The 72,089-nt window shown below is 41.8% G+C and overlaps 5 protein-coding genes across 5 annotated transcripts; all 5 read left to right on the forward strand.

Annotated features, from left to right (window-relative positions):
- The first annotated feature begins 314 nt into the window (after positions 1 to 314).
- On the forward strand, positions 315 to 6,654 carry LOC129456914 (gastrula zinc finger protein XlCGF57.1-like). Its single transcript, XM_055227950.1, has 3 exons — positions 315 to 648; positions 1,202 to 1,322; positions 4,961 to 6,654. The coding sequence occupies exons 1-3, from the start codon at positions 456 to 458 to the stop codon at positions 6,522 to 6,524; spliced, it is 1,878 nt and encodes a 625-aa protein (XP_055083925.1). The 5' UTR covers positions 315 to 455; the 3' UTR covers positions 6,525 to 6,654.
- Positions 6,655 to 13,067: 6,413 nt separating this feature from the next.
- LOC117383516 (gastrula zinc finger protein XlCGF71.1-like) lies at positions 13,068 to 14,060 on the forward strand (the record flags this gene model as incomplete). The annotated part of the gene is made up of 3 exons (XM_055227738.1): positions 13,068 to 13,278; positions 13,396 to 13,631; positions 13,716 to 14,060. Coding segments are annotated over exons 1-3 (792 nt in total), but the record flags the coding sequence as incomplete, so codon positions are not given.
- A 13,489-nt stretch (positions 14,061 to 27,549) lies between these two features.
- LOC117383517 (protein starmaker-like) lies at positions 27,550 to 50,428 on the forward strand. The gene is made up of 5 exons (XM_055227739.1): positions 27,550 to 27,786; positions 29,160 to 29,280; positions 29,583 to 29,739; positions 45,328 to 45,884; positions 50,263 to 50,428. The coding sequence occupies exons 1-5, from the start codon at positions 27,594 to 27,596 to the stop codon at positions 50,426 to 50,428; spliced, it is 1,194 nt and encodes a 397-aa protein (XP_055083714.1). The 5' UTR covers positions 27,550 to 27,593.
- Positions 50,429 to 51,010: 582 nt separating this feature from the next.
- Positions 51,011 to 54,234, forward strand: LOC117383518 (zinc finger protein ZFP2-like). The gene is made up of 5 exons (XM_055227740.1): positions 51,011 to 51,203; positions 52,202 to 52,322; positions 52,551 to 52,618; positions 52,652 to 53,722; positions 53,807 to 54,234. The coding sequence occupies exons 1-5, from the start codon at positions 51,011 to 51,013 to the stop codon at positions 53,986 to 53,988; spliced, it is 1,635 nt and encodes a 544-aa protein (XP_055083715.1). The 3' UTR covers positions 53,989 to 54,234.
- Positions 54,235 to 62,197: 7,963 nt separating this feature from the next.
- Positions 62,198 to 64,150, forward strand: LOC117383637 (gastrula zinc finger protein XlCGF8.2DB-like). Its single transcript, XM_055228015.1, has 2 exons — positions 62,198 to 62,309; positions 62,541 to 64,150. The coding sequence occupies exon 2, from the start codon at positions 62,857 to 62,859 to the stop codon at positions 63,928 to 63,930; it is 1,074 nt and encodes a 357-aa protein (XP_055083990.1). The 5' UTR covers positions 62,198 to 62,309; positions 62,541 to 62,856; the 3' UTR covers positions 63,931 to 64,150.
- The last annotated feature ends 7,939 nt before the right edge of the window (positions 64,151 to 72,089 follow it).

Below are 72,089 nucleotides of genomic sequence, written 5' to 3' on the forward strand. Positions count from 1 at the left end.
AGTGAAAATGCTGAATATTGATATCTGTTTCCCTCCTTGCTGTCATTGTTGATAATTATTGTGAGAAATAATTAACATGATCACTTTCTTCACATAAATGATTATCATTTATCATTATTAATAATGTACAACTAAAGGCAAACTGAGTAAATTTGTTATTTCAGAAGAGCGTATCAAACTGGTAGCCCTTCGTCTGACTCAGTGCCCATGAAGTAGCTCTCAGGTTAAACAAGGTTGGTGACCCCTGCTTGAGTCTATGTCAATAATAATGTCCAGTTGCAGATGTGAGCTTCGCTTCCCTCTACTGCAGTACCACGGGCGACCAGTGTGCGGCAGCAACACGCCACACGGCCACAGCGAGGAGCGCCCGAAGGAGCGAGCTTTTTTACCACAACCAGCTAGGAAGGAAAAGAGACAGAAAACAGAAAAAGTGACAAAACCAAACGGTTTGTAAAATGTCTAAAGTCCAAAGGCTGAAAGCTTTGGTGGAGGAGCGGCTGACTGCGGCTGCTGAAGACATATATGTGCTGTTTGAAAGAATCATAGCCGAGTATGAGGAGGAACTGTGTCGCTCCAAACAGGAGAACGAGAGGAAACAACGGCTCCTGGACTCGACTCTGAGCCCGAGAGTCGTGCTGACCAGAGTCGGTGAGTCTGATGTGTCCGAGCCACGTGTTACTGTCCAAATGTGGCGCACGTCCATAGACACGCATTAGCAACAACAATACAAGTGTAAAAGAGCCGTGCAACAGGCCGATAAGCTGCTGCTAAATACATCCATCACATTATAGTCTGTCAGTGTTAAGGTGTTTTTGGCAGAAGTGTCTCTTTATACATGGGAAAAATGCTTGGCATATTTGTTTTAATGCAACTCTTGTACGACCAACAGCGGCCATAAAGTACAAGCGCCATGACGTCACATCCTGTCTCTACAAAATAAATGTCTCTTTTTACGCAGAGCGCTACTTTAATGAACAATACTTAACAGTCAGTAAACAGTCTTTTAAATGAACGCTAAGGTTTGTATTTAGCATCTTCAAATCTCCATCGGTTTAACATTTGGGAAACTGAACATTCTGTGTGACGACACAATCCTGATCTCAAAAAGTTTGGATTTGGACTAAATGTACAACTTCATGGACAAATAATACATATGTTTGTGTAAGTAATTATCATCTTTGTTTGCCCATTGCTCCTGCAGGTGTCCACATGTCCTCTCTGAGTCCTGGTCTCACTCTGAAACAGGAAATCCCAGAGACTCCACAGATTAAAGAGGAGCCAGAAGAACAGCACAACAAACAGGAAGAAGAGGAGCTGCAAGTGTGAGTCCCATCACTTTCAACACAATTTATTATAAAATATGATGAGATTAGAAATACATCTGAATTCAGAGACATTTAAGAATAGCCAGAAGTATAAAGTGATAATAAAAATGTAATCCCATGTACAGGGTGTTGTGGAATTTCTAATAGTCAAAAAGTCTTAAAGATATAAAAATCAACAGAGAAGTTGTCTTGAATAAAAGGTCTGGTTTATTGAATCAACTGTGCACAATTGTCAAAGAGCTGTGTCCCGAGCAGTGTCGTCTCGCCCTCAGCTGACAAATGTAAACAATACAGAGTATTTATACCACCAAAACAATCTTGCCAGTTTAGTCTAATCGAAGTGGTTGGAGGCCGCTAGACACACAGAAAAGACATAACATAACATACATAACAGATGGTATTATGAAGGTTAGGTCAAAATGATCCATAATAATACAAATAAAGATTTATGCTAAAGAAAGCCATAACAATTCCCCCCTTTTGATTATAATAAATCACATTTATTTTTAATCAACTCAACTTAAATCTTTATTTCAAAATCACACATGGAAAAACATGAAAACATGTACTCAAAATCATACCTGAATAAACATTTCAAAAAGAAAGAAGGAAATGAGTCTTACACCTGATCAAAATAAAATCACAGAAATAACATAACTGTTGTATTCATACTGATTGTGGAACACATAGAATACGTGAACTGGTTTGCGGGTGACATTAGCAGTGATGAGTTGCTCCTCAGACCGAATTTGGGGATAACACACAAATTTAGAACCAGGCCAAATGTGAACTGGACCGGAAATAGGTTCGTGACCGGGATTAAGAGCTGACCTGATGGTGGGCACAGAACGACCCACAACTGGGTACTGAAGTTCAGGGGGTTCAACCCGTAACATAGACCAAATAGCTCTGCCTAGTGTTTTTGGAGAAAGCTGTGACACCAGAGTTTCTGGCATGATCAGAGAGATATTTGGCACCGGCAGAGGTAACACATGAGGATTAGCGGCTGCTAAAGGGAGGTGTGTACAGACCGATTGTGACTGTCTGCCACATACTTTACATATTGGTACCAGTAATTTAGAGAATATGGGGTAGAATGATTGTACGACTTCATCAGGGCTTCTAACCAGGCAGTATCATCCCCTGGCAGATTGCGTTTATTGCGAGTAGATACAGAGTGGAAGCCTGGAGCATACATGTCCATGGCAGCAGCAACCTCTGGGATCAGGCCTCTATGAATGGCATGGCAGATATAAATATTAAATGCACGTTTTTGAACAGGGTCGACGTCAGAGAAGCCACTGTTAACAGTAAAAGTCTCAATCATGCGATGTATGAATTGGTCAGTGTCCTCATCTGGTTTCTGTTTGCACGCTGTCACAGCAAGCATGTTGATTTTGGCAGGAAAAGCAGTTTCAATGGCCTTGCACAAGCCCTCCATGGCCTGGATGTACTCGCACTTGTCCACGAAGCGCGGTTCGGAGGCATGCATGTCTGAGTCTGGGAAATGGTCTCTGATTTTCGCTATATCGCTTGCTTTCATCAGATTCGACAGTATCTTTCTGCATTCTCGCCCAGATGGACGGAACTCCTCATAAAAGGCACGAAACTCAGTTGCAAATCTGGTTCCATTCATTACAGGGTCGGGCAGGGTACGTGCGTTATTTTCCACCTCGTCCGTGCCCCAAGGTCGATACACAAACACAGGACCATCCGGACCGACAGCCTCCACCATAGGAAATGAGCTGGATGTGCCGGCTGTTTTTGCGGTGCTGCGCAAAGCCACTGGTGTCGTCCTGGTCAGTCTGGGTTTAGCTTTAGGTGGTGGTGGTGGTGGGGGTGGCGCGTCTTCCTTGTCCGACTCATCCTCTGATTTAGGCTGCTGGGCTCGGCTGACAGGCGGGCAAAGGTCGAGGTCAGGGTCGATGTGCACAGCAGAAAGGGCGCTCAGATCTGGATAGAGATGAGAACCAACAGCAGTAACTCGTTCTTTAACATTGTGTACTTGTGTGCGTGTGCTTGATCCAGTGTTGTTTGCAGGTGTATATGTTTGAGTAAAAGGATTTCTGGGTGAATAAATTGGCGGACCCTCCGGCCCCGTCTTACTATCACACACATTCTTGTTTTCCCACTTGGGACCTTCCCATTTACTCCCTTTCTCACATTCATTCTTTATCTCAGTGTTGGCATGTGCTGCCTGTTTGCAAATTTTCTTACGATCACGCCTTTCTGCTTCATTCATCCACACACTCAAACATTTCTCCTGATCATTTATCATTTGTAATTTTGCAGTAGGAACTCTCTTAGCCTGCATTAGTTTCTCTCTTTCCTTTTCAAGACTTGCTTTAAGTTTGTTCAGTTGGTTTAAGATAAAAGACCCACTCTCAGGAAACCCATGTTCTTTTGACCAAATATGCAAATAATTAAGACAACCTTGACCATACTTGCCGCGCATGGCTGCAGTGACTGCAGACTCTGGGGTCCGCTGAGCCTCGCTCCTGGATTGGTTCTGTCCCATTTTCTCTAAAATGGTCAGCGCACTGAATACCAACCTCTACGCGTCCGTAGGGTGAATTTTTTACTAGACGTTATTTTCGTCTCCTCTCCGTATTCATAAAAACGTTACTGCGACAATTTCAGCCCAGAACACACAATTTAGGAATACAGTAGGCTTTGCTCAACCCTCCTATTGACAAGTCCTCATTCATGCGAGGCGCATCAAGGACTAAATTTATTAGAATAAATGTCGTCCGACGTCTTCTACCTTCAGAATGACAGAATTGAACCAATACGGTGAGCCTTCAATCCCAGCCAGCGCGCTCACAATAACAGCTAGATACCAGAGTGGAGATCACACCGGGGTACAGCAAGTAGTGGCAAGGTTTTCAATTTAAAGTGTTAGTATTAGTGTTTCAGTATCTTAGTTTCCCCTTTTTCTCTTTTTTTTCCTTTTTTTTTTTCCAAGCGAGACAGCCCCCTTGAAACAAGACAACTCACCACAACTTCTAGTAGCTCAGGTTCGAGGCCTTAGCGCCAGCGTTTTCCAGCGAGAGCGATGCAGCCCTCTCACTCAAAGGCAGAGATGAGGCAGGAAGGGAGTGCCCTCCCCGGGTGGCCAGCCGCTGGATCACTGTCGCAGAAAAAGAACCGGACGAAAGGGCATGCCGACAACGCCAAATTGTTGTGGAATTTCTAATGGTCAAAAAGTCTTAAAGATATAAAAATCAACAGAGAAGTTGTCTTGAATCAAAGGTCTGGTTTATTGAATCAACTGTGCACAATTGTCAAAGAGCTGTGTCCCGAGCAGTGTCGTCTCGCCCTCAGCTGACAAATGTAAACAATACAGAGTATTTATACCACCAAAACAATCTTGCCAGTTTAGTCTAATTGAAGTGGTTGGAGGCCGCTAGACACACAGAAAAGACATAACAACATAACAGATGGTATTATGAAGGTTAGGTCAAAATGATCCATAATAATACAAATAAAGATTTATGCTAAAGAAAGCCATAACAAGGGTTAGCAGGTTTTATACATAAGAATACTTTATGCAGACACAGACACTGACTTTTCCTCAGAGAATTGTTCCAAACTTGTATTTTTGAATTATGTAGATTTTGTTTTCTTTTCTTCAGGTCTGTCCCTGAGGCCAATGATGGCTGTGTGAAGACAGAAGAGTCCTCACTGCTTCAACAAAAAGAAACTGATCACAGAGAGGACATCAACTCAGAGATACATGTCCACGGAGAGGACACACAGGGAGAGGACATCAGCTCAGAGACACATGTCCATAGAGAGGACTCACAGGGAGAGGACATCAGCTCAGAGACACATGTCCATAGAGAGGACTCACAGGGAGAGGACATCAGCTCAGAGACACATGTCCACAGAGAGGACTTACAGGGAGAGGACATCAGCTCAGAGACACATGTCCACCCCGAGACTGAGGGAGAGCACTCTTCTGACACTGACAGTGATGAAGACTGGAGTGCTCCAATCTGCTCTTCAGCTGCACAAATGGAGACAGAGGCAGATGGAGACCACTACAACCAAGTCCAGAGCAGAGCCAAAAGCACCACTGCACCAAACTCAAGTCTATCCCCCAAATACAAGTCTGCACCAGAGACCAGAGCCACTGTGGACAATGGGGACGTGTCAGGAACAGCCGAAGGAACTGCAGACAAGAAACACCAGTCCTCTGTCCGTAAAAACAGATTTGGCCTAAAAGGTGATTTAAAAAAACACTTTAGAATTCACACAGGAGACAATCCTTACAGCTGTTCTCTCTCTGAGAAAGCATTTACTCACAGGAATAGTCTTAAATACCACATGAAAACACACACAGGAGACAAGTGTTACAGCTGTTCTGTCTGTGAGAAAGCATTTACTCACAATAGTAGTCTTAAAGACCACATGAAAACACACACAGGAGAGAAACCTTACAGCTGTTTTGTCTGTGAGAAAGCATTTACTCACAATAGTAGTCTTAAAGACCACATGAAAACACACACAGGAGACAAACCGCACAGCTGTTCTGTCTGTAAGAAAGCATTTGTGCAAAAGAGTCATCTCACAGAACACATGAGAACACATACAGGAGACAAACCATACAGCTGTTCTGTCTGTAAGAAAGCATTTATTCAAAAGAGTATTCTCACACAACACATGAAAACACACGCAGGAGACAAGCGTTACAGCTGTTCTGTCTGTGAGAAAGCATTTATTGAAAAGAATACTCTCACAAAACACATGAGAAAACACACAGGAGACAAACCTTACTGCTGTTCTGTCTGTGAGAAAGCATTTATTGAAAAGGGTACTCTCACAAGACACATGAAAACACACACAGGAGAGAAACCTTACAGCTGTTTTGTCTGTGAGAAAGCATTTACTCACAATAGTAGTCTTAAAGACCACATGAAAACACACACAGGAGAGAAACCTTTCAGCTGTTCTGTCTGTAAGAACACATTTATTCAAAAGAGTAATCTCACATACCATATGAGAACACACACAGGAGAGAGGCCTTACAGCTGTCCTGTCTGTGAGAACACATATACTCAAGAGGGTAATCTTGTATGCCACATGAGAACACACACAGGAGAGAAATCTTTCAGCTGTTCTCTCTGTGGGAAAGCATTTACTCACAATAGTAGTCTTAAAGACCACATGAAAACACACACAGGAGACAAACCTTAGAAGTGCTCTGTCTGCAATAAACGATACAAGGTTTTTTGCTGTGTTTATGTGTTACAACAAGAGCCAGTTGTTTAAAATGATTAAATTTTGTGATAGAATGTACTGTTAATAAAAATCAACATTTGTGCTTAATACCTGTGTAATTACTGAGGCTACCGACTTTAAACTAAAGCAACATGTTCTGTTTGCACAAATAAACTTGGGTAATGTTATGTTTGTGGAGCCATGGTTGACCAACAACTACATTTCTAGATTGAAATGTATACAGTTTATATCCATTATTTTATCTCTGTCTCTTTCTCCCCTTCTCTCTCTCTCCCTCTCACATGGCACACACTCAAATACGTGCATAAAACTTTGCTACTCTGTTAAAGAGGACGTATTTCTATGGGGCATTAACTGCTAACACAAAATTTACATGTTACTTTTTACCCACATGTTACCTTTTATTAGGAACCACAACTTTTACTCAAGTAAGAGTACTGTTACTTCTATATCAATATTACTCGAACAGGACTGAAAGTATGCAGCTAGAATAGTACTCTGAAAAGTACAGAGTGTGTAAGTACTAATGTGTGTTGGTCAGTATTGTATTTGAATAGTTTAGTTCTAAGCTGCATGGTGAGATGACACTTGGAGACCACGTGGATGTGGACCAGTCCAGGGCCAGTGCGTCCTACCAGAGCCGGAGCCGTGCACACCACTATATATATATATATATATATATATATATATATATATATATATATATATATATATATATATATATATATATATATATATATATATATATATATATATATATATATATATATATACACTCACCTGAAGGATTATTAGGAACACCATACTAATACGGTGTTTGACCCCCTTTCACCTTCAGAACTGCCTTAATTCTATGTGGCATTGATTCAAGGTGCTGATTCATTCTTTAGAAATGTTGGCCCATATTGATCGGAGCATCTTGCTGTTGATGGAGATTTGTGGGATGCACATCCAGGGCACGAAGCTCCCGTTCCACCACATCCCAAAGATGCTCTATCGGATTGAGATCTGGTGACTGTGGGGGCCATTGTAGTACAGTGAACTCATTGTCATGTTCAAGAAACCAATTTGAAATGATTCAAGCTTTATGACATGGTGCATTATCCTGCTGGAAGTAGCCATCAGAGGATGGGTACATGGTGGTGATTAAGGGATGGACATGGTCAGAAACAATGTTCAGGTCGCCCGTGGAATTTAAAAGATGCCCAATTGGCACTGAGGGACCTAAAGTGTGCCAAGAAAACATCCCCCACACCATTACACCACCACCACCACCAGCCTGCACAGTGCTAACAAGGCATGATGGATCCATGTTCTCATTCTGTTTACGCCAAATTCTGACTCTACCATTTGAATGTCTCAACAGAAATCGAGACTCATCAGACCAGGCAACATTTTTCCAGTCTTCAACTGTCCAATTTTGGTGAGCTCGTGCAAATTGTAGCCTCTTTTTCCTATTTGTAGTGGAGATGAGTGGTACCCGGTGGGGTCTCCTGCTGATGTAGCCCATCCGCCTCAAGGTTGTGCGTGTCGTGGCTTCACAAATGCTTTGCTGCATTCCTCGGTTGTAACGAGTGGTTATTTCAGTCAACGTTGCTCTTCTATCAGCTTGAATCACTCGGCCCATTCTCCTCTGACCTCTAGCATCAACAAGACCTTTTCGCCCACAGGACTGCCACATACTGGATGTTTTTCCCTTTTCACACCATTCTTTGTAAACCCTAGAAATGGTTGTGCATGAAAATCCCAGTAACTGAGCAGATTGTGAAATACTCAGACCGGCCCGTCTGGCAACAACAACCATGCCACGCTCAAAATTGCTTAATTCACCTTTCTTTCCCATTCTGACATTCAGTTTGGAGTTCAGGAGATTGTCTTGACCAGGACCACACCCCTAAATGCACTGAAGAAACTGCCATGTGATGCATTAAGGAGAAATTGAACAGGTGTTCTTAATAATCCTTCAGGTGAGTGTATATATATATACTGAGGTACAACACAAAATGTGCTACGGCAAGGGGGAGCCAGGACACCAGCTCCGAGAGGAGTGTTGTGGAAATATTACAGTTGTAGATGAAAAGTAATCCATTTACAAAGCTCGGTGAGTTTTGAAATACAGGAAAAAACATTTATTGTTTGTTACGGCAGATACAGACAGGACAGGGCCCAGGCCTGCCCTGGCCACAGACTAGCAGCCTCCTGGCCTCTCCCTTCCCCCTCAGTCTAAGGCCAAGTCTCAACAACCAACCAACAACCAACCCCTGAGCATCTGAGCCCTGACTATTTTATACCAGAATGACAATGCTACATACATTTTAAAGCAGAGTGACTTTTGTTTCACACCCATATGATAATGAACTTTTACACTTAGACAGGTAGAACAACAGCGAGTTGTGGGATGAAGACCGAGCTTCACACATGTTAATGTCTGGTCTGGGTCTGGCAGACAGACATAGATCAAATGCATTGAAAGCCATATGATAAGAATATTTTCTTCACAACATGAAGATACTTAAATTTCCATCACAATGCCATCTATTTTGTGAAGTGCACCAGTCCCTCCTGCAGCAGAACAACCCCACAACATGATGCTGTCACCCCCGTATTTCACAGTTAGGATGGTGTTCTCAGACTTGTAAGATTCCTCCTTTTTTCTCCAAATGTAACAATACTCATTATGTTTAAACAATTTTAGTTTTGTCAGACCACAGGACATGTCTCCAAAAATGAAACTTGTTGTCCCTGTGTGCATTTACTAAACTGAAACTGAAACTGCATTTACTAAACTGAAACTGTCTTTTTTTCTTTTGGAGTTGTGTCTTCTTCCTGCAGAGCCTTTCAGTCCATGTCGGTACAGTCCTCCTTTCACTGTGGATAATGACACACTCTTATCAGCTTCAGCAGCATCTTCACAAAGTATTTTGCTTTTGTTCTTGGGTTGATCTGCACATTTTTGACCAAAGCACATTCATGACTTCCCCTCCTCACACATTCATGCTCAGTCCCTAATAATAATGATCTGTTCTCATCTGTTCTTGTCGTCTTCTTAAAATAACAACGTGGCAAGATGGAATATGGATTAGTGCAGCATTACTTGTAGTTAATATATCTGAAGTGTGGACAATACACAAATTGCTTAACATTGCTTAAGGGAAAATAACAGCTATGTTCTGGTCATTTTGGTTATGGTCACATTTCTTATCTGTAGCCCCTCTCATCTCAGGAATGTGTGAGGGTCATAAAACATTGTATCAATCTGACCCTGTTAGACTCTGCTTTAAACACCGCGTAGAACACTACTCACTTGACTCTGCTTTGAATTTTGCTGCACGCTGCCTGTAATCCGAATGTACTGCTGCAATTGACAATAAAGATCTACAGAACGATCCCTGTGCCTCTGCACCTGTTTTGTCAGTTTCTGTTCTGTTACATGAAGAAGGGACAGACTTAAGAGAATGTATTCACACATCTGAGTGTGTAGCATAAAGAACTGGAGCTGAAAAAAAATCCTTCAGCATTTTTATACTGAGTGTGTGTATCATCCAGTCATGATTAGTCATTTATTTTAACAAATGACAAGTTTATATCAGTCCAAAAACTATAACATATGTGCTATAACACTGGTCTGATTGTAGACAGCAGAGGAGTAAGCCACAAAGTGAAGGTCTTCCCCGACTCTGTGATCAGACAGACAGAATATTCAAAGGCTCAAGGTTCATTAAAACACAGGTAGACAGATTTAACTTTGCTTTGAGATGGAAATGTACGGTGGACTGGGGTCCAGATCAGCTCTCACGCCGGTGTTGGTACATTCTCTTATGAAGTGGCTGTTTAGTTTCTCCAGTGTAACGCTCACTGCACTCTTCACTACACTGAATGGAGTAGACACATTACATTGTTTATGGCTTGGGGTTTTGTCCTTACGGTGAACCAATTTTTGCCTTAAAGTTTTTGTGGGTTTGAAAAAGACAGGAATCTCATACTGTCTGAAGATTCTCTGAAGTTTTTCAGACACACCCACAGTGTAAGGAATGGTAACACCTTTACTTCTGGGTTCAGATTCCCTGTTGTCCTGTTTTTTATCTCTCTCTTTTTATCCCTCTTTTTTAATCTCTCTTAGATTGATCTATTGAAGGCCCATTTTGGATCTTCACAAGCAGAGAGGGCTTTCTCCACATGTTGCTCCTCCTTCACTTTTCCCTCTGTGTTTGTAGGAACCACTTGATCTCTGTGGTGTAGTGTCCGGATCACTCCGAGTTTGTGATGCAGTTGATGGTGTGAATCAAACAGCAGGTATTGATCAGTGTGTGTGGGCTTCCTGTAACTTTTACCTGGAGTCGCCGGTCCTCTCCTATTGAACAAACTGGCATTCTTAGATTGTGCAGTAACAATAGGAGAAGACCGGCACTGCACTACGTGTCACTAAAGCTCCACATGACTACCCACGGCACTACGACAGAACAAGCCCTGAACTAAAGGCAGATCTGGGGAAACAACAGGCTTTTTTCACGACACCAAGTCACACAAAGCAGCTGAGATTTATTTAAAAATATGTAAGTTGAGTTTTCTTTAACATTACATAATTGATACATTTTTGAAACATGATGCAGTGTATATTATTTATGTTTTGTTAAAAATGTTTGTCAATAGATAGTGAAAATGTCAATAGATAGTGAAAATGCTGAATATTGATATCTGTTTCCCGCCTTGCTGTCATTGTTGATAATTATTGTGAGAAATAATTAACGTGATCAGTTTCTTCACATAAATGATTATCATTTATCATTATTAATAATGTACAACTAAAGGCAAACTGAGTAAATTTGTTATTTCAGAAGAGCGTATCAAACTGGTAGCCCTTCGTCTGACTCAGTGCCCATGAAGTAGCTCTCAGATTAAACAAGGTTGGGGACCCCTGCTTGAGTCTATGTCAATAATAATGTCCAGTTGCAGATGTGAGCTTCACTTCCCTCTACTGCAGTACCACGGGCGACCAGTGTGCGGCAGCAACACGCCACACGGCCACAGCGAGGAGCGCCCGAAGGAGCGAGCTTTTTTACCACAACCAGCTAGGAAAGTAAAGAGACAGAAAACAGAAAAAGTGACAAAACCAAACGGTTTGTAAAATGTCTAAAGTCCAAAAGCTGAGAGCTTTGGTGGAGGAGCGGCTGACTGCGGCTGCTGAAGACATATATGTGCTGTTTGAAAGAATCATAGCCGAGTATGAGGAGGAACTGTGTCGCTCCAAACAGGAGAACGAGAGGAACCAACGGCTCCTGGACTCGACTTTGAGCCCGAGAGTCGTGCTGACCAGAGCCGGTGAGTCTGATGTGTCCGAGCCACGTGTTACTGTCCAAATGTGGCGCACGTCCATAGACACGCATTAGCAACAACAATACAAGTGTAAAAGAGCCGTGCAACAGGCCGATAAGCTGCTGCTAAATACATCCATCACATTATAGTCTGTCAGTGTTAAGGTGTTTTTGGCAGAAGTGTCTCTTTATACCTGGGAAAAAATGCTTGGCATATTTATTTTAATGCAACTCTTGTACGGCCAACAGCGGCCATAAAGTACAAGCGCCATGAAGAGAGGAGAGCGCGCTTAAATGACGTCACATCCTGTCTCTACAAAATAAATGTCTCTTTTTACGCAGAGCGCTACTTTGATGAACAATACTTAACAGTCAGTAAACAGTCTTTTAAATGAACGCTAAGGTTTGTATTTAGCATCTTCAAATCTCCATCGGTTTAACATTTGGGAAACTGAACATTCTGTGTGACGACACAATCCTGATCTCAAAAAGTTTGGATTTGGACTAAATGTACAACTTCATTGACAAATAATACATGTGTTTGTGTAAGTAATTGTCATCTTTGTTTGCCCATTGCTCCTGCAGGTGTCCACATGTCCTCTCTGAGTCCTGGTCTCACTCTGAAACAGGAAATCCCAGAGACTCCACAGATTAAAGAGGAGCCAGAAGAACAGCACGTCAAACAGGAGGAAGAGGAGCTGCAAGTGTGAGTCCCATCACTTTCAACACAATTTATTATAAAATATGATCAGATTAGAAATACGTCTCAATTCAGGGACATTTAAGAATAGCCAGAAGTATAAAGTGCTAATTGAATCCCATGAACATTAGCAGGTTTTATACATAAGAGTACTTTATGCAGACACAGACATTGACTTCTCCTCAAAGGACAATTGTTCCAAACTTTGTATTTTTGATTCATGTAGATTTTCTTTTCTTCAGGTCTGTCCCTGAGGCCAATGATGACTGTGTGAAGACAGAAGAGTCCTCACTGCTTCAACAAAAAGAAACTGATCACAGAGAGGACATCAACTCAGAGATGCATGTCCACGGAGAGGACACACAGGGAGAGGACATCAGCTCAGAGACACATGTCCACCCCGAGACTGAGGGAGACACGGAGCACTCTTCTGACACTGACAATGATGAAGACTGGAGTGCTCCAATCGGCTCGTCAGCTGCGCAGATGGAGACAGAGGCAGATGGAGACAACTACAACCAAGTCCAGAGCAGAGCCAAAAGCACCACTGCACCAAACTCAAGTCAATCCCCCAACCCCAAGTCTGCACCAGAGACCAGAGCCACTGTGGACAATGGAGACTTGTCAGAAACAGCCAAAGGAACTGCAGACAAGAAACACCAGTGCTCTGTTTGTAAAACGAGATTTGGCTTAAAAGGTGATTTAAAAAAACACTTGAGAATTCACACAGGAGACAAGCCTTACAGCTTTTCTCCCTCTCAGAAAGCATTTACTCACAGGAATAGTCTTAAATACCACATGAAAATACACACAGGAGACAAGCGTTACAGGTGTTCTGTCTGTGAGAAAGCATTTGTGCAAAAGGGTCATCTCACAGAACACATGAGAACACATACAGGAGACAAACCGCACAGCTGTTCTGTCTGTAAGAAAGCATTTGTGCAAAAGAGTCATCTCACAGAACACATGAGAACACATACAGGAGACAAACCGTACAGCTGTTCTGTCTGTAAGAAAGCATTTATTCAAAAGAGTATTCTCACACAACACATGAGAACACACACAGGAGACAAGCGTTACAGCTGTTCTGTCTGTGAGAACACATTTATTCAAAAGATTCATCTCACAAAACACATGAGAACACACACGGGAGACAAACCTTACAACTGTTCTGTCTGTGAGAAAGCATTTATTGAAAAGAGTACTCTCACAAAACACATGAGAACACACACAGGAGACAAACCTTACTGCTGTTCTGTCTGTGAGAAAGCATTTATTGAAAAGGGTACTCTCACAAGACACATGAAAACACACACAGGAGAGAAACCTTTCAGCTGTTCTGTCTGTAAGAACACATTTATTCAAAAGATTCATCTCACATACCATATGAGAACACACACAGGAGAGAAACCTTACAGCTGTCCTGTCTGTGAGAACACATTTACTCAAGAGAGTAATCTTATATGCCACATGAGAACACACACAGGAGAGAAACCTTACAGATGTTCTCTCTGTGAGAAAACATTTACTCTAAAGCGTTATCTCACAAAACACATGAAAACACACACAGGAGACAAACCTTAGAAGTGCTCTGTCTGCAATAAACAATACAAGGTTTTTTGCTGTGTTTATGTGTTACAACAAGAGCCAGTTGTTTAAAATGAAGATTACATTTTGTGATAGAATGTACTGTTAATAAAAATCAACATTTGTGCTTAATACCTGTGTAATTACTGAGGCTACCCACTTTAAACTAAAGCAACATGTTCTGTTTGCACAAATAAACTTGGGTAATGTTGTTATGTTTGTGGAGCCATGGTTGACCAACAACTACATTTCTAGATTGAAATGTATACAGTTTCTATCCATTGTTTTCTCTCTGTCTCTTTCTCCCTTTCTCTCTCTCTCCCTCTCACATGGCACACACTGAAATACGTGCATAAAACTTTGCTACTCTGTTAAAGAGGACGTATTTCTATGGGGCATTAACTGCTAAAACAAAATTTACATGTTACCTTTTACCCACATGTTACCTTTTATTAGGAACCACAACTTTTACTCAAGTCTTTCTTTTTCTTTCTTTTTATATTTATTTCATTCATTAATACAAAACAAATCAATGCAGCATATCTGCATACAGTATTTCAGCTTTTGTACAATTATAATAGATGAATGAAAGGGCACAGAAAGAAGCAAAAGCTTATAATATCTGCCCCTTATCAACTCTAACTCTTATTCCTTCCAGTGTATTGCATTGTTACATTATACAAAATCAAACTTAGATGTGTGGCTACTTTACAAAACAAAAAAACAAACAAAAAAACCCCACAAAATCATCCTGTCACATAGCAGTTATATACTTTCTTAATAATGATAATTTCAAGCTTTTCTTAAACATATAAATGGACTTGGATTTTTTAATATTACTTTCAAGACTGTTCCAAAGACTGACTCCCTTGATTGAAATACATCTTTCCTTTAGTTTTGTTCTAAACCCTGTTTTAGAAAATAAATCAGTTCCTCTTAATTGATATCTACTTTCTCTCTTAATAAATCTATTTTGCAACTTCTCTGGTAATACTTTTAGATGAGCTTTGTACATGGTTTTAAGAATGCCATATTCCACCAATTCGTTAAATTTCAACATTTCTAACTGAATAAAAATTGGATTTGTATGTGCTCTATATCCATTTCCATTGATAACTCTAATAGCTTCTGTAAAAGAAAAACTGGTTCAATGTAGGTTTTACAAGCACTTCCCCACACTTCAATGCAGTATGTCAAATATGGAACAATCAATGTGTTATACAATAAGAACAATGCATCTCTGTTGAGAGACTCTTTCACCTTGTGTAATACGGCTATGGTTTGTGATACTTTTGATCTTACTTGCTCAATGTGGGATTTCCACGTCAGCTGCTCATCAATAATAACTCCTAAAAAATGAAATGTACTTGTTATTTCTATCTCTAATCCTTGTGTGAATAATCTTACCTCTGGATCTATCTTTTTACCACTAAAGACCATAAATTTAGTTTTACTAATGTTTATAGATAATTTGTTTGCATTGAACCATTTTAATATTTTTTGAAACTCAACTTCTACATTTTTTATAACCTCATTTATGTTTTTTCCTGAGTAAAATAATGTGGTATCATCAGCAAACAAGATACAATTTAGTAATTTTGATACAGACATAATATCATTCACATAAAGGAGAAAAAGTACTGGCCCCAAGACCGAACCTTGGGGTTCCCCACACGTTACTTGACGGTATTCAGATTTTATGTTGTTGATTTCCACAAATTGATAACGGTTCGTTAAGTAACTTGTGACCCATTTGTGTGGTACACCTCGTATACCGTACTTATATAATTTCTGTAATAATATTTCATGATCTAGAGTATCAAATGCTTTTTGAAGATCGACAAAGATACTAACTAAATATTGTTTCTTGTACATGGCATTGGTGATTTCTTCAGCCAGGTCCATTAATGCTGTGGCGGTTGAATGATTGGAACGAAATCCGTATTGGCTCTTACTTAAAATTTTGTATTTTTCAATAAATTTATTTAATCTGCTAACAAATAGTTTCTCTAAAATTTTTGAGAACTGCGAAAGCAGTGATACAGGTCTATAATTTGAGAAATCATTTTTATTTCCCTTTTTAAAAAGTGGAATAACTCTGGCCACTTTCATGTGATCTGGAAATATTCCTGTGCTGAATGAAAGATTACATAAATATGTAAAAAGGCTCAATAACAACGTTTATCACTTTCTTGATCAATAACATATTAATATCAGTGTAATCATTAGATTTTTTATCTGGACAATTTTCAAGACTTCATTTGCCTGCACACTCTCCAAAAACATACTGTTTACATTATCAGCTATTGTTCCATCATTGTTGCTTTCTTTTGGGATGTTTTTTGATAAATTTGGGCCAATGTTAGAAAAGAAATTATTGAATTCATTTACAATTTCTTCTCTCCCAAAAATATCTACATTATTTTTTGTAAAATAGTTTGGAATATTTGAAGTTACCTTACCTTTTTGCAAAACAGTGTTTATTATACCCCATGTATTTTTTATATTGTTTTTGTTCTCATCCAATAATTTGGTGTAGTAATCTTTTTTTTGTCTTCTCATAATTGATACAAGCTTGTTTTTATATTTTTTATACCTAACTTCTAAATCTTTTGTTCTCAATTTGAGAAACCTTCTGTAAAGACAATTTTTCTTCCTGCATGCATTTTTCAGTCCGTTTGTCATCCATGGGTTAAGAATATTTTTCTTATCGTGTACAACAATTTTTGTAATTTTGCAGTTTTTGTCATACAAATTGAGAAACGTTGTCATGAAAGCGTTATAAGCACTATTTAGATCATTTGTATATACATGATTCCAATTTTGTTTTTCAAGGTCTTCTCTGAAGGCCTCCAGAGCCTTACTAGATTTATCTCTCATTAGCATTGCCGTTACATCCTGCGCAAGCTCATCAAAACACAATTTTTCATAGATAATAAATACAGGAACGTGATCGCTCACATCTGCCATAAAGATACCACTGATAATGTAGAGTAAGTCAAGTAAGAGTACAGTAATCAAGTAAGAGTACTGTTACTTCTATATCAATATTACTCGAACAGGACTGAAAGTATGCAGCTAGAATAGTACTCTGAAAAGTACAGAGTGTGTAAGTACTAATGTGTGTTGGTCAGTATTGTATTTGAATAGTTTAGTTCTAACCTGCATGGTGAGATGACACTTGGAGACCACGTGGATGTGGACCAGTCCAGGGCCAGTGCGTCCTACCAGAGCCGGAGCTATATATATATATATATATATATATATATATATATATATATATATATATATATATATATATATATATATATATATATATATATATATATATATATATATATATATATATATATATATATATATACACACACACTCACCTGAAGGATTATTAGGAACTCCATACTAATACGGTGTTTGACCCCCTTTCACCTTCAGAACTGCCTTAATTCTACGTGGCATTGATTCAAGGTGCTGATTCATTCTTTAGAAATGTTGGCCCATATTGATAGGAGCATCTTGCAGTTGATGGAGATTTGTGGGATGCACATCCAGGGCACGACGCTCCCGTTCCACCACATCCCAAAGATGCTCTATCGGGTTGAGATCTGGTGACTGTGGGGGCCATTGTAGTACAGTGAACTCATTGTCATGTTCAAGAAACCAATTTGAAATGATTCAAGCTTTATGACATGGTGCATTATCCTGCTGGAAGTAGCCATCAGAGGATGGGTACATGGTGGTGATTAAGGGATGGACATGGTCAGAAACAATGTTCAGGTAGCCCGTGGCATTTAAACGATGCCCAATTGGCACTGAGGGACCTAAAGTGTGCCAAGAAAACATCCCACACACCATTACACCACCACCACCACCAGCCTGCACAGTGCTAACAAGGCATGATGGATCCATGTTCTCATTCTGTTTACGCCAAATTCTGACTCTACCATTTGAATGTCTCAACAGAAATCGAGACTCATCAGACCAGGCAACATTTTTCCAGTCTTCAACTGTCCAATTTTGGTGAGCTCGTGCAAATTGTAGCCTCTTTTTCCTATTTGTAGTGGAGATGAGTGGTACCCGGTGGGGTCTCCTGCTGATGTAGCCCATCCACCTCAAGGTTGTGCGTGTCGTGGCTTCACAAATGCTTTACTGCATTCCTCGGTTGTAACGAGTGGTTATTTCAGTCAACGTTGCTCTTCTATCAGCTTGAATTACTCGGCCCATTCTCCTCTGACCTCTAGCATCAACAAGGCCTTTTCGTCCACAGGACTGCCACATACTGGATGTTTTTCCCTTTTCACACCATTCTTTGTAAACCCTAGAAATGGTTGTGCGTGAAAATCCCAGTAACTGAGCAGATTGTGAAATACTCAGACCGGCCCGTCTGGCAACAACAACCATGCCACGCTCAAAATTGCTTAAATCACCTTTCTTTCCCATTCTGACATTCAGTTTGGAGTTCAGGAGATTGTCTTGACCAGGACCACACCCCTAAATGCACTGAAGCAACTGCAATGTGATTGGTTGATTAGATAATTGCATTAAGAAGAAATTGAACAGGTGTTCTTAATAATCCTTCAGATGAGTGTATATATATATACTGAGGTACAACACAAAATATGCTACGGCAAGGGGGAGCCAGGACACCAGGTCAGAGAGGAGTGTTGTGGAAATATTACAGTTGTAGATGAAAAGTACTCCATTTACAAAGCTCGGTGAGTTTTGAAATACAGGAAAAAACATTTATTGTTTGTTACGGCAGATACAGACAGGACAGGGCCCAGGCCTGCCCTGGCCACAGACTAGCAGCCTCCTGGCCTCTCCCTTCCCCCTCAGTCTAAGGCCAAGTCTCAACAACCAACCAACAACCAACCCCTGAGCATCTGAACTCTGACTATTTTATACCAGAATGACAATGCTACATACATATTAAAGCAGAGTGACTTTTGTTTCACACCCATATGATAATGAACTTTTACACTTAGACAGGTAGAACAACAGCGAGTTGTGGGATGAAGACCGAGCTTCACACATGTTAATGTCTGGTCTGGGTCTGGCAGACAGACATAGATCAAATGCATTGAAAGCCATATGATAAGAATATTTTCTTCACAACATGAAGATACTTAAATTTCCATCACAATGCCATCTATTTTGTGAAGTGCACCAGTCCCTCCTGCAGCAGAACAACCCCACAACATGATGCTGTCACCCCCGTATTTCTGTCATGATGTCAGTTTCCCTGTCCTCCCGTGCTCTCTCCCCCTCCCCTACCTGTGTGTCTGGAGCTGGGTGGAGTGCCTGACTCCTCCCGTGCACACCTGGGGTGCATCAGCCTAATCACCACCACCTGCTGCTGAGTACAAGAAGGCTTGGCAGTCTACACTCGGTGCCAGACCGTCCGCGTGTAAAACGTGAATGTTTCTTGCTAAGCTTTGTTATATGGTACTTTCCGGCAAATGCTCATTTGGATTTATGCACCCTCCAGATTCCTGCCTCTACTCGCCCAGCTCCTGCCGCCACGTTCCAGTCCCGGTATCGCTTCCAGCTCGTCTTGTCTCCTGCTCGTCTCGTCTCCTGCTCGTCTCGTCTCCTGCTCGTCTCGTCTCCTGCTCGTCTCGTCTCCTGTCCGGTCCTGGTCTCTGGTTTGTCACCCGCTCCCCGCTCTGGTCTTCGTCTGATCCGCCTGCCCTGGTACCGCACCTGCTTCTATCCCCGTCCTGGTCCTGTCCTGCCCGCCTCTACCTGCACCGCACCCGCCTGACCCGTCTCCCGCTCCCCGGTTCCTGTACCTGCTCTTGTGACCTGTTTAAAGACTGCATTTTCACCGCTGTAAATAAACACTGTTAAAACTGCTCTGGTCTGCATCCTTTGGTCCTATCCGCACCGTTGCGACAGAACGGTCTGGCCACTATGGACCAAGCAGGCTCAGATCCGGACCAGACGCGCCGCCTCACGCACTCTCACCCCGAGGCGGTGCTGGGTCAGCATGAACAATCCATTCGGACTCTATTGGAGCTAAATCAGACATTGTCCCAGCAGGTGGCACAGCTTAACCACCAGGTGGCCGCGCTCCTCGTCACCCCGCCTGCTGCAGCCGGAGCGCCGCCACGCCTCCCGGAGCCGAGAGGCACGGATCCGGAGCCGTATGCTGGACAACCTCACCTCTGTCGCGGATTCCTGTTCCAGTGCGAGTTCATGTTCCAGCAATGCCCTTCTCGTTTCAGCTCGGGGGCCACCAAGATCCGATATATATGTGGATTACTCCGGGGCAGAGCTCTCCAGTGGGCAGAGGCGCGCCTAATGAAGACGTCTGTGGATAGCCTGGATTTTAATGAATTTGTGTCCACGTTTAAGCTGGTGTTTGACCACCCGCACTACCAGGACAATGCTGCCTCCCGGTTATTGACTCTCAGCCAGGGCTCCAGGACGGTAGCGGATTATTCCATTGAATTCTGGACACATGCGGCGGAGCTGGACTGGACGGACAGCGCGCTGCGGGCTGTGTTTGTGCGGGGCCTGAACGAGACTTTGAAAGATGAATTGGTTTCCCGGGACGAACCCCCCGACCTGCGGACCCTCATCTCCCTCACTCACCGTATAGACAACCGCCTACGGGCTCGTCGCCGAGAGAGACGCCGGTCACCGGTCCCGCCGGAGCCACGCGCTGCCCCGCCCCCGCCGGATGAGCCCATGCAACTCGACAGGACCCTTGTGTCGGCCGAGGAGCGTCAACGGAGGCGTCGTCTGGCCGGGGCTTGCCTCTACTGCGGTGAGCGCGGACATTATGTGGTCACTTGCCCAGTTCGGCCAAAAGGGGGGGCCCACCAGTAGCACTGGGAGTACTGGTGGGCGAGCAACACATCCTGGACTCTTCTAATAGACTGCGGCTCAGCGCCACCCTGTGCGTTCGCACAGAGACCTTATGCGTTTCCGCCCTTATCGACTCCGGGGCTGAGAGGGACTTTATTGATGCCCAAGTCGCGGAGCAGCTCGGGGTCTACCTGGAGCCCCTCGAACGCCCCTTAAATGCCCAGGGGCTCAATGGACGTTTTCTGGGGCACATCACTCACATCACAGAACCTGTCACCGTGATTCTGTCCGGCAACCACCAAGAGAACCGTCAGTTTCATGTCCTGTCCTCCTCCGCTTCTCCTCTGGTCCTTGGTTACCCCTGGCTACGCGCCCACAACCCTGTTTTCGATTGGGCCAGGGGCGGAGTTTCGGGCTGGAGTCCCGATTGCCACGCCAAGTGCCTTCGGTCCGCCCTCCCTCCGGCCGGGAGGTCCGTTCCTGTCGCTGATCCGTCCCCAGACACCCCCAATCTGTCCTCGGTGCCTGCTGAATATCACGACCTGGGGGAGGTTTTTAGCAAGAGCAAGGCCCTCTCTTTACCGCCCCACCGTCCATATGACTGCGCCATTGACCTCCTGCCGGGTGCCCCACTACCATCTAGCAGGCTATATAACCTGTCTAAACCTGAACGCGAGTCAATGGAGGACTATATCCGTGGGTCCCTGGCTGCCGGAATCATCCGCCCGTCCACTTCACCCGTGGGAGCGGGGTTCTTCTTTGTGGCTAAGAAGGACAAATCCCTGCGGCCTTGCATTGATTACCGGGGTCTGAACAATATAACTGTAAAGAATAAATACCCGCTTCCCTTACTGGACTCGGCATTTACGCCCCTCCACGGTGCGACCATCTTCTCAAAGTTGGATTTGCGGAATGCGTACCACCTGGTGCGCATCAGGGAGGGAGACGAATGGAAGACGGCCTTCAAGACACCCCTGGGACATTTCGAATACTTGGTTATGCCCTTCGGTCTCACCAACGCCCCTGCCGTATTCCAAGCCCTCATCAACGATGTGCTCCGTGATTTCCTTAACCGATTCGTCTTTGTTTACTTGGATGACATCTTGATTTTCTCGCGGTCCCCCCAGGAGCATCATCAGCACGTTCGCCAGGTTCTCCAGCGCCTCCTCGAGAATAAACTGTTCGTGAAAGCTGAGAAATGCGAGTTTCACGCAGAGGAGGTCAGCTTTTTGGGCTTCATTGTGGGGCGGGGCCAAGTAAGAGCTGACCCTGAAAAGATCCAGGCTGTCACTGAGTGGCCCGTTCCTACCAGCCGGAGACAGCTCCAGAGATTTATCGGCTTTGCCAATTTTTATAGACGTTTCATCCGGGATTTTAGTAGGGTTATCTCGCCCTTAACTAAACTCACCTCTCCTGCTTTGCCGTTTGCCTGGTCTCCTGAGGCGCAGACAGCCTTCGAGAAGCTTAAGAGACTATTTACCTCCGCTCCCATCCTGCACCAGCCCGACCCTTCACGGCAATTCATCGTGGAGGTCGACGCCTCCGACTCGGGAGTGGGGGCCGTGCTTTCGCAGAGGTTCGACCCCCACAACCGCCTCTGTCCCTGCGCCTTCTTTTCCCGGCGATTGTCCTCGGCCGAGGTCAATTATGACGTGGGGGATCGGGAGCTCCTTGCCGTAAAGCTGGCCTTGGAGGAGTGGCGCCACTGGCTCGAAGGGGCGGAGCAACCATTCATCGTCTGGACCGACCATAAAAACTTGGAGTACATCCAGTCCGCCAGGCGCCTCAATCCCCGTCAAGCTCGTTGGTCCCTCTTCTTCAGCCGCTTCAACTTTCTCCTCACCTACCGCCCCGGATCTCGGAACGTCAAACCCGATGCCCTCTCCCGCCAGTTCGCCCTGGAGGATAGCCCGGTCACCGCAGAAACAATTATTCCCTCCTCGTGTGTGGTGGCCGCGGTCCATTGGGATATCGAGGACACCGTCCGAGAGGCCCAGACCAACGACCCCGACCCAGGTAACGGCCCTCCAGGTAAACTGTTTGTTCCCGATTCTGTCCGGTCTCAGGTGCTCCAGTGGGTCCATGCCTCCCGTTTCGCCTGCCATCCTGGTGCCGGTCGCTCTCTCTCCCTCCTCAGGAGACGCTTCTGGTGGCCCACGATGGACACAGACACCCGGGCTTATGTCGCCGCCTGCCAGGTATGTGCTCGGGCCAAGGCCTCCCACTCACCCCCTTCTGGTCTCTTGCATCCTCTCCCAGTTCCTCGTCGCCCTTGGTCCCACATCGCCTTGGACTTCGTGACGGGCCTTCCCCCTTCCCAGGGGAACACGGTGGTTCTCACCATTGTGGACCGCTTCTCCAAGGCCGCCCATTTCGTTGCCCTGCCTAAGCTCCCCACAGCCAAAGAAACTGCCGACCAGCTGACCAGTCATGTCTTCCGACTCCACGGCATCCCGGTGGACATCGTGTCCGACAGAGGGACCCAATTCACCTCTCAGGTATGGCGGTCTTTCTGCGACGGTTTGGGGGCCACGGTTAGCCTCACGTCCGGGTTCCATCCACAATCTAATGGGCAGACGGAGCGGGCCAACCAAGACCTGGAGTCGGCCCTACGGTGCACAGCCTCCGCCAACCCCGCGACCTGGAGTACTCACCTGCCCTGGATAGAGTATGCTCACAACTCCCTCGTGAGTTCCGCCACTGGTATGTCCCCCTTCGAGGCATCGCTGGGATATCAACCCCCTCTCTTTCCCACGGAGGAGAGGGACCTCGCCGTCCCGTCTGTTCAGCGCCATCTCCAGCGCTGTCGCCGGATCTGGAAGAAGGCCAGGGCGGCCCTTCTTCGGGCTGGAGCGCGCACTAAGGCGACGGCCGATCGCCACCGTGTCCCGGCGCCCGTATACCAACCTGGCCAGATGGTTTGGCTCTCCGCCAAGACGGTCCCGCTGAAGACGGACTCCCGTAAGCTGTCCCCCCGATTCCTGGGACCGTTTAAGATCATGAGGATCATAAATCCATCGGCGGTGCGCCTCCAGTTACCCCCGTCTCTCCGGATTCATCCGACCTTTCACGTCTCCCAGGTTAAACCAGTCCGGACCAGCGACCTGTGCCCTCCGGCCGATCCCCCACCGCCCGCCCGAGTCATTGACGGCCACCCGGCGTTCACCGTCCGCCGCCTGATTGACGTTCGTCGCCGTGGTAGGGGCCTCCAGTACCTCGTCGATTGGGAGGGTTACGGTCCGGAGGAGCGATCCTGGGTGCCCAGGGCACGCATTCTGGACCCCGACATGGTGAGAGACTTCCACCGCGCTCATCCTGACAAGCCTGGGGGTCCACCAGGAGGTGGACCTTAGGGGGGGGGTACTGTCATGATGTCAGTTTCCCTGTCCTCCCGTGCTCTCTCCCCCTCCCCTACCTGTGTGTCTGGAGCTGGGTGGAGTGCCTGACTCCTCCCGTGCACACCTGGGGTGCATCAGCCTAATCACCACCACCTGCTGCTGAGTACAAGAAGGCTTGGCAGTCTACACTCGGTGCCAGACCGTCCGCGTGTAAAACGTGAATGTTTCTTGCTAAGCTTTGTTATATGGTACTTTCCGGCAAATGCTCATTTGGATTTATGCACCCTCCAGATTCCTGCCTCTACTCGCCCAGCTCCTGCCGCCACGTTCCAGTCCCGGTATCGCTTCCAGCTCGTCTTGTCTCCTGCTCGTCTCGTCTCCTGCTCGTCTCGTCTCCTGCTCGTCTCGTCTCCTGCTCGTCTCGTCTCCTGTCCGGTCCTGGTCTCTGGTTTGTCACCCGCTCCCCGCTCTGGTCTTCGTCTGATCCGCCTGCCCTGGTACCGCACCTGCTTCTATCCCCGTCCTGGTCCTGTCCTGCCCGCCTCTACCTGCACCGCACCCGCCTGACCCGTCTCCCGCTCCCCGGTTCCTGTACCTGCTCTTGTGACCTGTTTAAAGACTGCATTTTCACCGCTGTAAATAAACACTGTTAAAACTGCTCTGGTCTGCATCCTTTGGTCCTATCCGCACCGTTGCGACAATTTCACAGTTAGGATGGTGTTCTCAGACTTGTAAGATTCCTCCTTTTTTCTCCAAATGTAACAATACTCATTATGTTTAAACAATTTTAGTTTTGTCAGACCACAGGACATGTCTCCAAAAATGAAACTTGTTCTTCCTGTGTGCATTTACTAAACTGAAACTGAAACTGCATTTACTAAACTGAAACTGTCTTTTTTTCTTTTAGAGTAGTCTTCTTCCTGCAGAGCCTTTCAGTCCATGTCGGTACAGTCCTCGTTTCACTGTGGATAATGACAAAACTCTTATCAGCTTCAGCAGCATCTTCACAAAGTATTTTGCTTTTGTTCTTGGGTTGATCTGCACATTTTTGACCAAAGCACATTCATGACTTCCCCCCCTCACACATTCATGCTCAGTCCCTAATAATAATGATCTGTTCTCATCTGTTCTTGTCGTCTTCTTAAAATAACAACGTGACAAGATGGAATATGGATTAGTGCAGCATTACCTGCAGTTAATATATCTGAAGTGTGGACAATACACAAATTGCTTAACATTGCTTAAGGGAAAATAACAGCTATGTTCTGGTCATTTTGGTTATGGTCACATTTCTTATCTGTAGCCCCTCTCATCTCAGGAATGTGTGAGGGTCATAAAACATTGTGTCAATCTGACCCTGTTAGACTCTGCTTTAAACACCGCGTAGAACACTACTCACTTGACTCTGCTTTAAATTTTGCTGCACGCTGCCTGTAATCCGAATGTATTGCTACAATTGACAATAAAGATCTACAGAACGATCCCTGTGCCTCTGCACCTGTTTTGTCAGTTTCTGTTCTGTTACATGAAGAAGGGACACACTTAAGAGAATGTATTCACACATCTGAGTGTGTAGCATAAAGAACTGAAGCTGAAAAAAAATCCTTCAGCATTTTTATACTGAGTGTGTGTATCATCCAGTCATGATTAGTCATTTATTTTAACAAATGACAAGTTTATATTAGTCCAAAAACTATAACATATGTGCTATAACACTGGTCTGATTGTAGACAGCAGAGGAGTAAGCCACAAAGTGAAGGTCTTCCCTGACTCTGTGATCAGACAGACAGAATATTCAAAGACTCAAGGTTCATTAAAACACAGGTAGACAGATTTAACTTCGCTTGGACTGGGGTCCAGATCAGCTCTCCCGCCGGTGTTGGTACATTCTCTTATGAAGTAGCTGTTTAGTTTCTCCAGTGTAACGCTCACTGCACTCTTCACTACACTGAATGGAGTAGACACATTACATTGTTTATGGCTTGGGGTTTTGTCCTTACGGTGAACCAATTTTTGCCTTAAAGTTTTTGTGGGTTTGAAAAAGACAGGAATCTCATACTGTCTGAAGATTCTCTGAAGTTTTTCAGACACACCCGCAGTGTAAGGAATGGTAACACCTTTACTTCTGGGTTCAGATTCCCTGTTGTCCTGTTTTTTATCTCTCTCTTTTTATCCCTCTTTTTTTTAAAATCTCTCTTAGATAGATCTATTGAAGGCCCATTTTGGATCTTCACAAGCAGAGAGGGCTTTCTCCACATGTTGCTCCTCCTTCACTTTTCCCTCTGTGTTTGTAGGAACCACTTGAGCTCTGTGGTGTAGTGTCCGGATCACTCCGAGTTTGTGATGCAGTTGATGGTGTGAATCAAACAGCAGGTATTGATCAGTGTGTGTGGGCTTCCTGTAACTTTTACCTGGAGTCGCCGGTCCTCTCCTATTGAACAAACTGGCATTCTTAGATTGTGCAGTAACAATAGGAGAAGACCGGCACTGCACTACGTGTCACTAAAGCTCCACATGACTACCCACGGGGACGCACACTACAACAGAACAAGCCTTGAACTAAAGGCAGCTTTGGGGAAACAACAGGCTTTTTTCACGACACCAAGTCACACAAAGCAGCCGAGATTTATTTAAAAATATGTAAGTTGAGTTTTCTTTAACATTACATAATTGATAACTTTTTGAAACATGATGCAGTGTATATTATTTATGTTTTGTTAAAAACGTTTGTCAATGGATAGTGAAAATGGGACACTTTTCCTATGAGATGTAGTGATGTGAGTGTCATCTGGAAATTTAACAATTACTAAGATTAATAAAGTTAAAGTGCTGAATATTGATATCTGTTTCCTTCCTTGCTGTCATTGTTGATAATTATTGTGAGAAATAATTAACGTGATCAGTTTCTTCACATAAATGATTATCATTTATCATTATTAATAATGTACAACTAAAGGCAAACTGAGTAAATTTGTTATTTCAGAAGAGCGTATCAAACTGATAGCCCTTCGTCTGACTCAGTGCCCATGAAGTAGCTCTCAGATTAAACAAGGTTGGTGACCCCTGCTTGAGTCTATGTCAATAATAATGTCCAGTTGCAGATGTGAGCTTCACTTCCCTCTACTGCAGTACCACGGGCGACCAGTGTGCGGCAGCAACACGCCACACGGCCACAGCGAGGAGCGCCCGAAGGAGCGAGCTTTTTTACCACAACCAGCGGGGAAGGAAAAGAGACAGAAAACAGAAAAAGTGACAAAACCAGACGGTTTGTAAAATGTCTAAAGTCCAAAGGCTGAGAGCTTTGGTGGAGGAGCGGCTGACTGCGGCTGCTGAAGACATATATGTGCTGTTTGAAAGAATCATAGCCGAGTATGAGGAGGAACTGTGTCGCTCCAAACAGGAGAACGAGAGGAACCAACGGCTCCTGGACTCGACTTTGAGCCCGAGAGTCGTGCTGACCAGAGCCGGTGAGTCTGATGTGTCCGAGCCACGTGTTACTGTCCAAATGTGGCGCACGTCCATAGACACGCATTAGCAACAACAATACAAGTGTAAAAGAGCCGTGCAACAGGCCGATAAGCTGCTGCTAAATACATCCATCACATTATAGTCTGTCAGTGTTAAGGTGTTTTTGGCAGAAGTGTCTCTTTATACCTGGGAAAAAATGCTTGGCATATTTGTTTTAATGCAACTCTTGTACGGCCAACAGCGGCCATAAAGTACAAGCGCCATGACGTCACATCCTGTCTCTACAAAATAAATGTCTCTTTTTCAGAATCCTTTTATTGCCATCATTTGTGAACACAGTTCACAAACTAGGAACTTCTTTTGGTGATAAAGTGCAACATAAAACATAAAACACATTGAATAAATACAAATACAAATAAGGGCATGCACGAAGTAAAAAAAAAGATATGCTTAAAAATCAAATCAAATACTTAAAGGTAGAAAATATATACAACAGCAGCATCAGAACAACAGTGCAAACATGACTTATTAAAGTGGCCGGTGTTACAAAGTGTCCAGATTTGTGCAAATATTATAAAGTTTTCATGAGACAAACTGCAGAGGGGAAGAAACTGTTGTTATGACGAGAGGATAAGAGCTCTTCATGGGTGGGTCAGCTTTTCCCGGAGGCACACCGCAAACAAAAATCCAGTAGGCTCAAGTAGATCCATAAACTAGGTTCTTTATTCTGGCACAGGCATCATTCAAACTGATTCGACACTATCTCCCCATTTTACATCTCCAGAGTGGGCTCTATATACCAGTAGCACACGTCACATTCACATTCTCTTAATGATTATCTTAGAATATACAGACATGTACATGTTATCTGGGTTGAATGAAGACACAGTGTGCAAAACATATATTCTTATCTGATCTTTCTTGGGAAACTTGCATGTGTTAGTACAAAATGCATAGCATAACACTTCCACATCCATGTATGTTCCGAGTACATCATGACATATCCCTGCCACACTGGCACCCACAAAAACATACAGGTCAAAGGATAATATATCATATATATTAATCTCACAGGTGTAAGAGCACGCGAACACAGGACAAACACACAAAAACAAAAAACACACAGCGCACCAAATCACCAGGGCGACCGTACGTGGCGCATCATCTTGGCTACTTTGATGAACAATACTTAACAGTCAGTAAACAGTCTTTTATATGAACACGAAGGTTTGTATTTAGCATCTTCAAATCTCCATTGGTTTAACATTTGGGAAACTGAACATTCTGTGTGACGACATAATTCTGATCTCAAAAAGATGGATTTGGACTAAATGTACAACTTCATGGACAAATAATACATGTTTGTCTGCAGGTGTCCACATGTCCTCTCTGAGTCCTGGTCTCACTCTGAAACAGGAAATCCCAGAGACTCCACAGATTAAAGAGGAGCCAGAAGAACAGCATGTCAAACAGGAGGAAGAGGAGCTGCAAGTGTGAGTCCCATCACTTTCAACACAATTTATTATAAAATATGATGAGATTAGAAATACATCTGAATTCAGGGACATTTAAGAATAGCCAGAAGTATAAAGTGATAATTGAATTAAACAGGTTTTATACATAAGAATACCAGCCAGAAGTATAAAGTGATAATAATGTAATCCCATGTACAGGGTTGGCAGGTTTTATACATAAGAATACTTTATGCAGGCACAGACACCGACTTCTCCTCAGAGGACAATTGTTCCAAACTTTGTATTTTTGATTCATGTAGATTTTCTTTTCTTTTCTTCAGGTCTGTCCCTGGGGCCAATGATGGCTGTGTGAAGACAGAAGAGTCCTCACTGCTTCAACAAAAAGAAACTGATCACAGAGAGGACATCAACTCAGAGATACATGTCCACGGAGAGGACACACAGGGAGAGGACATCAGCTCAGAGACACATGTCCACCTTGAGACTGAGGGAGACACGGAGCACTCTTCTGACACTGACAATGATGAAGACAGGAGTGCTCCAATCTGCTCTTCAGCTGCACAGATGGAGACAGAGGCAGATGCGCCATGTCTCCCTGAGACTGAGGGAGACACGGAGCACTCTTCTGACACTGACAATGATGAAGACTGGAGTGCTCCAATCGGCTCGTCAGCTGCACAGATGGAGACAGAGGCAGATGGAGACCACTACAACCAAGTCCAGAGCAGAGCCAAAAGCACCACTGTACCAAACTCAAGTCTATCCCCCAACCCCAAGTCTGCACCAGAGACCAGAGCCACTGTGGACAATGGGGACATCTCAGGAACAGCGGAAGGAACCGCAGGGAAGAAACACCAGTGTTTAGTTTGTAAAAAGATATTTGGCCTAAGTACCGATTTAAAAAAACACTTTAGAATTCACACAGGAGACAAGCCTTACAGGTGTTCTCTCTGTGAGAAAGCATTTTCTTCCAAGAGTAGTCTTAAATACCACATGGGAACACACACAGGAGAGAAATGTTTCAGCTGTTCTGTCTGTGAGAACAAATTTACTCGAAAGCGTTATCTCATAGGCCACATGAAAACACACGCAACAGAGAAACCTTACAGCTGTTCTGTCTGTGAGACCACATTTATTCAAAAGATTGATCTCACAAAACACATGAGAAAACACGCAGGAGACAATCCTTACAGCTGTTCTGTCTGTAATAAACGATTTGCCCAGAGCAGCGATTTGAAACGTCACATGAGAAGTCACACAGGAGAGATATAGTTTGAACAGAGTCTGACACAAGGTTTTTTTGCTGTGTTTATGTGTTACAACAACAGCCAGTTGTTTAAAATGAAGATTTTATTTTGTGATAGAATGTACTGTTAAGAATAAAAATGAACATTTATGCTAAATACCTGTTTAATTACTGAGACTACCCACTTTAAATTAAAGCAACATGTTCTGTTTGCACAAATAAACTTAGGTTATATTGTTATGTTTGTGGATTCATGGCTGACCAACAGCTACATTTCTAGTTTGAAATGTATATAGTTTATATCCATTATTTTCTCTCTGTCTCTGTCTCTTTCTCCCCCTTTTCCCCTTCTCTCTCTCTCCCTCTCACATGGCACACACTCAAATAAGTTCATAAAACTTTGCTCCTCTCTTAAAGAGGATGTATTTCTATGGTGCATTAACTGCTAACACAAGACATACATGTTACCTTTTATCCATCCATTTTCTTTCTCTTATCTGGGGCCGAGTCACGGGGACATCATTCTAAGCAGGGACTCACAGACTTCCGTCACCCCAGACACTTCCTCTAGCTCCTCCGGTTGGACCCCAAGGTGTTCCCAGACCAGCCCAGAGACACTGTCTCTCCAGCATGTCCTGGGTCTTAATCGGGGCCTCCTCCCAGTGGGACATGCCCGGAACACCTCCCTAGGGAGGCGTCCAGGAGGCATCCTGAACAGATGCCTGAGCCACCTCAGCTGCTCCTCTCAATGTGGAAGAGCAGCAGCTCTACTCTGAGCACCTCCCGTGTGACTGAGCTCCTCACCCTATCTCTAAGGCAGTGGTTCTTAACCTGGGTTCGATTGAACCCTAGGGGTTCGGTGAGTCAATCTCAAGGATTCGGTGGAGGTCAAGACACGCACCCGACTCATATGATTAGCGGACTGCGAACGTCTCCAGACGCTGGCTATATCTCAATTCAACAAATGCACCCTTTGATGTGTCTATTGAAATACCTGTCCGACTTAAATGAGCCGTTTGAACACCATAAAAACATAAAACGACATAAAAACGAAGAAAAGGAACAGACTTTGCTGTGAAAATGACATGCATTTCTGAACTGGTCTCTCAAAGGCAACAGCAGAAGTCACAGTGATTTGCAGTAAATATAAAATTATTAAATTATTATTCTAGTCTGATGGAAATTAGGTGATGGGTGTGTGTTAAAATGTTAAAAATAATAAATAGCAGAAATACAATAAGTTGATTATTGGAATACATAAGGTTAAAAATTTAAATCCTGTCAGTGTGGTAGTATTAAGAACACCTGTTCAATTTCTCCTTAATGCAATTATCTAATCAACCAATCACATGGCAGTTTCTTCAATGCATTTAGGGGTGTGGTCCTGGTCAAGACAATCTCCTGAACTCCAAACTGAATGACAGAATGGGAAAGAAAGGGGATTTAAGCAATTTTGAGCGTGGCATGGTTGTTGGTGCCAGACGGGCCGGTCTGAGTATTTCACAATCTGTTCAGTTACTGGGATTTTCACGCACAACCATTTCTAGGGTTTACAAAGAATGGTGTGAAAAGGCAAAAACATCCAGTATGCGGCAGTCCTGTGGGCGAAAAGGCCTTGTTGATGCTAGAGGGCAGAGGAGAATGGGCCGAGTGATTCAAGCTGATAGAAGAGCAACATTGACTGAAATAACCACTCGTTACAACTGAGGAATGCAGCAAAGCATTTGTGAAACCACAACACGCACAACCTTGAGCCGGATGGGCTACATCAGCAGGAGACCCCACCGGGTACCACTCATCTCCACTACAAATAGGAAAAAGAGGCTACAATTTGCACGAGCTCACCAAAATTGGACAGTTGAAGACTGGAAAAATGTTGCCTGGTCTGATGAGTCTCGATGTCTGTTGAGACATTCAAATGGTAGAGTCAGAATTTGGCGTAAACAGAATGAGAACATGGATCCATCATGCCTTGTTAGCACTGTGCAGGCTGGTGGTGGTGGTGTAATGGTGTGTGGGATGTTTTCTTGGCACACTTTAGGTCCCTCAGTGCCAATTGGGCAACTTTTAAATTCCACGGGCTACCTGAACATTGTTTCTGACCATGTCCATCCCTTCATCACCACCATGTACCCATCCTCTGATGGCTACTTCCAGCAGGATAATGCACCATGTCATAAAGCTTGAATCATTTCAAATTGGTTTCTTGAACATGACAATGAGTTCACTGTACTACAATGGCCCCCACAGTCACCAGATCTCAACCCGATAGAGCATCTTTGGGATGTGGTGGAACGGGAGCTTCGTGCCCTGGATGTGCATCCCACAAATCTCCATCAACAGCAAGATGCTCCTATCAATATGGGCCAACATTTCTAAAGAATCCTTTCAGCGCCTTGTTGAATCAATGCCACATAGAATTAAGGCAGTTCTGAAGGTGAAAGGGGGGTCAAACACCGTATTAGTATGGTGTTCCTAATAATCCTTCAGATGAGTGTATATATATATACCGAGGTACAACACAAAATATGCTACGGCAAGGGGGAGCCAGGATGCCAGGTCAGAGAGGAGTGTTGTGGAAATATTACAGTTGTAGATGAAAAGTACTCCATTTACAAAGCTCGGTGAGTTTTGAAATACAGGAAAAAACATTTATTGTTTGTTACGGCAGATACAGACAGGACAGGGCCCAGGCCTGCCCTGGCCACAGACTAGCAGCCTCCTAGCCTCCCCCCCTTCCCCCCTCAGTCTAAGGCCAAGTCTCAACAACCAACCAACAACCAACCCCTGAGCATCTGAGCTCTGACTATTTTATACCAGAATGACAATGCTACATACATTTTAAAGCAGAGTGACTTTTGTTTCACACCCATATGATAATGAACTTTTACACTTAGACAGGTAGAACAACAGCGAGTTGTGGGATGGAGACAGCTTCACACATGTTAATGTCTAGTCTGGGTCTGGCAGACAGACATAGATCAAATGCTTTTAAAGACACAACATGAATATACTTAAATTTCCTCCACAGGAGTTAACATCAACTCCCCAACTGGAGATTGGGTACAAAGCCCCAGTAAGTATTACGCTGAGCGAGACAGCAACTGACCTGAAAGATAAGATCAAGGCCCGAATGACACCAGTTGCAAAGACTAAGTGAAGTACCATCTGAAAGTCTCCTAGAATATGTGAATGCAGCACTGAGAGTGATCCCTACCTCAACCATCACAGAGACCAATGAGCTAACATACATTTTAGCAGCGGTGATTCTAGAGATGCTTGGCTTTAAGAGCAACCATGGGAGCCATGAGAAACAATTCCCACCATGGAAACGTTGGTTAGAGGCTAAAATCAAGGCAGTATGGAGAGAAGTGAGCCAAGTGTCAGAGGCCCAGAGAGGTGCAATGAAAAAACAAGTGCCCAAGAGATACAGCCAGATGCCCACAGCCAAAGCACTGGAAACTGCCAAAGGCTCTAAGCCTTGGCCAGCCACCTAAAGAGGTACACACAAAACAATGAAGCCAGAGGAATAAACCGGCTGTTCACAACACAACTGGCGAAAGTGTGCGCTCAATGGCAGGGAAATAACACCAGAGCAGACAAGGCTGGAAACTGAACAGTACTGGAAAGACATATGGGAGAAGGAGGCATCACATAACAGCGATGCACAGTGGCTGGTGGCTCTGACAGAAGACCACAGCAACCTTCCTGAACAGAATCCAGTCAAGGAAAGAGTCTCAGGTATGAAAAACTGGACCGCACAAGGCCCTGATATGATCCACGCCTACTGGCTAAAGAAGCTCACTGCTCTCCATGAGCATCTGGCAGCACAAATGAACCAGCTGCTAATGGATGTGACTCACCCTAAATGGCTAACCGAAAGTTGTACAATCTGGAAGGATCCTTCAATGATTACAGTCTCATACAACTATCGGCCAATAAGCTGTCTCTCCACAACATGGAAGCTCATGTCAGGCATCATCTAAGATAAGTGGACACATGGATCAATACATGAGCACAGCACAGAAGGGCAAAGGCAAACACACCAGGGGAGCCACACACTAGCTCCTGGTAGACCGAACAGTCGCCCTAGACTGCAGAACCCGTGAGACCAACCTGTGCACTGCCTGGATTGATTACAAGAAATCCTACGGCTCAATGCCACACACATGGATCACTAAATGCCTGGAGCTGTACAACATCAACAGGACTTTAAGAGCCTTCATTGCAAACTCGATGAGGTTGTGGAAAACCACCCTTGAGGCCAATGACAAGCCACTTGCACAAATGACCATCAAATGTGGCATATACCAAGGAGACACACTGTCCCACTGCTGTTCTGCATAGGACTGAACCCCCTCGGCCAAATCATCAACAACACTGGCTATGGATACCAACTCAGGAATGGGGCCACCATCACTCACCTCCTCTACATGGACGACATCAAGCTGTATGCTAAGAATGAGCAAGACATCGACTCACTGATCCACACCACCAGGATCTACAGCACAAACAGTGGAATGTCATTCGGGCTTGAGAAATTTAGCCAGATGGTGACAAAGAGAGGGAAGGTAGTCCACACAGAAGGGCTCTCCCTGCCAGAAGGAATATAGCAGACATTGAGGACAGTTACAAGTACCTTGGTATCCCAAAAGCAAATGGCAACCTTGAAGAGGAAACAGTGAAAGCAGACCTGGCCAAATACCTCAGATGAGTAAGGCAAGTCCTAAGGAATCAGCTCAATGGCAAGAACAAGATCCAGGCAATAAACAGCTATGTCCTGCCAGTAATCAGATACCCAGCAGGAATCATTAGCCAAAGGAGGAGATACAGACCACAGATGTTAAGACCCGAAAACTCCTGACCATGCATGAAGGGTTCCGTACCAAATCCAGCACCCTGAGACTGTACGCAAGCCGTAAGGAAGGAGGCCGAGGACTAGTGAGTGTCAGAGCCACAGTCCGAGATGAAACATCCAAGATCCATAAGTACATCAAGGACAAGGCCCCAACAGATGACATGCTCAGCTAATGTCTCAGACAGTGGAGAACAGAGGAAGAGGTGCTGGAGGAACCATCATGGAAGGACAAGCCCCTGCAGGGATGTACCACCGGAACATAACTGAAGTGGCTGATATCAAGAAATCCTACCAATGGTTTGCAAAGCTGGACTGAAGGACAGCACAGAGGCTCATCCTGGCTGCACAGGAGCAGGCCTTGGACATATATATATATATATATATATATATATATATATATATATATATATATATATATATATATATATATATATATATATATATATATATATATATATATATATTATTCAGGTTTCGACCACTAGCTTTGATAAAGTAGATGCTACATGAAGTTGTGCTGTACACTGAGGTGGCAAGAAAATAGGAAGGACAAAAAGCGTGCTTAAACAAACTGTAGTGCTGCATCTCTCTGTTTGTAGTACTGCATCACTCTGTCTCTAGTACTGCATCACTCTGTCTGTAGTACTGCATCTCTCTGTCTGTAGTACTGCATCTCTCTGTCTGTAGTACTGCATCTCTCTGTTTGTAGTACTGCATCACTCTGTCTCTAGTATTGCATCACTCTGTCTGTAGTATTGCATCACTCTGTCTGTAGTACTGCATCTCTCTAGTATTGTATCTCTATTGATCTGAAAGGTCTTACCTCGTCCCCGATGAAGAAGCTGTTGTCACAGTGGAGGTTCATGTGGATGAACCTCCACACCACACACGCTCACTGTGGACAGACAGAAGACAAATGACAACATTGCTGACACTTAAAGAAGTACTATGTAACATTTCTGGTAAAGAGTCCGTCACCTGCTTGTGTCCACTGAGTTAGTATTACTTTGTCTAGAATATTTCACAGTATGGCATTATGATGGAAAAGTACATGCATCATGTTGTGAGGAAAATCTTGTTCTCATATGTGTTTGTAAGAGTGGATGTAATGTTGTTATAGTGACAAGTTTCCTCTGTGCTCTCTCTCCCTCTTGTGTGTTGCTGCTGTGGGCGTGGCTACTCAGCAGCTTCAGACTCTGGTGAACATGCCCTCCAGCCATGGCTCTCTTTTCAACGCACCAAAGTCTTCAAAATTTGATGGAAGCACAAGGAGCACTGGGACAACAGCAAACTCATGTTGGAAAATTGATTGAAGACCTGGTGAATAAACTTGCCATTCCTTTGACTTCTGCTAATCGATCACTTGTTCGTGGGAGAGTTCAAAATGTTTTTGTCCACCCTGATATTGCTGTCAGTGCTGCAAAAGACTGTTGAATCTTCGTCAAGGACAACACAGTGTGGCACAATATTCAGTAGACTTCAGGACTGTATCTGCTGAATCTGGTTGGAATGATGTCTTGAGACCATGCGATAAAATTAATTGCATGATGAATAAAGTTCTTTGGATGCTCTAATCTCTTTTGTTTAAGCACAAAGGCCAGAGGAGACTGAGCTCGGGTGAGAGCATCTGTTGTGGTAATTTTCTCTGCACCTGTCCAGTCCAGCACCTGTCAGAATTCACAAGTGCATAATTGATTGGTCCAGTGGGAAAATCATAAGTTGGAGTTTTTTTTCTGTCACTCATCTTGTCTCCAGTCTGTTATCCTACAAAAGGTGTTTTGGAGACTACTCCCAAGACTTGGTTCCAGCTGACTACGATGATCTGGCTGAGATTTTTTAGCAAGGACAGGTCACTTTCTCTTCCACCTCACCGGCCCCATGACTGTCCTATTGAACTTCTTCCAGCCTCTTTTTCCTGCTGGTCACCTATACGATCTAACCTGACCTGACCTGAGAGACAAACTATGGAGGTGTATAACAAGGACTCTCTGGCAGCAGGTATAATTTGGCCTTCTTCCTCTCCTCTGGGTGCAGGATTCTTCTTTGTTGATAAGAAACACTTTGTCTTATGTATTATTACTGTAAAAATGTAAGTGCTCACTGTCTTTAATCTCCTTTTGAGTCTCTACAGGGAGCACAGATCTTTACCAAACTGGATCTTCTCAACATGTATTGCCTGATTCAGATAAAATAAGGTCATGAAGTCTCCACTGGGCCACTTTGAGTGTTTGGTCACGCCACTTACCAACACGCCAGCTGTCAGCTCACAGCCTCTGTCACCATCCTGCCTCTAAAATAATCCTTGTTACTGACTGAAAGCATGATTTTTACTTTTAAACCTTGTGTTGATTATTTTGTGTCTTAAGCACTGAGGTGAACTTGTTTCTCTGTAAGAATGTGACACAAACTTATTTTAGGATGTCTCCACTAGAACCAGTTGCTTTGGTTACATGATACTAGTATTCCTCTTCAGGTTGACAAGAGTCTAGTAATCCATCTTTTTAGTGACAGCAGGCATCTCTTAGTGACGTATTCTATCTCTCTGCAAACAGCTAACCATACATCCCTTTATGACCTTGTACGGACAGTATGTAAAATTAGTTAAGTCCTTATAAGTCCTGCCTTCTATAAATAGTACCTTGAAGGGACTTTAAGTAGCAGTGCTGGCCTCACATACTAACCCAGCTGTACATTTACAGGTTCTATTGCACGGCTCAGACTATGAACCAGAGGAAGAATCACATGATTGTTTGAAACTAATATCAGGAGAAACAAGCATTAGAATGGATTTACAGCAAACACCATTAGTCCATAGTGATTTGATACTTTTCTGTGATGAATCAGCAATGAGACCTGATGATCAAACTGTATTAGCAGGATATGCCGTTATTGACAACCAAAAAATCTGTATTGAAGCCTATGGCTTACCTGTCAAATCTGCTCAGGCTGCGGAATTAGTGGCTTTGACACGAGCTTGTACCATAGCTGAGAATAAACGTAACCATCTACACAGATTCTAAATATGCATTTTCTGTGGCGCATGATTTTGGAAAAATCTGGGAAAACAGGGGTGTCATAACAGCTGCAGAAAAAGAAATACAACATGCACAACTTGTAAAAGATTTCTTAGCTGCTATGATGCTCCCTTCTGAGATTGCAATAGTCAAATGTACAGATCATGGAAAAAAGGAAAATCCTGAAACTGAATACAATAACTTTGCTGATAATTGTGCCAAAAAGGCTGCTCTTAGTGGCTCATTTCCACCATGGTTGCAAAGATCCTATTTACAAACTTCAACATCTGATACAATTTCAGTTAATCCCCCTTTTTCAATTGCAGAATTATTGTTAATTCAGGGTAAGGCTACAGAAGCAGAAAGAAAAATTTGGGAAAAGAAAGGGTGTTTTAAGGACACAAATGGCATGTGGAAAAGCCCAGATTTTCGAATAGCACTTCCTACAATTGCCTTTTATCTAGTAATTGCATTTGTACACAGTCTTACACATGCAAATTATCAAGCAATTACAGCCTATATTGACAAATTATTTTTTACTGTAGGGTTAGAAAAACATGTAAGGCTCTATATTCAACAATGTATGGTATGCGCCCGTTGTAACCCAGCAGTAAATCCAGCTAGGCATAAGCACCTTCCAATGCCAGAAGGACCTTTTCAACAATTACATGTGGACTTCACACATATGCCAAGGTGTAGAGGCTATTCCTATTTATTGGTCATAGTGGATAGATTCTCTAGATGGCCTGAGGCATTTCCTACTCGAAAAAAACAAACAAACACACAAACTGTTGTTAAATGTCTAATGGAGCATATTATAGCTCGGTTTGGTATACCTATGTTCATTGATTCTGACAATGGGACTCCTTTCACGTCAAGATTAACAAAATTATTGGCTACCGCATTGGACATCAAATGGCAATTTCATGTGCCATGGCATCCACCTTCAAGTAGGATGGTAGAAAGACTTAACAGAACAATAAAAACTAAATAATGAAAATTCACATGTCTCGACAAATGACATGGTTAGACGCGTTACCTCTGACACTATTGTCTATCAGAGCAATGCCCTGTAAAGCAACTGGCTTATCTCCTCATGAAATTTTAATGGGTCATCCATTTCCGTTGGCAGCCAAGGAGACCAACCCAGCACCAGACCTCACAAATTTGCAAGAATTGCAACAACAATATGTGCACAATTTATTCACATTTATTGCTCAGTATCTCCAACAGGTCTCTGATGCTGGTCCAGTGCTGTCTGAAAAGCCTACTCATCCGTTTCAACCCGGTGGTTTGGTGTTGATCTGGAGTTTGAAGCCAACTGAAACAAAACCATGATACGGGGAACCCGTTGAGGTGTTACTGGTTACAAGGACCGCCGTAAAGGTTAAGGGGACGCCCTCATGGGTCCATGCCAGTCGAGTCAAAGCGGCGCCAACGATAATGACATCCGCTTTACCACCATGAATTCTATCTTACGAATGTCTATTTTTTCACTAAGCATGCCATTGGCATGTTACTTATAATAGGAGGGGTTTTAGGTCTGTTTATATACAACACTGACCCTTATTTTATAAGTACTATATGCTTGGAAAAAGAGAGACTACACAAGACTTGACTACTTTACCCAGAGACTTCCCTGGAGTTGCTAGGAAAGGGAATGAGTTCAAATCTAGAAATGGGAAATATAACAGGATAAGCTTAGAAGATTTAACTGAACAGATGACTGAAAGGTTTTTCTTTTTGTTACAGGCCACCACAAGTGCACAGCCCAAACCTAACACTGTTGGCCGAAGGAGGAGAGACCTATCTCACATCCCGGTGAACCATCTTGATTTTCAATGCTCATATTACCCCCTTTTTGTCAATGCTACTCAGCCTTTCTATGTAAACAATGTTACTTTCTTAGAAATTAAACTAAACAAGGTTTCTGTTAGAGTACAATACCAATCAACTATAGGAGAGGAAATAATGTCATTGGCAATGGTTCTAACTCATTTCAAAGAACTAGCCTCTGTAGACCATTGTAATAATTTATGGAAAACATTTACACCTGGATTATATGCACAGCTAGATCTAGAGAGTTATGATAATTTTCAGCCCAAATTTATGCAATCCAAAGAAGCTCAATCTCCAGTAGTTTGCTTAAGGTCCATACCCTGGACTCCTGTACGTTTTGACTTAGGAACTTCAACTGCTTGTTTATTAGCTCCCTTTACTGATTATATAAATAATAATCTCCCATTTCCTTCAATAAATCATATTATATGGAATTGTGACTCCTACATGTACAGTTTTCTACCCGTGGGTTGGCAGGGAACTCAAAACCCAGTATTCGTTCAGGTAACCCTATAAGAGCCACGGTACCACCTACTAAAGCTGCATGGCCTAAATTTAACAATGAAGTGACGTCTGACGATTTTGTTGAGGACAGTGACAAAACAATATATAGATCAAACGACCTGGATCTTGAACAAAGTACTAACCATCCTTTTTATTCCAATTCATGGTATACTAATCTAGAATCGAGAGTACGAAGGATAACCACAGCTTCCTCTTACGCTTGTTCCTTATTGCCTCAATCTGCTGAAATTACCTTCCCATATGTAGCACTTCCTCTTACAGGAGGACCCACCTAGGGACCCTTGGTGTGCAAACCCTATGCATTTTAATTTTTCAATGTGTAATGCAAACACACCCTTTACTACAAAAACAAGATAGTCTTCTAGTTAGACCTAACAATTTATTAATCACACTTCTAAATGATGACAAGTACTGATAGGATTAATCCGCATGATAACCCGAGTTTAAGATATGCAATATATTCTAATATTACAATTATTGATCAGCAAAAGTCTGCTGTTAATAAGATACATATTACTACGCTACACATCCCTGACCATTATCCATCTACACGCACCTGTTCCAGCTTTTATAGAAAGCATGTTCTTCATGTTCCTCTTGAGGTAATGAATAACCCTTTACAAGTTTCTGCTACAATTAATAACTCTGCTATTTTTGATTTCTGTATTAATTCTAACATATCAAAACTAGATCCATTTACAGAAAACGTGGGTACCTTGAAACGCCAACAATGTACACAAATAAACACTCTTAAAGGAAATTTTTCTATCCTTCCTAAAGTTGGTACAATTCAAACCCCTAATTTCTATTGGTGTTGTGGTAAAAATATTTGGGTTTCCCTTCCTCTTAATTGGACTAGTCTTTGCTGTATTTGTACTATGAATGATCTTACTTATGTTGTTCAACCTTCCAATTTTATATCTACTTCCAATTCACGCATCCAAAAACATAGGGTACTGGGCGGATACGTACACTTATTCAATTCAAACCCTAAATCTCTTGCTTCTAGATTTCATGCTTTGCCTGACGAATTTAAACCTTTTACTAGCATACAAATGTTTTTTTTAAATCTTGGTTTGCTAGTACTAGTCTTCAGTATAACAATCATTATCTCATAGCTCTTACTAGGCATGATTTAGTTAAATTATTTGATGAGACAATCCGCGGTTTCCAAGCCGTGAATGCTGAATTGATAACCTTGAAACAATTTATACAACACAATCGAGTAGCTTTAGATTATCTTACTGCTGAGTTGGGGGGAGTTTGTTCAGTTGTGGGTGGTAATAGCTGTTGTACTTATTTACCATCTGCAGAGGAAGGTAACGCAAATTTGACAATGGCTATAATGAACTTGCAATCCCTCAATCAGGAAATTGTCCAAACTCATTGGGATGCAAGAGCAACTAGTGGTATCTTCTCTTTTCCAGGGATGGATAAGGTAGCTGATTTCCTTATGAATAATTCAATTTTTGGATGGTTCATCGGGATTCTCTCTCCCCTTCTTATAATATTTTTGGTGGCAGGACTACTTGTTGTTGTTTGCCCCTTATTAGATCACCTATACTTAAGTCAGTTTTTTCCTCCTTTACGCTGATACATAATCCTCAGACTATGACTATTTATGCCTCTGATCCTGTCGCTACTGATGCTGCCTCTACTTGCAGTGTTTCATCCGCAGTATCGAGTACCCCTTCTTCTGTGTGCTGATACGTATCCTTCCACACTGGTTGAGGACGCAGATCGAGGTGGCGAACGAGATGATGATCAGAGATGGCAATCGATATGGCAAATAACTAAATTCAAAAAGGAATTGGGACGACTATCGAGGACAATCGGATAAATCAGCCGATGAACTTGGAACGGATGTTGTTGGAGAAGAAGACAAGCTGAAAAAACATAGTCTACTCTCTTATATAGTATCTATGATAGTAGTAGATACAGTTTACTAAACTTTTCAATTTGTGTTATACTTTTATTTCCTTTATGGGGGTATAGAAAGCTAATAAGTGACCTGGGTCATGAGATAGGTTTTCCCATCTGAAAGGTTCAGGAATATTGAATGGTATAAGTTAGTGCCCTGGTGGGTTTTTTCCTTCTCGTACTTATTAATCTAGCATATTCATAATTGAATAAAGCTGAATAATAATATGAAAATAAAATAAAAAAGTAAAAGAATAAAATTAAATTAAAAAGGTAAAAGAATAAAATAAAAGAAAAAGTAAAAGATTAAAATAAAAGAAAAAAGAGAGGATTGAAAGCATGATTTTTACTTTTAAACCTTGTGTTGATTATTTTGTGTCTTAAGCATTGAGGTGAACTTGTTTCTCTGTAAGAATGTGACACAAAGTTATTTTAGGATGTCTCCACTAGAACCAGTTGCTTCGGTTACATGATACTAGTATTCCTCTTCAGGTTGACAAGAGTCTAGTAATCCATCTTTTTGGTGACTGCAGGCATCTCTTAGTGACGTATTCTACCTCTCTGCAAACAGCTAACCATACATCCCTTTATGACCTTGTACGGACAGTATGTAAAATTTGTTAAGTCCTTATAAGTCCTGCCTTCTATAGATAGTACCTTAAAGGGGCTTTTACACTGACCTGCCTCTTTTCTGCTTTTGGGTGCACCTACTAGATCATAACAAATGTAACTGTTGTATCTCTGTCTCTGCACTATACCAGGACTAAACCAGGGCTGAAGACTAAACTAAACCACAGACTTCTCTCTCTCAGATTAAACAAGGTTGGTGACCCCTGCTTGAGTCTATGTCAATAATAATGTCCAGTTGCAGATGTGAGCTTCACTTCCCTCTACTGCAGTACCACGGGCGACCAGTGTGCGGCAGCAACACGCCACACGGCCACAGCGAGGAGCGCCCGAAGGAGCGAGCTTTTTTACCACAACCAGCGAGGAAGGAAAAGAGACAGAAAACAGAAAAAGTGACAAAACCAGACGGTTTGTAACATGTCTGAAGTCCAAAGGCTGAGAGCTTTGGTGGAGGAGCGGCTGACTGCGGCTGCTGAAGACATATATGTGCTGTTTGAAAGAATCATAGCCGAGTATGAGGAGGAACTGTGTCGCTCCAAACAGGAGAACGAGAGGAACCAACGGCTCCTGGACTCGACTCTGAGCCCGAGAGTCGTGCTGATCAGAGCCGGTGAGTCTGATGTGTCCGAGCCACGTGTTACTGTCCAAATGTGGCGCACGTCCATAGACACGCATTAGCAACAACAATACAAGTGTAAAAGAGCCGTGCAACAGGCCGATAAGCTGCTGCTAAATACATCCATCACATTATAGTCTGTCAGTGTTAAGGTGTTTTTGGCAGAAGTGTCTCTTTATACATGGGAAAAAATGCTTGGCATATTTGTTTTAATTCAACTCTTGTACGGCCAACAGCGGTCATAAAGTACAAGCGTCATGACGTCACATCCTGTCTCTACAAAATAAATGTCTCTTTTTCAGAATCAGAATCCTTTTATTGCCATCATTTGTGAACACAGTTCACAAACTAGGAACTTTTTTTTTACTGATAGTGCAACATAAAACATAAAACACATTGAATAAATACAAATACAAATGAGGGCATGCACGGAGTTAAAAAAAAGATATGCTTAAAAATCAATAAAATACTTAAAGGTAGAAAATATATACAACAGCAGCATCAGAACAACAGTGCAAACATGACTTATTAAAGTGACCGGTGTTACAAAGTGTCCAGTTTTGTGCAAATATTATAAAGTGTTCATGAGACAAACTGCAGAAGGGAAGAAACTGTTGTTATGACGAGAGGATAAGAGCTCTTCACGGGTGTAAGAGCACGCGAACACAGGACAAACACACAAAAACAAAAAACGCACAGCACACCAAATCACCAGGGCGACCGTACGTGGCGCCATCTTGGCATCATCTTGGCTACTTTGATGAACAATACTTAACAGTCAGTAAACAGTCTTTTATATGAACAGGAAGGTTTGTGTTTAGCATCTTCAAATCTCCATCGGTTTAACATTAGAGGAACTGAACATTCTGTGTGACAACATAATCCTGATCTCAAAAAGTTTGGATTTGGACTAAATGTACAACTTTATGGACAAATAATACATATGTTTGTGTAAGTAATTACCATCTTTGTTTGCTCATTGTCTCCTGCAGGTGTCCACATGTCCTCTCTGAGTCCTGGTCTCACTCTGGAACAGGAAATCCCAGAGACTCCACAGATTAAAGAGGAGCCAGAAGAACAGCACGTCAAACAGGAGGAAGAGGAGCTGCAAGTGTGAGTCCCATCACTTTCAACATAATTTATTGTAAAATATGATCAGATTAGAAATACATCTGAATTCAGGGACATTTAAGAATAGCCCGAAGTATAAAGTGATAATTGAATTAAACAGGTTTTATACATAAGAATACTTTATGCAGACACAGACACTGACTTCTCCTCAGAGGACAATTGTTCCAAACTTTGTATTTTTGATTCATGTAGATTTTGTTTTCTTTTCTTCAGGTCTGTCCCTGAGGCCAATGATGGCTGTGTGAAGACAGAAGAGTCCTCACTGCTTCAACAAAAAAAAACTGATCACAAAGAGGACATCAACTCAGAGATACATGTCCACGGAGAGGACACACAGGGAGAGGACATCAGCTCAGAGACACATGTCCACAGAGAGGACACACAGGGAGAGGACATCAGCTCAAAGACAGATGTCCGCAGAGAGGACTCACAGGGAGAGGACATCAGCTCAGAGACACATGTCCACCCCGAGACTGAGGGAGACACGGAGCACTCTTCTGACACTGACAATGATGAAGACTGGGGTGCTCCAATCGAGTATTCAGCTGCACAGATGGAGACAGAGGCAGATGCGCCATGTCTCCCTGAGACTGAGGGAGACACGGAGCACTCTTCTGACACTGACAATGATGAAGACTGGAGTGCTCCAATCGGCTCGTCAGCTGCACAGATGGAGACAGAGGCAGATGGAGACCACTACAACCAAGTCCAGAGCAGAGACAAAAGCACCACTGCACCAAACTCAAGTCTATCCCCCAAACCCAAGTCTGCACCAGAGACCAGAGCCACTGTGGACAATGGGGACATCTCAGGAACAGCGGAAGGAACCGCAGGGAAGAAACACCAGTGCTTAGTTTGTAAAAAGAGATTTGGCCTAATTGCCGATTTAAAAATACACTTTAGAATTCACAGAGGAGACAAGCCTTACAGCTGTTCTCACTGTGAGAAAGCATTTTTACACAATAAAAGTTTAATATCCCACATGAGAACACACACAGGAGACCAGCCTTACAGCTGTTCTCTCTGTGAGAAAGCATTTTCTTACAAGACCAGTTTCATATCCCACATGAGAACACACACAGGAGAGAAACGTTTCAGCTGTTCTATCTGTGAGAACAAATTTACTCGAAAGCGTTATCTCATAGGCCACATGAAAACACACACAACAGAGAAACCTTACAGCTGTTCTGTCTGTGAGACCACATTTATTCAAAAGATTGATCTCACAAAACACATGAGAAAACACGCAGGAGACAATCCTTACAGCTGTTCTGTCTGTAATAAACGATTTGCCCAGAGCAGCGATTTGAAACGTCACATGAGAAATCACACAGGAGAGATATAGTTTGAACAGAGTCTGACACAAGGTTTTTTGCTGTGTTTATGTGTTACAACAACAGCCAGTTGTTTAAAATGAAGATTTTATTTTGTGATAGAATGTACTGTTAAGAATAAAAATGAACATTTATGTTTACCTGTTTAATTACTGAGGCTACCCACTTTAAATTAAAGCAACATGTTCTGTTTGCACAAATAAACTTCGGTTATATTGTTATGTTTGTGGATCCATGGCTGACCAACAACTACATTTCTAGTTTGAAATATATACAGTTTATATCCATTATTTTCTCTCTGTCTCTGTCTCTTTCTCCCCCTTTTTCCCTTCTCTCTCTCTCCCTCTCACATGGCACAAACTCAAATAAGTTCATAAAACTTTGCTCCTCTCTTAAAGAGGACGTATTTCTATGGTGCATTAACTGCTAACACAAGACATACATGTTACCTTTTATCCATCCATTTTCTTTCTCTTATCCGAGGCCGAGTCACGGGGACATCATTCTAAGCAGGGACTCCCAGACTTCCGTCACCCCAGACACTTCCTCTAGTTCCTCCAGTTGGACCCCAAGGTGTTCCCAGGCCAGCCCAGAGACACTGTCTCTCCAGCATGTCCTGGGTCTTAATCGGGGCCTCCTCCCAGTGGGACATGCCCGGAACACCTCCCTAGGGAGGCGTCCAGGAGGCATCCTGAACAGATGCCTGAGCCACCTCAGCTGCTCCTCTCAATGTGGAAGAGCAGCAGCTCTACTCTGAGCACCTCCCGTGTGACTGAGCTCCTCACCCTATCTCTAAGGCAGTGGTTCTTAACCTGGGTTCGACTGAACCCTAGGGGTTCGGTGAGTCTGTCTCAAGGATTCGGTGCAGGTCAAGACACGCACCCGACTCATATGATTAGCGGACTGCGAACGTCTCCAGACGCTGGCTATATCTCAGTTCAACAAATGCACCCTTTGATGTGCCTATTGAAGTACCTGCCCGACTTAAATGAGCCGTTCGAGCGGCATAAAAACATAAAACGACATAAAAACAAAGAAAAGGAACAGACTTTGCTGTGAAAATGACATTTATTTATTTATTTCGAAAAGGGACAGTGAATATTAATGAACATAAGATACATATGTAAATATGCCAGATTTTAGCCACAGGCTGTTTCCATCTGTTGTCCCTGGACAGGTTTATGGTCACAGTTAACATAAAATACCACATACACAAAATACAGTCAAATACAGAAAAAGGACAGAAGCCAAGTCAAAAACATAAACTCAGGAGGGTTACTACAACTTTTAAAGTGCTGTGTGTATTGCACAAGTCCTAAAGTGCTAAGTGTATTGCATGAGTTCTAAAGTGCTAAGTGTACTGCACGAGTTCTAAAGTGCTAAGTGTATTGCACGAGTTCTAAAGTGCTAAGTGTATTGCACAAGTTCTAAAGTGCTAAGTGTCTTGCACAAGTTCTAAAGTGCAAAGTGTATTGCACATAACCTAAAGTGCAAGGTGTATTGTACAAGTCCTATAAGTCGAGTATTTTATGTAAAGCTAAAACTGAGTAATTATGAATTGTGTTCACATGTTTGTGTTGATCTAAGCCACTCCTTTAAATACTTTTTAAATGTAGTAAAAGTGGGTGCCTCCCTTACAAAAGTGGGAAGACTGTTCCACTGTACACAACCTTTAAATGACAGAACATTTTGACCAAAAGTAGTTCTTCTCACAGGAACCTCACAGTCACCCCTGCTTGTGGCTCTGGTTGTTCGTGATGCAGTTTTGTATTTAATGTGTTCTTTTAGAGGCGGTGGTGCCAGCCCATGTAAGCACTTGTATATTAGACAGGCATTTTTAAATTTAATAAAGTTTTCAAAATTCAACAAGTTATACTTTGAAAGGATATTACAATGATGGTAGGTGAAAGGTTTTTTGTCTAGAATTTTCAAAGCTTTTTTATATAAAGCTTCTATTGGTTTTAGGATTGTCACACCTGTAAGAGACCAGCTTGTTATGCAATAGCTTACATGGGAAAAGATCATACAGCAGAAACATCATAGCAGCTTCATCAGTCAGAGCTCTTCTTATTTGATTAAAATTAGAGATGTTAAAATTAAGTCTTTGAGATATAATTTTAACATGTTTTTTAAAGGACAGTGTGGAATCCAACAGCACACCCAGATATTTAAATTCTGTTACTAGTTTAAGTTCATGATCTCCAAAAAAAAAAACATTAGAACGACTGATGTTCATAACTTTTTTGGAAAAGATCATGCAGACTGTTTTCTGCGTATTTAGGAGAAGGCAGGATCTGGTAAGCCAACTCTGAATATGTCTTAGTGCTGATGAGAGAGTTTGAGCTGCTTCTTCTGGCGATTTTGCACTTGTATAGATCACTGCATCATCAGCATATAACTGTATGTCCACATCCTCACAAACATCTGGCAAATCATTTATGAAAAGAGAAAATAAAATGGGCCCCAGAATCGATCCCTGGGGGACCCCTAGTGGACAGTCTACAAAAGACGATTTCACTCCATTGACCACAGTAAACTGTTTCCTATTAGACAAGTATGAAGCCATCCATTTTATGGCAGAGTCAGAAAAATTAAAATAGTACAACTTTGACAGAAGTACAGTATGATTCACAACATCCAATGCTTTTCTCAGGTCTAAAAATACTGCTCCTACGTAATTATTTTTATCCAATTTACTTTTGACTTTTTCTTGAAACGTTATTATTGCAGACTCCGTAGAATGATGTTGACGAAAGCCGAATTGCATGGGATGCAAAGGAGTTGAGCCACTGTTGAGATGTTCAATTAACTGCTTTGCAACCCATTTTTCAAGTACTTTGGAAAACACTGGCAATATACTGATTGGCCTATAGTTATTTATATTATTTTTATCACCAGCTTTAAAAATCGGTGTTACAATAGCCATCTTCCAGGTCTGTGGTACAATGGAATGTTTCACAGATAAATTAATTAGATGTGCGATTGGACTTGCTAGAGCCATTTTGTGTGATTTCAAGAATCCAGCATCAAAACCCAGGTGATCCTTGGCTTTGGAGTTTTTCATAGCACTAATAATATTTATAACTTCAGTCTCTGATATTTGCTTTAATTGAAATATTTCTTGGTTTGTTGTAGAGACACATAATAAATCAGGTGTAGAAAAACATGCTGCTACTTCTTCCACAGCCACCTTGGCCACATGAGAGTGGCCAAGGTGAAGCCATTTCTGAACTGGTCTCTCAAAGGCAACAGCAGAAGTCACAGTGATTTGCAGTAAATATTAAATTATTAAATTATTATTCTAGTCTGATGGAAATTAGGTGATGGGTGTGTGTTAAAATGTTAAAAATAATAAATAGCAGAAATACAATAAGTTGATTATTGGAATACATAAGGTTAAAAATTAAAATCCTGTCAGTGTGGTAGTATTATAAAAGGTCAAGTCTTTGTAAAAATGTATGTATGTAATTTGTTGTGAGTTCATGCATTGTGCTGGTTTTATTCTTTGAACACAGTGATGTTAATGCACGGTTCATTTTGTGCACCAGTAAAACAAACATATGTCTTGAGTTTGAAAAAAATAATATTTTATTTTTCAATAAAGAAGGGTTCGGTGAATGTGCATATGAAAGTGGTTCAGTACCTCCAACAAGGTTAAGAACCACTGCACTAAGGGCAAATGACATGCTATAAGTTTTCATCTAGTCACACGTGGGCAGAGGAGTAGAGTATTCAAAAAATTTACTCAAGTAACATTACTTCAAAATAATATTACTCAAGTAGAAGTACAAACTACTGGTAAGAGTAAAAAAGTATTTGAGAAAACAACTGCTCAAGTAAAAGTAACTGTCAAAACATCAAATAAAGCACAAAATCTGGTATTCTCAAAGGACAGATACATGGACACTTGGAGACCACGTGGATGTGGACCAGTCCAGGGCCAGTGCGTCCTACCAGAGCCGGAGCCGTTGCACACTGCCGGGGCCGTGCACACTGCCGGGGCCGTGCACACTGCTGGAGACGGTGGAGCTGTATGTGTATGTGAGGCCCGTGTGAGAGGACCAGTCTGACCCAGGACCAACACCTGAGACAAACAGGACAGAGCACAGAGGGTTCACAATATGTAATACACGTTCAACCACATCAAATACTCATGTTACTGTGATTGAGTAGATGTTTGGAGTACTTTATATTTTGAAGTGACATTACGCCAGAGGTGTTTTACATTTATCTCTATGGTGGAATGTTCAGCAGTTACCATGGTGACACAATGCGAACATGAGCAAACACTGTCAAAAAAGTTTTAAGATTATCTGAAAATCTGAAAAAACTAAATTGATTTAAATCACATATTTTCAGCAGCCTGTGATCAAAACAAGTTCATGATCCTGTTTAGGAGTTTGAATTTCAACAAAAAGGTGAGAGATAGTCTTTAGTCTATGTCAATAATAATGTCCAGTTGCAGATGTGAGCTTCACTTCCCTCTACTGCAGTACCACGGGCGACCAGTGTGCGGCAGCAACACGCCACACGGCCACAGCGAGGAGCGCCCGAAGGAGCGAGCTTTTTTACCACAACCAGCTAGGAAAGAAAAGAGACAGAAAACAGAAAAAGTGACAAAACCAAACGGTTTGTAAAATGTCTAAAGTCCAAAGGCTGAGAGCTTTGGTGGAGGAGCGGCTGACTGCGGCTGCTGAAGACATATATGTGCTGTTTGAAAGAATCATAGCCGAGTATGAGGAGGAACTGTGTCGCTCCAAACAGGAGAACGAGAGGAACCAACGGCTCTTGGAATCGACTCTGAACCCGAGAGTCGTGCTGATCAGAACCGGTGAGTCTGATGTGTCCGAGCCACGTGTTACTGTCCAAATGTGGCGCGCGTCCATAGACACGCATTAGCAACAACAATACAAGTGTAAAAGAGCCGTGCAACAGGCCGATAAGCTGCTGCTAAATACATCCATCACATTATAGTCTGTCAGTGTTAAGGTGTTTTTGGCAGAAGTGTCTCTTTATACCTGGGAAAAAATGCTTGGCATATTTGTTTTAATGCAACTCTTGTACGGCCAACAGCGGCCATAAAGTACAAGCGCCATGACGTCACATCCTGTCTCTACAAAATAAATGTCTCTTTTTCAGATTCAGAATCCTTTTATTGCCATCATTTGTGAACACAGTTCACAAACTAGGAACTTATTTTGGTGATAAAGTGCAACATAAAACATAAAACACATTGAATAAATACAAATACAAATAAGGGCATGCACGAAGTAAAAAAAAGATATGCTTAAAAATCAAATCAAATACTTAAAGGTAGAAAATATATACAACAGCAGCATCAGAACAACAGTGCAAACATGACTTATTAAAGTGGCCGGTGTTACAAAGTGTCCAGATTTGTGCAAATATTATAAAGTGTTCATGAGACAAACTGCAGAGGGGAAGAAACTGTTGTTATGACGAGAGGATAAGAGCTCTTCACGGGTGTAAGAGCACGCGAACACAGGACAAACACACAAAAACAAAAAACACACAGCGCACCAAATCACCAGGGCGACCGTACGTGGCGCCATCTTGGCATCATCTTGGCTACTTTGATGAACAATACTTAACAGTCAGTAAACAGTCTTTTAAATGAACGCTAAGGTTTGTATTTAGCATCTTCAAATCTCCATTGGTTTAACATTTGGGGAACTGAACATTCTGTGTGACGACATAATCCTGATCTCAAAAAGTTTGGATTTGGACTAAATGTACAACTTTATGGACAAATAATACATATGTTTGTGTAATTAATTATCATCTTTGTTTGCCCATTGTCTCCTGCAGGTGTCCACATGTCCTCTCTGAGTCCTGGTCTCACTCTGAAACAGGAAATCCCAGAGACTCCACAGATTAAAGAGGAGCCAGAAGAACAGCACAACAAACAGGAAGAAGAGGAGCTGCAAGTGTGAGTCCCATCACTTTCAACACAATTTATTATAAAATATGATCAGATTAGAAATACATCTGAATTCAGGGACATTTAAGAATAGCCCGAAGTATAAAGTGCTAATTGAATCAAACAGGTTTTATACATAAGAATACTTTATGCAGACACAGACACTGACTTTTCCTCAGAGAATTGTTCCAAACTTTGTATTTTTGATTCATGTGGATTTTGTTTTCTTTACTTCAGGTCTGTCCCTGAGTCCAATGATGGCTGTGTGAAGACAGAAGAGTCCTCACTGCTTCAACAAAAAGAAACTGATCACAGAGAGGACATCAACTCAGAGACACATGTCCACAGAGAGGACACACAGGGAGAGGACATCAGCTCAGAGACACATGTACGCAGAGAGGACACACAGGGAGAGGACATCAGCTCAGAGACAGATGTCCGCAGAGAGGACTCACAGGGAGAGGACATCAGCTCAGAGACACATGTCCACCCCGAGACTGAGGGAGACACGGAGCACTCTTCTGACACTGACAATGATGAAGACTGGAGTGCTCCAACCTTCTCTTCAGCTGCACAGATGGAGACAGAGGCAGATGGAGACCACTACATTCAAGTCCAGATCAGAGCCAAAAGCACCACTGCACCAAACTCAAGTCTCTCCCCCAAACCCAAGTCTGCACCAGAGACCAAAGCCACTGTGGACAATGGAGACATCTCAGGAACAGCGGAAGGAACCGCAGGGAAGAAACACCAGTGCTTAGTTTGTAAGAAGAGATTTGGCCTAAATAGCGATTTAAAAAGACATTTTAGACTTCACATAGGAGACAAGCCTTACAGCTGTTCTCTCTGTGAGAAAGCATTTACTCATAAGTGTTATCTCACAAAACACATAAAAATACACACAGGCGACAAACCATACAGCTGTTCTGTCTGTGAGTACACGTTTATTAAAAAGAGTAATCTCACAAGACACATGAGAACACACACAGGCGACAAACCTTACAGCTGCTCTCTCTGTGAGAAAGCATTTACTCATAAGTGTTATCTCACAAGCCACATGAGAATGCACACAGGCGACAAACCTTACAGCTGTTGTGTCTGTGAGAAAGCATTTTTTGAAAAGAGTACTCTCACAAAACACATGAGAACACACACAGGAGACAAACCTCACAGCTGTTGTGTCTGTGAGAAAGCATTTTTTGAAAAGAGTACTCTCACAATACACATGAAAACACACACAGGAGACAAACCTTACAGCTGTTCTCTCTGTGAGAAAGCATTTACTCATAAGTGTTATCTCACGAGCCACATGAGAATACACACAGGAGAGAAACCTTACAGCTGTTCTCTCTGTGAGAAAGCATTCACTCATAAGTGTTATCTCACAAAACACATGAGAGCACACACAGGCGACAAACCTTACTGCTGTTGTGTCTGTGAGAAAGCATTTATTGAAAAGAGTACTCTCACAAAACACATGAGAACACACACAGGAGACAAACCTTACAGCTGTTGTGTCTGTGAGAAAGCATTTATTGAAAAGGGTACTCTCAAAAAACACATGAGAACACACACAGGAGAGAAACCTTACAGCTGTTGTGTCTGTGAGAAAGCATTTATTGAAAAGAGTACTCTCAAAAAACACATGAGAATACACACAGGAGACAAACCTTAAAGATGTTCTCTCTGTGAGAAAGCATTTACTCTAAAGCGTTATCTCACAAAACACATGAGAACACACACAGGCGACAAACCTTACTGCTGTTGTGTCTGTGAGAAAGCATTTATTGAAAAGAGTACTCTCACAAAACACATGAGAACACACACAGGAGACAAACCTTACAGCTGTTGTGTCTGTGAGAAAGCATTTATTGAAAAGAGTACTCTCAAAAAACACATGAGAACACACACATGAGACAAACCTTACAGCTGTTGTGTCTGTGAGAAAGCATTTATTGAAAAGAGTACTCTCAAACACATGAGAACACACAGGAGACAAACCTTACACCTCCTCCGGTTGGACCCCTAGGCGTTCCCAGCCCAGCCCAGAGACATAGTCCATGTCCTGGGTCTTTCCCGGGGATTCCTTCCAGTGGGAAATACCTGTAACACTTTCCTAGGGAGGCGTGCAGGAGTCATCCTGAGCAGATGCCTGAGCCACCTCAGATGCTCCTATCGACGTGGAGGAGCAGCGGCTCTACTCTGAGCTTCTCCTGCGTGACCGAGCTCCTCACCCTATCCCTAAGGGCAAATGACATGCTTTAAGTTTTCATCTAGTCACACGCGGGCAGAGGTGTTCAGTATCCAAAAAATTTACTCAAGTAACGTTACTTCAAAATAATATTACTCAAGTAGAAGTACAAACTACTGGTATGATTAAAAAAGTATTTGAGAAAACAAGTGCTCAAGTAAAAGTAACTGTCAAAACATTAAATAAAGCACAAAATCTGGTATTCTCAAAGGACAGATACAAAAATAAGACAAATTAAAACTGCAAGCTGTGATAAAGGCCCTCGCCACCCCTTGCGACCACGGGCTAAATGCCCCCCATGAAGATCCTGCATTTCCTTCCCCCAAAATCAGTGTCTTAGTATTACTACTCCATTCATTCCAATGAGACCATTTATGACATTGTCACGCCTGCACGGTTGGAAATAGAGGTATGTCATCCTTAGCTTTTTTGTTCAGTATGATGAGAGGGATATGTGTACCAAACCCCAATGCTCTATGAAAAGGTAATACATTTTCCTTCCTGTTAACCAACACCCATGTATTTCAATGAGAAATGTCAGACATTGCCATGGCAACACCTTTGAAAATAGAGATATGTTTTCATTGGCTTTTTTTTTCGGTGTGGCAATAGGGATATCCATGCCAAATTTCAAATGTTTGTGACAAAGTAATTTTTTTTTGCGTACCATTAAAAAGTTCAAGGGGGCGCTGTGGAGCAATGTAATGTTTGACATGTGTAAATTGCATATCTATGCACTCAGATCAAGATTTTGAACAAAACGTATATTAATGCCAGGAAATAGAAAACTGCATGTGTTGCGATTTAATACTTTAAAAAAATAGCATTTTTTTTGCAGGCTGGCCACACCCACATTTTATAAATTTAAAAAAATCAGGAGAGTAGCCTATAATCCCACATGGGTCTAGTTCATTTTGACCAATTTGCAAGTTTCTTGAATAAAAATTGGAGGCGCAAAAAATTCAAATGTGAGATGTAAAATTTTGAAAAAATGCCCACAATGCCCACTTCCTGTAGGGTTTAGGGTGGGGTCATAATATAATTTTTTACTTGTCTTGACATGTTCTATGTTTGTCATTGCCGTAATGTATTTTGATTTTTGAGGTGGCGCTATTGAGTCATTTTGAAAGAGTAATTTTTTTGAACATCAAAATAATAAATTTTTCACCAACCTTGAATTTTGGGTCCAATAAAATTGACTTTTCATTAACGTTCAGGGGGTCAAAAGTGGCTTCAATCCGGCCACCAAAATAATAATAATAATAATGGATTTTTTTTCCATCCATTATTTTTCTCCTAAACCATAACAGCTACAGTCATGTGACTTTCTCACATTGTGTCCCATCACAAATAAGGCCCCTGTGACATTTTTCACAAGTCCACAACAAATCAATTGTCTTCTATGAATTTTTGAAAATGAAATTTGAAGAGGGCGCTAGAGAGTCATTTTGTGAGAGAGTGCCTTGATTTGCATATCATTGTGTTCAGCTCACAAATGTGCATAAACGCTGTATTAGCGTTTTCCCAACAAAAAATGTGTGAAAGAGAAATATTTTTTGGAAATATTCCAATAATTGCGATTTTCTTGAAAATTCACCCTGACCACACCCAAAGTCATAATCAAAATGTAATTGATAATCTTTAATCACACATGGGTTTAGTGGGATTTGGCCAAATTTGAAGTGTTTGTGATAAAAACTGTGTGAGGAGATGTCCTAAATGTGAGGGTGTGCACTTTTGTCATTCCCTGGTTTGATCCAATATGGCCCGATTTCCTGTACATTTTAGGGCTATTTTTTGATGTGAGTTTTGGATTTTTACGTTGACTTTTTTCTGAGTCGGGCTCCCATTGGCCCCGTGAAAATGAAAGTTTGAGGTGGTGCTACCGAGTCGTCTTTTGTTATTTTTTTCTCAGGGTCTTTTGTGACAATTAGAGCTCGTCAAGTTCTAATTTTTGACACCACTCACTGCCATGTCGGGGCGTGTTTACTACTTGATTTTTGCCATTTTCCATGTTCCTGACGCGGTTTTAACTAGTCCCTCGCCGGTTGTCCCAGGCTGGGGCCTAATTAAAACATCTCTGAAGGAGCTGCAAGAAACAAAAATGTTCAAATCATTTCATATTGTCGACATAAAGCTCAAGTCAGTTTACTCACTGTGGGAAGAGGAACCACAACTTTTACTCAAGTAAGAGTACTGTTACTTGTCAATATTACTCAAACAGGACTGAAAGTATGCAGCTAGAATAGTACTCCTAAAAGTACTAACTGAGTGTGTAAGTACTAGTATTGTATTTGAATAGTTTAGTTCTAACCTGCATGGTGAGATGACACTTGAAGACCACGTGGATGTGGACCAGTCCAGGGCCAGCGCGTCCTACCAGAGCCGGAGCCGTGCACACTACTGGAGCCGTGCACACTGCCGGAGCCGTGCACACTGCTGGAGCCGTGCACACTGCTGGAGACGGTGGAGCTGTATCTGTATGTGTATGTGAGGCCCGTGTGAGAGGACCAGTCTGACCCGGGACCAACACCTGAGACAAACAGGACAGAGCACAGAGGGTTCACAATATGTAATACACGTTCAACCACATCAAATACTCATGTTACTGTGATTGGGTAGATGTTTGGAGTACTTTATATTTTGAAGTGACATTACGCCAGGGGTGTTTTACATGTATCTCTATGGTGGAATGTTCAGCAGTTACCATGGTGACACAATGCGAACATGAGCAAACACTGTCTAAAAAGTTTTAAGATTATCTGAAAACTCAAGAAAAAAACTAAATTGATTTAAACGACATATTTTCAGCAGCCTGTGATCAAGACAAGTTCATGATCCTGTTTAGGAGTTTGAATTTCAACAAAAAGGTGAGAGTGACTGAAAAACTGTTGGCTAATGCGACCTAGTTTGACTGTAACTGTATGTGTGATGATTTGTTTCACAGCACAAATCAGCCCGTCTGTTCTAGTTCCATCTAAACCATCTTTTTTCAGTCAGATTGTGTTAAAATAAAGTCTAACAAGCCTCAAACAGAGCAGTGCCTACAGTTAGCATCACACTGCCAGGGAATATCAATGACATCAGCTGCACAGTATCATTTGTACTTAGTTGAGTCGATGTTTAAACCTGTGTCTGTATTTATTAGTCAAGTAAATGTTTGTTTACTGGAGTATCATTTTTCAGTTCTATTTCTACCAATGTAGGACTGAATGATTTAGGGATTTTTTATGTTTTAATAATATAAATCTGTTCAAAGTTCATATTTTAAACACATCCAGAGGAATTGACAAAAGACTGAAGAGCACGTAACAGAACCACATCCTGTCTACAAAATAAAACACCTCTTTTACACAGAGTAAGAGCACTGCTTTTATCAACAATACTCATTCGTGAAACTTTCCTGTTAATAACTCATATGCAGTTTTCTCTGTCCTCCTCCTGTTTCTCACGTGGGCGTCTGTCTGGATAGCACAGATCCATAAACAGTCTGGTATCTTACATGTAGCCATATCAAACAGTGCTTCTCTCTGCTGTGTCATTTTGGTGTGGTAAGGTGCTGTTCTTTTTGGGTCTGTTCTCTTTGTGCCTGTTCTCTTTGTGTCTGTGCATTGTTTAATGTTCAGTCTGAAGGGTATGACAAATAATAAAGCTTCTGAGTTGCATTACAAATACATATATCAAAATTATTGAATGCATATTGATTGAATAAAGTTTCTTAGGTGCATCACATCTACATATATATCTTTTGACACTGAAATCATAGAAGTTTTGAATATTGTCATGTAACCACTATTTGTATACTGAATTCATGTATCCTTTGAATATTGTACTCGTTTGAAGGTCATCTAATGGGCACCATGTTCATGCTAAAGTTTGAACAATATGTACTAACACCAAAACTATTCACTCAGTATAATATTCCAATATTAAAGGAGGCATTGTAAGATGTGAGTTATGGGGGGCAGCCAGTTCTTTGTAGAAACTCCTTTCACAGAGATAAGGCAGCCGGACGAGACCCAAGGCCGAAAAACAAACCGGTGCTGCCCGGAGAAGTGAACGAGGCTGGAAGGAGGAACCAAGACGTCAACCTACTCATCACAATATTTGCATATTCATGTTACATGTTACATTTTATCCTTTGGGGCCAGGGAAAAGCAGACAGACCGCCTGCTGCACAAACGAGGGATAGATCATTTTGACCCCGGGTACTGTATTAGATTGTAACTGTCAGGGGAATAAACTTTTGAGATTTGAACTGATCGAATCCAGTCGTCATTTTGATAGAACACGCCTAACAAGTCCAATTACACAGACTTCAAATGATCTGATGTTCTGTCCACAATGTTTCTCTTATGCTACTAACAACTTGGATCAGTACTTTATACTTCTTGAGTAATATCATTTTGAAGTAAGTGTATACTTGCTTAAGTACATCTTTTGGCTACTTTATCCAACTCAGCATTTCAGCATTGCAGATATTATAAAGTGTTCATGAGACAAACAGCAGAGGGGAAGAAACTGTTCTTATGACGAGAGGTTCTGGTCCCAATGGACCGTAGGCTCCTGCCAGAGGGAAGCGGCTCAAATAGTCCATGTCCAGGGTGAGAAGTGTCAGCTGCTATACGGCCTGCTCGCCCCCGATTCCTGGAGACGTTCAGGTCCTGTATAGATGGAAGGCTGCAGCCAATCACCTTCTCAGCAGAGGCACAATGTGCTGCAGTCTCTGTCTGTCCCTGGCAGTGGCCCCAGTGAACCACACAGTGATGGAGGAGGTGAGGATGGACTCAATGATGGAAGTGTAAAACTGCACCATCATCTGGACCGGCAGCTTGTGTTTCCTCAGCTGCTGCAGGAAGAACATCTTGTGCTGGGCTTTCTTGATGAGGGAGCTGATGGTTGGCTCCCACTTGAGATTCTGGGTGATGCAGGTGCCCAGGAAGCTGCAAGAGTCATCTTGGAATATGCCCGTGCCATCAAGGAAGAAAAAATCCATTGATGGAATAACCTGGTCATTCAGTATATTCAGGTGTCAGCTGACCTCAAGAAAGATAATCGCCCTTGCAGGAATTATCCAGTAGGAGGTTTGTAGGTATTTGTTCATTAAATCCAGGTGGTGACTTTTTTTTGGCCAGGCAGTGTATTTTGTCTTGCTTTGAGAAAACATGGTATATGATAAATTAAAATGTATTTATTTGGTACATTTTCTTATTGCACTGGCAGATCATTTTATTTGAAATAGGACATTTTATATCAAAATGAGTTTATTTTTCTTATTTTTTGATCGGCCTTTTTTGCAGTGGCAAATTCTGATTAGGGCCCCCTGAAGAATAAGGCCCTAAGAAATGGATTGATACAGATACAGATTGTTGTTCTTTTAAAGAAGGACCTAAAGTAGATTTCCCCAGGTGTGTGCATTTTCACTTAACGCTTTCCTCTCAGTCCCACAAAAAGGGCTCTGATTGGCGCGCGGCCCACTGGATGTACAGCAGCAGTGTAAGTTGAGAGCCCACAGTGAAAGGTAAGACATGTCCCTGTGTTATGGTCAAAATATTTTAGTTTTGTCAGACCATAGGACATGTCTCCAAAAATGAAACTCTTTGTCCCTGTGTCCCTAGTTAATACATCTGAAGGGACAGACTTAAGAGAATGTATTCACACATCTGAGTGTGTAGCATAAAGAACTGGAGCTGAAAAAAAATCCTTCAACATGTTTATACTGAGTGTGTGTATCATCCAGTCATGATTAGTCATTTATTTGAGCAAATAACAAGTTTATATCAATCCAAAAACTATAACATATGTGCTATAACATTGGTCTGATTGTAGACAGCAGAGGAGTAAGTCACAAAGTGAAGGTCTTCCCTGACTCTGTGATCAGACAGACAGAATATTCAAAGACTCAAGGTTCATTAAAACACAGATAGACCTACTGATATTTGTACTTTTGAGCAATAGCACAACGCTCCAATAGGGGCTAATATTTATTTTGTGCTGACCACGTGACTAAACGAAACACGTGACACTCATGGATCTATTAAAATAACGGGACGTTTTATTTCAAGAGAGCTGCACATCATGTGAAGAGACTTTTAGTTCTGTAGTGAAACTGGGCTGTGGATGTCTAAAATCACTGCTTTACGTGTTGTTTATGTGTTTTCACTTTGAAAAATCAACCAGATGGACCCCCCAGTATAGTACAGTAATGGATAGTCTTTAGTCTATGTCAATAATAATGTCCAGTTGCAGATGTGAGCTTCACTTCCCTCTACTGCAGTACCACGGGCGACCAGTGTGCGGCAGCAACACGCCACACGGCCACAGCGAGGAGCGCCCGAAGGAGCGAGCTTTTTTACCACAACCAGCGGGGAAGGAAAAGAGACAGAAAACAGAAAAAGTGACAAAACCAAACGGTTTGTAAAATGTCTAAAGTCCAAAGGCTGAGAGCTTTGGTGGAGGAGCGGCTGACTGCGGCTGCTGAAGACATATATGTGCTGTTTGAAAGAATCATAGCCGAGTATGAGGAGGAACTGTGTCGCTCCAAACAGGAGAACGAGAGGAACCAACGGCTCCTGGACTCGACTCTGAGTCCTCAGAGCCCGAGAGTCGTGCTGATCAGAACCGGTGAGTCTGATGTGTCCGAGCCACGTGTTACTGTCCAAATGTGGCGCACGTCCATAGACACGCATTAGCAACAACAATACAAGTGTAAAAGAGCCGTGCAACAGGCCGATAAGCTGCTGCTAAATACATCTATCACATTATAGTCTGTCAGTGTTAAGGTGTTTTGGCAGAAGTGTCTCTTTATACATGGGAAAAAATGCTTGGCATATTTGTTTTAATGCAACTCTTTTACGGCCAACAGCGGCCATAAAGTACAAGCGCCATGACGTCACATCCTGTCTCTACAAAATAAATGTCTCTGTCTTTTTCAGAATCAGAATCCTTTTATTGCCATCATTTGTGAACACAGTTCACAAACTAGGAACTTATTTTGGTGATAAAGTGCAACATAAAACATAAAACACACTGAATAAATACAAATACAAATAAGGGCATGCACGAAGTTAAAAAAAGATATGCGTAAAAATCAAATAAAATACTTAAAGGTAGAAAATATATACAACAGCAGCATCAGAACAACAGTGCAAACATGACTTATTAAAGTGGCCGGTGTTACAAAGTGTCCAGTTTTGTGCAAATATTATAAAGTGTTCATGAGACAAACTGCAGAGGGGAAGAAACTGTTGTTATGACGAGAGGATAAGAGCTCTTCACGGGTGTAAGAGCACGCGAACACAGGACAAACACACAAAAACAAAAAACACACAGCGCACCAAATCACCAGGGCGACCGTACGTGGCGCCATCTTGGCATCATCTTGGCTACTTTGATGAACAATACTTAACAGTCAGTAAACAGTCTTTTAAATGAACGCTAAGGTTTGTGTTTAGCATCTTCAAATCTCCATTGGTTTAACATTAGAGGAACTGAACATTCTGTGTGACAACACAATCCTGATCTCAAAAAGTTTGGATTTGGACTAAATGTACAACTTCATTGACAAATAATACATGTGTTTGTGTAAGTAATTATCATCTTTGTTTGCCCATTGCTCCTGCAGGTGTCCACATGTCCTCTCTGAGTCCTGGTCTCACTCTGGAACAGGAAATCCCAGAGACTCCACAGATTAAAGAGGAGCCAGAAGAACAGCACGTCAAACAGGAGGAAGAGGAGCTGCAAGTGTGAGTCCCATCACTTTCAACACAATTTATTATAAAATATGATCAGATTAGAAATACATCTGAATTCAGGGACATTTAAGAATAGCCAGAAGTATAAAGTGATAATTGAATTAAACAGGTTTTATACATAAGGATACTTTATGCAGACACAAACACTGACTTTTCCTCAGAGGACAATTGTTCCAAACTTTGTATTTTTGATTCATGTAGATTTTGTTTTCTTTACTTCAGGTCTGTCCCTGAGTCCAATGATGGCTGTGTGAAGACAGAAGAGTCCTCACTGCTTCAACAAAAAGAAACTGATCACAAAGAGGACATCAACTCAGAGATACATGTCCACAGAGAGGACACACAGGGAGAGGACATCAGCTCAGAGACAGATGTCCGCAGAGAGGACTCACAGGGAGAGGACATAAGCTCAGAGACACATGTCCACAGAGAGGACTCACAGGGAGAGGACATCAGCTCAGAGACACATGTCCACCCCGAGACTGAGGGAGACACGGAGCACTCTTCTGACACTGACAGCTGCTCTTCAGCTGCACAGATGGAGACAGAGGCAGATGGAGACCACTACAACCAAGTCCAGATCAGAGCCAAAAGCACCACTGCACCAAACTCAAGTCTATCCCCCAACCCCAAGTCTGCACCAGAGACCAGAGCCACTGTGGACAATGGGGACATCTCAGGAACAGCGGAAGGAACCGCAGGGAAGAAACACCAGTGCTTAGTTTGTAAAAAGAGATTTGGCCAAAGTAGCGATTTAAAAAGACACTTTAGAATTCACACAGGAGACAAGCCTTACAGCTGTTCTCTCTGTGAGAAAGCATTTACTCATAAGTGTTATCTCACAAGCCACATGAGAATACACACAGGAGAGAAACCTTACAGCTGTTCTCTCTGTGAGAAAGCATTTACTCTAAAGCATCATCTCACAAAACACATAAGAATACACACAGGCGACAAACCTTACAGGTGTTCTGTCTGTGAGTACACGTTTATTCAAAAGAGTAATCTCACAAAACACATGAGAACACACACAGGCGACAAACCTTACAGCTGTTCTCTCTGTGAGAAAGCATTTACTCATAAGTGTTATCTCACAAGCCACATGAAAATACACACAGGAGAGAAACCTTACAGCTGTTCTCTCTGTGAGAAAGCATTTATTGATAAGAGTTCCCTCACAAAACACATGAGAACACACACAGGAGACAAACCTTACAGCTGTTGTGTCTGTGAGAAAGCATTTATTGAAAAGAGTACTCTCAAAAAACACATGAGAACACACACAGGCGACAAACCTTACAGGTGTTCTGTCTGTGAGTACACGTTTATTCAAAAGAGTAATCTCACAAAACACATGAGAACACACACAGGCGACAAACCTTACAGTTGTTCTCTCTGTGAGAAAGCATTTACTCATAAGTGTTATCTCACAAGCCACATGAGAATACACACAGGAGAGAAACCTTACAGTTGTTGTGTCTGTGAGAAAGCATTTATTGAAAAGGGTACTCTCAAAAAACACATGAGAACACACACACAGGAGACAAACCTTACAGCTGTTGTGCCTGTGAGAACGCATTTATTGAAAAGGGTACTCTCAAAAAACACATGAGAACACACACAGGAGACAAGTCTTACAGCTGTTCTGTCAGTGAGAACACGTTTATTCAAAAGAGTACTCTCATATGCCACATGGGAACACACACAGGAGAGAAACCTTACAGATGTTCTCTCTGTGAGAAAGCATTTACTCTAAAGCGTTATCTCACAAAACACATAAAAAAACACACAAGAGACAAACCTTAGAGCTGCTCTGTCTGTAATAAACGATTTGCTCAGAGCAGAAAGTCACACAGGAGAGATATAGGTTGAACAGAGTCTGACACAAGGTTTTTTGCTGTGTTTATGTGTTACAACAACAGCCAGTTGTTGCCAGTTGAAGATTAAGAATAAAAATAAACGTTTATGCTTAATACCTGTGTAATTACTGAGGCTACCCACTTTAAACTAAAGCAACATGTTCTGTTTGCACGGGGCCGAGTCGCAGGGGGCATCAGTCTAAGCAGGGACTCCCAGACTTCCTCCACCCCAGACACTTCCTCTAGCTCCTCCGGTTGGACCCCTAGGCGTTCCCAGCCCAGCCCAGAGACATAGTCCATGTCCTGGGTCTTTCCCGGGGCTTCCTTCCAGTGGGAAATACCTGGAACACTTTCCTAGGGAGGCGTCCAGGAGTCATCCTGAGCAGATGCCTGAGCCACCTCAGATGCTCCTCTCGACGTGGAGGAGCAGCGGCTCTACTCTGAGCTCCTCCTGCGTGACCGAGCTCCTCACCCTATCCCTAAGGGCAAATGACATGCTTTAAGTTTTCATCTAGTCACACGCGGGCAGAGGTGTTCAGTATCCAAAAAATTTACTCAAGTAGCGTTACTTCAAAATAATATTACTCAAGTAGAAGTACAAACTACTGGTAAGATTAAAAAAAGTATTTGAGAAAACAAGTGCTCAAGTAAAAGTAACTGTCAAAACATTAAATAAAGCACAAAGTCTGGTATTCTCAAAGGATAGATACAAAAATATGACAAATTAAAACTGCAAGCTGTGATAAAGGCCCTCGCCACCCCTTGCGACCACGGGCTAAATGCCCCCCATGAAGATCCTGCATTTCCTTCCCGCTTACATCACCCCTTCCCCCAAAATCAGTGTCTTAGTATTACTACTCCATTCATTCCAATGAGACCATTTATGACATTGTCACGCCTGCATGGTTGGAAATAGAGGTATGTCATCCTTAGCTTTTTTGTTCAGTATGATGAGAGGAATATGTGTACCAAACTTCAATGCTCTATGAAAAAGTAATAATTTTCCTTCCTGTTAACCAACACCCATGTATTTCAATGAGAAATGTCAGACATTGCCATGGCAACACCTTTGAAAATAGAGATATGTTCTCATTGGCTTTTTTTTCCGGTGTGGCAATAGGGATATCCATGCCAAATTTCAAATGTTTGTGACAAAGTAATTTTTTTTTTGCGTACCATTAAAAAGTTCAAGGGGGCGATGTGGAGCAATGTAATGTTTGACATGTGTAAATTGCATATCTATGCACTCAGATCAAGATTTTGAACAAAACGTATATTAATGCCGGGAAATAGAAAACTGCATGTGTTGCGATTTAATACTTTAAAAAATGTCATTTTTCTTTGCAGGCTGGCCACACCCACATTTTATAAATAAAAAAAAATCAGGAGAGTAGCCTATAATCCCACATGGGTCTAGTTCATTTTGACCAATTTGCAAGTTTCTTGAATAAAAATTGGAGGCGCAAAAAATTCAAATGTGAGATGTAAATTTTTTTTTTTTTTTTTTTTTTTTGTGATCAAATTTTTTATTGTTTACATAATAACAGCAAAAACACAATCCCCCCCCCCCCCCCCCCCAAAAAAAAAAAAAAAAAACACATCCCGAGCTCATGGTGATATCCTACCCCCCCTCCCTGGGCTCCATATGTACAAGATTGAAAAAAAAAACAACAAATGTATATGCATGCACATTATATGTGTATTCCTATACCCCTATACATTACTATACTTATATTTACATATACACTTACACACATATATATATATATATATATATATATATATATATATATATATATATATATATATATATATATATATATATATATATATATACACATATACATACATACATACATACACACAGACTTGATTATTTAAGATTATTTAAGATTATCCAGCTCCAATAAGGTTTTACTCCATAATGAGATAGTAAAATTTTGAAAAAATGGGGTTCCGCCCACAATGGCCGACTTCCTGTAGGGTTTAGGGTGGGGTCATAATATAATTTTTTACTTGTCTTGACATGTTCTATGTTTGTCATTGCCGTAATGTATTTTGATTTTTGAGGTGGCGCTATTGAGTCATTTTGAAAGAGTAATTTTTTTGAACATCAAAATAATAAATTTTTCACCAACCTTGAATTTTGGGTCCAATAAAATTGACTTTTCATTAACGTTCAGGGGGTCAAAAGTGGCTTCAATCCGGCCACCAAAATAATAATAATAATAATGGATTTTTTTTCCACCCATTATTTTTCTCCTAAACCATAACAGCTACAGTCATGTGACTTTCTCACATTGTGCCCCATCACAAATAAGGCCCCTGTGAAATTTTTCACAAGTCCACAACAAATCAATTGTCTTCTATGAATTTTTGAAAATGAAATTTGAAGAGGGCGCTAGAGAGCCATTTTGTGAGAGAGTGCCTTGATTTGCATATCATTGTGTTCAGCTCACAAATGTGCATAAACGCTGTATTAGCGTTTTCCCAACAAAAAATGTGTGAAATATAAACATTTTGTGGAAATATTCCAAAATGTATGATTTTGTTGAAAATTCACCCTGACCACACCCAAAGTCATAATCAAAATGTAATTGATAATCTTTAATCACACATGGGTTTAGTGGGATTTGGCCAAATTTGAAGTGTTTAAAAGTTATGATGATCACTGTGATAAAAACTGTGTGAGGAGATGTCCTAAATGTGAGGGTGTGCACTTTTGTCATTCCCTGGTTTGATCCAATATGGCCCGATTTCCTGTACATTTTAGGGCTATTTTTTGATGTGAGTTTCGGATTTTTACGTTGACTTTTTTCCGAGTCGGGCTCCCATTGGCCCCGTGAAAATGAAAGTTTGAGGTGGCGCTACCGAGTCGTCTTTTGTTATTTTTTCTCGTGGTCTTTTGTGACAATTAGAGCTCGTCGAGTTCTAATTTTTGACACCACTCACTGCCATGTCGGGGCGTGTTTACTACTTGATTTTTGCCATTTTCCATGTTCTCACTGCCAGGGAATATCAATGACATCAGCTGCACAGTATCATTTGTACTTAGTTGAGTCGATGTTTAAACCTGTGTCTGTATTTATTAGTCAAGTAAATGTTTGTTTACTGGAGTATCATTTTTCAGTTCTATTTCTACCAATGTAGGGCTGAATGATTTAGATTTTTTATGTTTTAATAATATAAATCTGTTCAAAGTTCATATTTTAAACACATCCAGAGGAATTGACAAAAGACCGAAGAGCACGTAACAGAACCACATCCTGTCTACAAAATAAAACACCTCTTTTACACAGAGTAAGAGCACTGCTTTTATCAACAATACTCATTCGTGAAACTTTCCTGTTAATAACTCATATGCAGTTTTCTCTGTCCTCCTCCTGTTTCTCACGTGGGCGTCTGTCTGGATAGCACAGATCCATAAACAGTCTGGTATCTTACATGTAGCCATATCAAACAGTGCTTCTCTCTGCTGTGTCATTTTGGTGTGGTAAGGTGCTGTTCTTTTTGGGTCTGTTCTCTTTGTGCCTGTTCTCTTTGTGTCTGTGCATTGTTTAATGTTCAGTCCAATTACACAGACTTCAAATGAGCTCATGTTCTGTCCACAATGTTTCTCTTATGCTACTAACAACTTGGATCAGTACTTTATACTTCTTGAGTAATATCATTTTGAAGTAAGTGTATACTTGCTTAAGTACATCTTTTGGCTACTTTATCCAACTCAGCATTTCATATCATAAAGATTTGACAAATGTAAGTCCTCTTTCCGACGGGAACACATTCAAATGCACTAGGAGTCAGGAAAAGAAATGTTTAGAATTTAAGCATTTCTCTGTGGGAGGCCCCAGACCCCCCTTCCTGACATTTTTTATACCGTTATACTTAATTGAACTTGTTTTAAGATATTTTTCAGCAAGTCATTTAACCTGCCTGTTAATATCTCAAAGATCACAACAACCATACAATTGCTTATACTATTAGCATTAATGCCAAGTGACATTTTTTTCTTTTTACCTCAAACATAGGTCGTGATGTTGAATATCACAGTGGTCTGTGGAATAATCGTGATATTTCTCTGAATCTATGAACTCTGTGGACATGGCAGCATTTGTTACAGCAATTTCATATTAGATTAAATCTTTATTAATTTCCAGTGCGTCAGACATATTTTCACAACAGAATAAAAAGGAATCAACAACAAATACCAGAAATCACTTCAAACACCGGCAGCCCATGAACTGAGTCTGATAGGTTCACAACCTATATTAGAGTTCAAAAGAGAAGAGAAGACAAGAGAGATTATTTTGTCTCAATATTGAGGAGAAAGAGCAGAGAGGCAAAAAACCCCAGTTACAAACCACCACCCTCTCTGGGGCCCAGACCGTCTTTCACCTCTTTTATTAAAGTTAGGAAACCCTAGTTACATACACATCTGAAGGGAAGGGGGGGGGGGGGGGGGGGGGGGGGGGGGGCAAGCAGTGTAAAAACATATGACGAAATACACAGAGAAATATATTTTGTTTTTGCATTTCCAGAAGGTCACTCTTTCCACAAAACATCCTCCCATGATGTTTCGGTTTCACAGTGACCTTCTTCCCGTGGGATCCTGCACTTTCAAAGGACATTTTCTGCAAGACTCAAGAACAAACATTAGTGCAGATTACACAGTTTACATAATTGAATATAATGACTAAATAAAGTAGTGAACTGACTATAACTAATAGTAATGACTAAATAAAGAGTGAACATTACATTACAGTACCTTTAAAATGAACAGTGAGATAACATAATATAACTTGAATATATATTTTGAATCCATCAGAGTCTGAGGATAAGGGTCTTGCCACTTGCACATGTCTTCCCATTTAGGGCAACCCATTCTGCAGAAACAATACGGTGAAATTTGTCAATATTTAGGAAATATTTTAGCTTTGACTCCACATATTTCAAATCTGACACATTTCCATCAAGACCAATATCATTTTCATGATATTTCATTTTCACATTCTACAATTTGACTGTGGTGAACAAGAGATTTGCAAATATTTTTTACAATTTTAAAGACCACATTTAAAAAAAAATTAAAAATCTATGTTTAGATTCAAAACACATACACATATGTCTTATCAGGGGACCAAGGGCCTCTATTTGTGAGGGGAAATGTATCATATACTGCTGTGTAGGGGTTATGTTGAAAAGAAGAGTAAACTCTTGAAGGTGCAGTGTAATCATTCTCTTAAGTTTCTGTAATGTTGCTACAACAGGAGAAAATATTCTGTGTGATCTCCAGTAACCTTATGATAAACTGGACATATACATTATTACTGATGATGATCACAATGAAGGAGAATATTTTTAAAAATATGAGGAAACTGTTTAAGTGTGTGTGACAAAGTGGGCCTTTATCCCTTTTAATAATACTATGATTTGGTTTTGCACATGTTTGTTCATTTTCTATAACTTCAATACTCAACGAAATAGAACTATCCCGGGTTTGTTTTGTTTAGTTGTAATCAGTTTAAATCACCACACATTTGTTAGTTAAATATATTTTATTTAGTTAACTGTGTCTATTCAGTTTAATCCAATAATCATCTTACCTGCATCTCCACATGGTCTAGACAAAGAGGGGGCGTGCCCTATGTCGGCCATTTTATAGGCTTGAGTGGGGTCATGGGCCGGACCATGTGGAGGGGGAAAAACTGATTTAAGTTTGTTTATTTCTTTGTGTTTATGTCTTGTGTATTTTTGTTCCATGAACTAAGTGTTTATAGTTTATTTAGTTAAACACTTTTGGTAAAGGGACTTGGGCCTGAGAGATGTTTTATGGAATATAGGCTGATGTTACTCCCACCGCCCCCTGGACAAGAGATGGAGTAGACCGGGGGTGGGGCTTCCGGTACAGGGAAGTATTTTAGTCTGGGCAATTAGACAGATGAGGAACACCAGTGTAGCCAGGGTACACGTGGCTTTTGTTTCAGTTGCTTAAGTTTGGTTGCTTAGTTTTTCGTTGAGCACCATTAATTTTTGTACATATGGATTATTTTTTGTGTGTCCACGGTGTACCACTACACGGGAATAAATGTGTCTAATGGGACTTCTTTTGAGTCTGCCTCCTATTTTGATCACTCGGGCCAGCTTCCCCACAGTGTGTTATCACTTGAGGATAAAGTGGTAACAGTGATGGGGCTTGTGCCTTAGATCTACAGGGGAATAAGAGAACCTTGTATACCTGAATTTATAGAGTCCAATTCAATATCTCCAGACAAAATAAGGTGCTTCTACACACATTTAACCTCATAGGACATGACTCCCTCAAGTGTGACGTGCATTATATCCTGCGGGGTTTGCTACATGATATGACAAGCAGGAAAATCTACAAGTTTGCTTCTTCTAGTAAGTCCATTATACGTCATGAGGACACTTTTAAGAAAATCTGTCCTGGCCTTCAAGTACCCTTGAACCACCGCGCTGAATTCGACACAGTCTTTGTGATATGACTGCCTCTTCTGGAACAACTGGATCAAAAAGTTCTTTGATAGTTTGTTCTTGCGTGGTAAAAGGATCTGAGAAGTCCTAAAATGCTGCAAGCGCCTCAGTCAAGCTCAATGTTGTACAATGGCTCATGTCTTTCACAAACAGTCTTCACTCTCTCCCACAGGTTTTCCAGAAGAGTGAACTGAAACTGTTAAACTTTAGCAACAGTGTTGTTCATGTTTGCCTGTATATTCCTCAGCTGCAAACACTGATACAGTCTGTCTCCATATATTATCAAGAGAAGACCTAAAAGAACTCTTCCCTGTTCTACCATACTATATTCTCATGGTAATGTATTGTCTGTGCAGACAGCAGAAACAAACCTGAGCCCGTGGCAGGTCGTCAAGCTAAAATTATTATTGTATGCTGTTTTCAAGAATGCAAGAAAGCCACCCATTCACTCTCTGAAGGCAAGTGTTGTTACATCTTTTTTACATATTTATTTATTTTTCACATTATTTGAACTCAATCTTTTTTCTTTCCCCAGAGGACCAAGCTATTGGATGGCTTACCTGCCTTCCTACGATGTTTCCACTAAACGCTGCCCTTCCAAAGGGCGTTATTCATTTAACTGAAAAATATTATAATTCAAAAGTGATCATAAAACTAAAAAGTATTTGTTTTTCTTTTTAGCCTTTGGAGGATGCAGCGGTTTATCTGCAGCCTCTTACCAGTGCTGCTCATAGATGAGGATGAGTACTTTGTGTGTGCAGGATCTAGTCCAATTGCACATTTACACAGTGGCATACTATTATGGTCTACATTGCATACCCCAAATGCATCGCATCCTTTTGTCAGTAATGCAAACTGAGCTGCTCTGGGATGAGTTACATGACAAGGATGTTACCCCTCCCTACAAAAAGACAAGGGTGGATTGAGGGGGATTTTTTATTTTTATTTTTCTTTTAATTTGTTTCTTGTTTTACTTGTTCACTTTTGATTGTATACTTGTAATGTGTTGGGTGACATGGGAGATCATAGTTTATCACTTCAGTTGTCATACTGTCTAGCTTGTCCATATTTCCTGTATTGATTGTTCAAATTTGTTATGATGATGGGAAAGTGGAAACACTTTCCCATCATCATAACAAATTTGAACAATTTAACATTTCAATAAATGCAGTTTTAAACTGAACTGATTTCATGTTATATTTGACCAAATGTATAGTTTTATTGTGAATAAAATAAGGTATTCTTAAAATAAAGTATCTCTTTAAGAAGTAATAGCCTAATGTAAGATATGTTGTATACTAAATATAAACAGATTTACACCTGTTTTAAACAATATTTGCTAAAATCAAGGATAGATGTGCTCAGAATAAGGTGAAAAATCTTGCCATGACTACATGAAACTTGTGATTTATGCTTAAAT

The sequence above is a fragment of the Periophthalmus magnuspinnatus genome, chromosome 16 (genome assembly GCF_009829125.3).
Source record: "Periophthalmus magnuspinnatus isolate fPerMag1 chromosome 16, fPerMag1.2.pri, whole genome shotgun sequence".
Classification (NCBI taxonomy): Eukaryota; Metazoa; Chordata; class Actinopteri; order Gobiiformes; family Gobiidae; genus Periophthalmus; species Periophthalmus magnuspinnatus.

What these genes read in the sequence shown, in the direction of transcription:
- LOC129456914 (XM_055227950.1), top strand. Translation starts at nt 456, where the DNA reads ATGTCTAAAGTCCAAAGGCTGAAAGCTTTGGTGGAGGAGCGGCTGACT. An exon ending in AGTCGTGCTGACCAGAGTCG is followed by an intron (nt 649 to 1,201) that starts GTGAGTCTGATG and finishes TTGCTCCTGCAG; the next exon opens with GTGTCCACATGTCCTCTCTG. An exon ending in GAAGAAGAGGAGCTGCAAGT is followed by an intron (nt 1,323 to 4,960) that starts GTGAGTCCCATC and finishes TCTTTTCTTCAG; the next exon opens with GTCTGTCCCTGAGGCCAATG.
- LOC117383517 (XM_055227739.1), top strand. Translation starts at nt 27,594, where the DNA reads ATGTCTAAAGTCCAAAGGCTGAGAGCTTTGGTGGAGGAGCGGCTGACT. An exon ending in AGTCGTGCTGACCAGAGCCG is followed by an intron (nt 27,787 to 29,159) that starts GTGAGTCTGATG and finishes GTTTGTCTGCAG; the next exon opens with GTGTCCACATGTCCTCTCTG. An exon ending in ACCGCAGGGAAGAAACACCA is followed by an intron (nt 45,885 to 50,262) that starts GTGCTTAGTTTG and finishes GTATTCTCAAAG; the next exon opens with GACAGATACATGGACACTTG.
- LOC117383518 (XM_055227740.1), top strand. Translation starts at nt 51,011, where the DNA reads ATGTCTAAAGTCCAAAGGCTGAGAGCTTTGGTGGAGGAGCGGCTGACT. An exon ending in GAAGAAGAGGAGCTGCAAGT is followed by an intron (nt 52,323 to 52,550) that starts GTGAGTCCCATC and finishes TCTTTACTTCAG; the next exon opens with GTCTGTCCCTGAGTCCAATG. An exon ending in ACTGCTTCAACAAAAAGAAA is followed by an intron (nt 52,619 to 52,651) that starts CTGATCACAGAG and finishes ACTCAGAGACAC; the next exon opens with ATGTCCACAGAGAGGACACA.
- LOC117383637 (XM_055228015.1), top strand. Translation starts at nt 62,857, where the DNA reads ATGGAGACAGAGGCAGATGGAGACCACTACAACCAAGTCCAGATCAGA.